This window comes from Athene cunicularia (genome assembly GCF_003259725.1).
Source record: "Athene cunicularia isolate RWA chromosome 2 unlocalized genomic scaffold, athCun1 chr2_part1, whole genome shotgun sequence".
Classification (NCBI taxonomy): domain Eukaryota; kingdom Metazoa; phylum Chordata; class Aves; order Strigiformes; family Strigidae; genus Athene; species Athene cunicularia.
Window position 1 is genome coordinate 41,659,584 of NW_020799095.1, and position 72,089 is coordinate 41,731,672.

At 39.1% G+C, this 72,089-nt stretch overlaps 1 protein-coding gene across 2 annotated transcripts; it reads left to right on the top strand.

Annotated features, from left to right (window-relative positions):
- Nucleotides 1-12,982: 12,982 nt before the first annotated feature.
- Nucleotides 12,983-50,669, top strand: LARP4B (La ribonucleoprotein domain family member 4B). 2 transcript variants are annotated; one of them, XM_026842950.1, is made up of 16 exons: nt 12,983-13,114; nt 26,467-26,614; nt 26,807-26,959; nt 29,179-29,260; nt 30,196-30,332; nt 33,333-33,436; nt 35,230-35,340; nt 35,828-35,881; nt 36,237-36,446; nt 39,520-39,626; nt 40,151-40,405; nt 41,870-41,915; nt 44,979-45,143; nt 48,674-48,798; nt 49,458-49,569; nt 50,122-50,669. In XM_026842950.1, the coding sequence occupies exons 1-16, from the start codon at nt 13,034-13,036 to the stop codon at nt 50,401-50,403; spliced, it is 2,172 nt and encodes a 723-aa protein (XP_026698751.1). In that variant the 5' UTR covers nt 12,983-13,033; the 3' UTR covers nt 50,404-50,669. The 2 variants fall into 2 exon arrangements, with proteins under 2 accessions (XP_026698751.1, XP_026698752.1); XM_026842951.1 differs by having other exon boundaries at nt 40,268-40,405.
- Nucleotides 50,670-72,089: the final 21,420 nt, after the last annotated feature.

The window sequence follows — 72,089 nt, forward strand, 5'->3', positions numbered from 1 at the left end:
GTCTAGGTAATGGATTCACGAACTTTCTTGAAAAAAGTATAGATTTCTCTTATTCTATTAAAAGTGTTTCTTGATATTTCTCAGCAGACCTGTTCTTCTGTAAACTAATTTCAAGTATTTTATAATCGCAGCATGTCAGTAATCTGACAGAGAAACAAAATATTAGTTAAATAGTAATTATGTCAAGGAAAAGATATTTAACTATTTGATAAATCTCATTTGTCAGAAACTTAATGAAATGCTTGAGAAGCTTTACCGTGAGGTCTCTTGGCAGCTTAATGGTTTTGTTTTCAGTGTTGGTATCCATAAGCATATTTTTACAGGTTGTGATGCTGTCACAGGTTGCCCCACAACAGAGTCTGACTCTGACTGTTGTTCAAACAAGGAACTGATGAATCAACAGGCCAATGTCCAAAGTAGCTTGCTTTTTCGTACCCTGGTGTTGAAGGTTTATGCTCGAATGTTTTGATGTATCCTACTGGTTTCTGATTCTTGTTCTAGGAATTTGAAAAATAGAGCAAAAGGAAAGAATGCGTCAGGGCACGGTTGCTTTTAGTGTTGAGCTACCTGTATGTGCAGAATTAGCAGCCTTATCTCAGAGTTTTGTTCCCATTCAGTGGTGTTGTTGCCTGACGGATAGGGACAGAAAATGATCAGCATGTTGCTGTTTAAAAAAGCATGGCAAACAATTTGGGCAAAATATCATTGCCCAAATGCATTGGCATGTCTCCAGATCTTGAGTTTGTGTCCCTGTTCCTCTTTAAAGCTTGTTGTCTGATTCTGTAATAGATGTCTAAAAGATTTGTATTATAAAGAGGGGGATCTCTTTATGAACCTGTTGCAGCTTAGTTTATAATCCATTTTGTTATGATTGTATTTTTTGTTTCTTAATTCACATTGTGTATTTTAACTGCCTAGATTCAAGGAATCAGTGGAATTTTTAGGAGGATCTATGCCTAGTTATTTTGACTTGCAAGGAAGAATTTTTGTCCTTAAATCCACGCTCAAATATTGGAAGAGTCCATCCTTTAACAGTGAGTCAAAACCTGAATTACCAGTAGTTTTGATTACAGTGATACTCTAAAAAGGTGGGGTGCTTTAACTGAACAAAAGTGCACCCAGTAAGGTGATAATCTTTCATACAGTGTTTTAACAGTAAGCAAGAGTTGTTTCTGATTTTGGTGAACCCTCTAATGGAGGATGGTGGCTTTTTTCAAAAGAGGAAGTAATACTAAACTGTCTGAATTATTTGGGTTAAATTCTATTTTTGACAGAGGTTAATGAAATAATCATCAGCAAAAACATTAGTTTCCTTTTCTTATTATAAAACCTTAAATTACTTAAATAAGCCTAATTTAACTTTAATTTAACTTTAGATTTGGTCCTGAACATGTTTCAAAACTTAAGCTGACATACTTTAGGTAAGTGATGTCTTTCCAGTCATCTGAAACAAACCCAACCCCCCCAAACCCAGAAGCCTGAGGAGAAGTTCATCCTAGGCTATTTGTTTTGCAGAACAAATGTTTGTTAAAATACTCTTTGCATAGTCAAAGATTATTGTATACATTCATGTTGGAAGAAAACTTGTGATACCCTTTCATTTTTCACTGTAATTATCAGTATCTTTACCTGGATTTGTAGTTGTAGACCCTTTCCTCCCTTATTTATCTCAGACCTGTTCTGACCAAAGATGTGTTCTAGGAGCACTGTAACAGCTGTCCCATCAGCCTGCATCAAATCTTTCTCAGAATTAGTTTTGCATGGATTTGAATTAGAGATCCTTGGTGTAAGATTTTTGCTTCCCTGAATTAGGTGTTTATTGTATGTGTGTGTCTTAAAGAATAATTCAAAGCACTAGAAATACTAAGTGTCCTGGAAGTTCCTAATACAGTTTTTGACCTTCTCTTGCTTAAGCACACCACTGATTGCAGACTTGAAACATGGAATCCAAATAGTAGCAATGTTCTAAGATAACACCATTAAGACTTGTTAAAGAATGTCAGAGTTCTAGCCTCACCCTTGGAACTGCCCTAAATATTAACCTTATAGCTTCAAGTGATGCTTTTAGTCTTGTCTTCCATTATAAAATAATGCATCCTCTTCTGCTGACTCCTGAATTTTTCCAAAGAAGGTGCTGTCCATAAATTTCTGCCCAGCAGAGCTAGATTAGTTATTTCCTTTACCTAGTCACAGGCAGCATCATGAGTGTGCACTGACCATTTTCTGGTTATCAGAGTAGTGAAGTGTGCAGAAAACTTAGTAATCGTATTGGTAAATGGGGAGGAGGAACATTCAGAAATCGAAACAAGGAAGCTTGTTGTTCCCAGCATTGCTAAACTGACACTCTTCATGCACTACATTTAACTTGTTCCCTCTAAGTGCTAAAGCTGATGGTACTTGGTCATCTGTAATATTTTTGAAGACTTAATGTTTCTTTGAAGAATTTGGAGAGGCCAAATAGACTGTCAGTTGCTGCATCTTACCTTTAAACATCTGAAGCAGCTATTAATAAACATTGTAGCACTTGGCACTTAGTTATTTGTGTAATAAACATAACTTGTGAAATGACAGGTCCACTTTCTGTGGGACTGGCATGCTGAGGTGCTGGTGAGTATGCTAACCAGTCAAAGTTCAGTATCTCTTCTAGTTTACACTCCAAGTCAGGAATTAGTTTCAGTCTTAAAATGACAATTGTTTCTCATGATGAAAGTACAACATTTTCTCTAAACTTTACAGCTCTGTGCTTCCTTCAGCAGTGGAATAGGAAGATGAATTTCTGACTTCCCTTCAGTAGATACTTTAAAGAAAAGCAAACCCACAAAAAAACTTGGTTAAGTGAGAGCTATGTGGGGAGGGGGGGAAACAAGGGAAATACATTATATGCAAGATATTATACTTGCATAATAATTCCTCATGTGTGCTTGAGTTCAGAGAAGATATAACAGAATGAGACTGACTTAGTATCTGGAGTGCAAAAGTAAACTCACCTGCTGGGAATAAGATGTGTGTCAAAATGAAGAACTGTGTTTTACTGGAGTAAACATGTAAAGTTTTTCATGTGGCTTTTTCTGGTAGCCATGTTAATCTCTTCATGCGGTGTCTTGATTGGCTATGAGAGGGATTAATATACTAAGATATGTGGAAATTTTTGAAAAGTTTCACTTGAAATAAATCACAGTTTATGAGTTAAAGTTACCATCTAGTGTTCTGAAAATGCCTACAAAAATAGTACCAAAATGAGCAATATTTTGTAAAATCTGTAGTACAGGTATAAGCTCCTGCCTTGTCCACTTCAGGGCAAGGTTTAATTTTCTTTCCAGTTCAGCTTACTGATTCTAGTTGATTGTGTCTTGGTCTTCTGCTTTCTGTATGTCTAGAGGTGTGTGCAATTGTTAACTCATGGAACTTCAGTGCAGACAAGCAACATGGATGATGATAGTTGATGATAAATTAGAGGAGGTTTGCATTTGATGCTTAACTTCAGAAACATATTTTTGTGATGCTTTCCTAATGCTAGTGTTAAGTGAAAATTAATTTCTGCATCAGTGAACAGTAATTGACTTTAAATATTGGTATTACGTTAGAAGCATGGAATAGTCTCCCAGCTAATTTGTAAGCATAAATTTATTAAGTTATTGAGAAGCTTTGACTTTCCAAGAAAAAGTAGGCTATCAAAGATCACACCAAAGCATATCAAATTAATATTTGTGTACTAGATAAACAATTTTAGTGGTTAAAATTGAGTATATTAGTAAAAAGACCAACCTTTTTTTTTTATTTGCGTTACCTCTGCTTTGACTTGTTTTTGCAGATCAGAATCCTGTTGCACTGGATTGCACACTGTTGCCTTGTAGCTTAGTTAAGGGTAACAGGTAATCACAGAATCACAGAATTGTCTGGGTTCGAAAAGACCTTGAAAATCATCCAGTCCAACCATCAACCCAATGTTAACAGTTCCCAACTACACCATATCCCTCAGCGCTATGTTGACCCTACTCTTAAACACCTCCAGGGATGGGGACTCCACCACCTCCCTGGGCAGCCCATTCCAACACCTAACAACCTGTTCTGGAAATAAATGCTTCCTAATATCTAGTCTAAACCTGCCCTAGCGCAACTCGAGGCCATTACCCCTTGTTCTGTTGCTTGTTACTTGGTTAAAGAGACTCATCCCCAGCTCTCTGCAACTTCCTTTCAGGTAGCTGTAGAGGGCAATGAGGTCTCCCCTCAGCCTCCTCTTCTTGCAGGTCTCTGGGACCATTACAAGAAATTAATGTGAGCAGTGGGTTAGTAAGTATAATGCTTGTGTCCTGAAAACCTCATCATTTTAAAAAATATATTAATTTTTTAAAATCTTATGGAAGAAGGGAGCTTCCATCACATTCTACAGTTTCTGTTAGCCCATGTTAGGCATAAACATTTTGGCATATGTAGTCTCTATTACATAGCTTGGAAGCAGAGGCACATGGGAGATGCTCTGCAGAGTGTGGGGTCTGGAACTCCAGGCTTGTCCTTCTGTAGGTACTTGAAGCATTGTTGCCCTGTGTTCAGGCTTCACTGGTTTTCTGGGTTTTTTTATGCAGTACTTGGTTTGCAGTACTCAGCTGCTGGTGGTTTCATAGAGAGCAGGAAGGAGGGATTAATGACATCAGTTGTTTGACTTGGGTCTTCTCTACTACTCTTCAGGTGGTCCCAGAAGTGTGTGCAAGCAACTAGTGTGTAGTTCTCTGTTTAACTACTTGTAGAAAAGGGGATTGTTAAAATTTATTCCAATTCTGTTTGTGCTGGCTATGTTTTCTGTCCTGGAAAAAGAGATACCAGGGCTGGGAGGTAGGGAGGTGGTCAAATGCTCATGAACTGAACTGAGGGCAAGTGATGGAGCATTTTAGTGGAAAATCATCATACTTTGATGTTCTTGCCTAATGTACTTGAGTGGCAAATTCCTGCTCTCCTTCCTGAAAAAGATAAAAGACCTTTTTTCCTCTGGTGTGAGATCTTTTCTGCTTTTTGTAGGCCTTGGTAATGACTGTAGATTTTGTGATTCTACATTCAGTGAGAAGAAAACTTTTCAAGAGAGGATGGGGTTGTGGAGAATTATGGTCGTAGATGCTTTATAATAAGGTGGCATCCCACCTTTCATTTCAGAGTTGTCATGGTTTGGCTGAGCTGCTAACGACTTTAACCATACCATTTGAGGGGTTGTTCAGACAATGTACAAATGAGAGAGTGAAGGGTTTATTTTAATTAACTTTGGTACTTTTTGAAATCATCATCTGATAAAAGAATATCTGACATGATAGTTACAATAGAAATTAAATATGCATCTTTATGTATAACCTGCGGAGTCTGTGCTGTTAGTCCACACAACTGAGGAAAACAAGCTTGTGGCTTTGTGATGGATGTGCTACATGAAGCAACCCCTGTTAATTAATGAGTTTGGTTTCTTAATGTTATGTGCTTCAGCCTGCAGTAGGAGAGTGCTGCTTCAGATTTGAAAACTGAGAACAAGCTGTAAGCAAACTGAAAACTGCTCATGACAATCACACTTGTCTTCAAGGCACATGATACTCTTAAGGCACAAAAACTTCTTCCTGGTGGGTTATTCCTGTCTTGGAAGGCAGTCCTAGTATTCTTAAGTGGTAAGATTTTTTTTTTAGCTTATATACTATTAAACATCTGGTGCATTGCATTACTGAGGAGGATATGATCCACAGGCTTATTAGTCTGTTTCTTAAGTGATGTTTGAATGCGCGTCAGGTAGTACTTGTGTGTAAAACTTATCATCTTGGTGTGCAAAAGGACAGGGGAAATTCTGTGAGAGCGTTCAATATAGTGAAGAGATTTCCTTTTATTTTAAGCATATATATTTAAAATACAATGCATAAAAGGCTACAGATAACCAGGATTATTTATTGGTAGGGGTCATCCTGTTATCTTCTGTGCACTGTCAAGATATTTCTTCCTGTTGTTTGAGATTAGGTGAGTGAACGAGGCTGTAACTTTACCCCCTTCCCATTTTTCTTGCTCTCGACTGAGTTTTTCATATACATCTGTATAGAATCCTTATTTACCACTATCAGGTTTCTTTCATATTCTATCACCTTTGTTTAGTAACTTACTGCTTGTTATCTCTTGGACAAGAATCTGAATTTCTAGACTTGTGGAGTAATCCATTCTGGTGTGCGGTTCCATTGTGGAGGTTTTTGTGTGTGTATTAGAAAGCTCAGTAAATGGAGTTGCAAATCGCTTGTGAAGCATAGCACAGAAATGTTTCATAAATCTTTAAATAAGGAAATGCAGCACTCCCTTTAAATAGCAAGGTTTACTGTTTCTCTTAATCTCAGCCATTCTTAGAGGAGAGACAGTGTTTGAAGAGCTAATTAATAGAATTGCAGAACAGTTTTGGAGGCTGTCAACCTTATAAAGAACAGAAGGGTTTTTAAAGAACTTTTGAAGTAGGTTCAACGCAGCTCTAAACTGTTTTAGCTGGTGTTTTCTGTTGCAGAATGTTGAAAACATCCAGTGTCAAGGGTGCACTTCTGACAGTACATTTCTTGCTAACATTTGGTTGCCATGTGGGTTTTAAAATGCCTTGCACCTGCGAAGTGTCCAGTTTCAGGTTTGTCCCTGGTGCTTATGTCCATGTTCCTCTCCAAGAACCAAAAAGTTGCATTGTTCTGAGTGCTGCCTGGGGGGGTACCTGGGCATAAGCAGTTTTCTTGGCAGGAAGGAAAATTGAAACAAATCAGATGGTACTTTTCTCGGGTGTTTTGAAATCTAACTTTCCAGCCACTGTGACACATACACTGGATGCACGTACATTTTGAAACCTTCATCTGGCAGACTGTTAAATGTCTGGGTCACACTAAGCTCCAGAGTTGAAATTTTCAGCTTTCCCCCCAACTGTTTAGCTAATTAGCAGTTAAACAATTTCAGAGCCTTGTGGTGATTTTTAATAGTAGTGTATTCAAAATTTAACTTCTGTAGACACATGGTGTGACTATTTATGTCGTGTCAGCTTTTTAATTGCTGTTGTGTAATACAGAGTTTACAACTGACGTAGGCACAATGATGATTGCAGAGATCACCACCCACAGATGTGCTTTTTGGGGTGGTTAGATTTTTCATTCGCAGCTATTTCGTCCACTGTGGTAATGTAACCGCTTCACAGTGTATTTTCTTCTAAATAATGCCATCCTTTGAATGATAGAGCGCTTGGCACATCTGCTCCATGAAGAAACTGATTTCCTGCTCTGAAAGGAAAGATGGAAACCCCTGAGTTCTGTCACAGGCTTTCTGTATTGGAATGATACAGCTTTGTAGGGTTATTCATCTACAGAATGGTAACACGTGCCCCATGCAGCAGGATGATAGTTCAACTCTCACAAGAGCAGCTGAAATCTTTCTAAAGTCTTCTAAAACAGCCATCTGATTAAAATTGCAGGCTCTAGTTTGTATCACTACTCATAACACTAAGAGGTAAGGAAACTTGCAGCCTTACAAGATTAGGATTTGTCCGTTTTTCTTGATGATGCTCTATAAGCTTAACTATCCCGTATCTGAGTTAGCAGCTTTACCTGGGCTAAGAACATTATTAACTCTTGACATATTATGTATGTCTTGGGTATTCAAAACACTTGTGAAACTAATAAAGGAAGTTTGTTTAAACAGCAGTTAATGTATTAAATTTAATAATATGCTTTTGGAAGAGGCATCTGTTATTTCTCTTATCAACTATGAGATATATTCAGCTGGTGCTAAAACTTTTCCTAGCTGAGGTCAGTGGTAGCTCTGGTTACTTCTGCAGTGTCTGATCCACATGGGTACAAAAGGGCATGAAAGATGGTGAGAAAGTATGTTATCTCTGGCAGTAGAAAGAGGGTTTCTGGCCTGCAACTGGAAGTTTATGAGGCTTAAGTTAAGCAGTGCACCTCTGTTTTGAAAACATTTTAGGCTTTCTCATGTTACTGGAAGTGTATTTCTGTATTAGCCTTGTGAAAAGTTTATCTTAATCTGTGTTTAAAGTTTCTAAAATGTTTGCTAGGAAGAGTTCTGCACAAAGCCAAACTCAAATCTATTTTTGTTTGTGCTTGCTGGAAGAGCAATGAAAAGATCTTTTATTCTAGTGAGCTTTTTTGTTTTATGGTGTTGCTGTTTGCAGTATGAAAGTTAAGTTGTCAGCACTTGCATTTGTAAATCTCTTTTTAAGGGCTGATTACTCTGGGCTGAAATTGGCAGGCAAGATCTCAGCCCTAGAGCATTGTTTGGGGTTTTGCATGTTTTTAAATAACAGATCTATCTGACTGGTTTGATTGAGAGAATGCATGCTGCTACTCATACTCTTGTAACTAGACAGCAAAACAGACTGTGTAAAAGCACACTTTGAATATGAATTAGAAAAATTAGAGAACTACTAATGAAAGCAGGAACATCAGGGGCTAGGCTTGAGGGAGGTTTGCAGGGGTTGGTGGGGTCAGTAGTGGTTTTGTTGACTATATAACAACTTGGGTAGATGTCTCCCATGCTGTTTGCAAGGTTGTGGTGTATGTGGATGCAGTGTGTGTACAAATATTTTCAGATAGTTGAACTCTGCCAGTACTATAAGATACCTTAACCTGAATTAAATGCAGTGTAAAGGTTAGCCTGATGTTGGCACCACAATAACGCACATGTGTAGCTTTTGGCTGAGAGAAGTCTTAGCTCTGCTTGGTTTGACACCCAGACAAGCATGATCATGTGGCTGTTTGCACTTACCTGTATGGTCGTCCTGTGGACCATTGCTGCTTTGTATCTGGCATCTTCTGAAATGATGGAATTCTTATAACAAGATGAATTTGCCAGTGAAGAACCATGTTATTCTTCAGAAGTCTTTTGCTCTTTTAAGAAAAAACTAACCCAAAACAAAATAACAAACCCCACGACTTTTTATTTGTGAAGGTGCTTATGGATGTTGCAGAGGGAAAACAGTAGGCTGAAATACTTGCTCCCTGTGTCTCAGCCCTTCCTGAGAATGTTCTTGTAACTCTTCAGATCAGCCACAGCTGGCGAGGTGCCCACAGGGACCGATTTGTACAAGTACGAGTAAAGAGTTAACTGCCCCTATTGTCCTTGGTCTAATGAGAAAACAAGTGTATTAAGACGTTTTTCCCCTTCCTGTTGCAATTACTAATGTAGCAGGCTGAGCAGTGTGTTACAGTTTTGGAGACAGTAAAGTCCTCATGGGTGAATGTTGAGCAGTTTCTAGAGAAACGTGTTTTTACCTGTGTTTTAAACTTCTGGGGGTTGTCTTGCCTGCTTACAGACAAAGTTCAAACTGCTTTTGATAAACTTCAGTAAAATTCATTCAGTTTCTCTTGGATTGGGTAGTTCTGGAAATAGGTATTTGCATGTCTGAAGAGTAACTTTGCTCTTGTCATAATATATCTGAAGTTGTTGAACTTGACTAATTTCTCTGTGAGTGGCAACCCAGAAGAAAATAGAGATCTACTCTACACATTTACAAAGTTGAATCATATATAATATTACAAAATTATAATTGTATACTTCTAAATGAACTCCTCAATGTGGCCTGTTCTGTAGACTATGACTAGACATACTTTGTGGAAGACATGGATTTTTTGTGAATATGCTTGCTTTAGACTGGAAATATTTAAAAGCTTATTTAAGAGATTGTGTGCTTCTGAATTTTTTCTTGTGTCTTGTTTTAAGAATTTGAATGAAAAAAAGATTGCAGTCTACTTAATGTTCTGCTGTAAGTGTTATCTCCTCCACCTCAGATGGGTCAGCTGACTTGTATTTTTCACTTGAATGTTTGTTGCAGCAGCAACAACCCTGTGCAAAGATAGGGTTTACCAATCAGCAGTTCAGTGTATCTTTTAAAATGATGGGCATTATCATACCACTCTTGGGTGGGATGATAATTTTTATTGTTGCATTAAAATGCCACATTTAACTTCCCAATTTGACTATTAAACTAGCATCAAAAGAGGATAACTGTCTTACAAACTATCAATCCTGATCTATAGTTTCTAGTACTAAAGGATATTGATTGTGGTTCCTGTAAATAAGCTTTTGTATGTAGTTATGTATCAGTACTAATGAAAAACATGCTAAAACACATCCTGTGAAGAGCCTTTAGCATTTTGTGGTTTTTATTGTTTCTCTCCCTGAAGTAACATTGCTTTTTCCACAAACGTTGTATTCTCCAACATGATAGTCTTGGAAGCTTGCAGTCATACAAGTTTTATGCTTTAGGAGAGTAGTAGGTGGCAACTCTACAGCAGAAAAGTTCATAGCACTGACTTTCCAGAACAGCCCTGCACATGAAGTCACAACAGATGGGATTTTGCAGCAGAGCACTTGATGTCCTGGGGACTTGTAGAAGTATGACATAGTAAATTAAGAAAATGACAAAGGAAACTCCTGCATTTGGGGTCTTTCTGTATGGCTTACCCATTTGCAGAAGGGCAATAGCTGATCATTGTTAAAAGCATGGGACTTAGAAAGCAAGTTGAATATCCTCTTTAAACAGATTATAATGGTACATCAATTGTTTTGAGAACCATTTTGATACTTAATGTACAATTTAAAAATACAGGTATATCTGTGTAACTAATGAGAATACGATTATTAGAGTAATCCAAGCTTTGTTACCTAGAGTTTCAATCTAGACCTAGCGTTTGATAAGCTTCTTGTGTAATCTCCATCTGAAGGATTTACGAAAAAGCCGTTAGAACGATGTGCTGCTCTGCTGGTGGCTTGCCCAAGGAATTTGAAGTTGCAATGTGCATGTTAGTTGTGTTACCTATTAAGTTGGCTAACAACTTGTCTACCCTCAGCCAAAATTAATGATTTAGGTGAATATTTTGTGCTTGATGGCCAATCAGCAAATACTTTAAAGGACATATGTGTGCTGGAACTTTACTCTTGTTTGTTAAACTTGCTTGATTTTATCTGTATTTCTTTCCACAATCCATAGTTTTGCAAAGTACTGGTGCTAGCACTATATACTAGAGGATGGAAGAGATTGCAGCATGACTGGGGACAGGCTGATCTTAGAAGAGAATGTGAATGTGTGAGATAAGCAGGCGACATAGGGAAGCAAAGAAGTACCTCAGCATTGATACAGGGATCAAAATGCTAGTACATAGCAGCATTGCTGACTGAAAAACATTTGTCTTTCCGTTAAGTATACTTGTGAATCTGAACTAATGTGTATGATTAAAGTTAGTATGAACAGCTGTGGAGATTACATACAGCAAACGTGAATTGTGTAAGAAGTCTTGTGCTCTTAAGAAAGGTATTAATCCAAATTTTTAAAAGGCTAAAACCAGTTTCTTTAAATAATATTAGCAGAAGTGTTCTCCAAGAAGCTTAGACACCTTCTGCAGTGTTACTGTGCATACAGCTTCCCATGTGTGGGTTTGAGCAACACAGACTGTAGCTATTTAGTCTTGCTTTTAAAAAACTACTTTCATCTTGAGGATGATTTTTGATTGTTTTATAAAATATAAACATCGTGAATGAATTCTAGACTTTCTACTTTGTGGACTCTGTGTATGTTCATGTGTCTATAACACTCTGTGAGGGGCAGTATAATTTTTTATTTCTTTTCTGTGTGTTGTTTTGTCTGTTATTTTTCACTTAAATAGTTTCTCTTCCAAGATGAGAGGCAGGGTGTTAGGGGAAAAAACTTGTGGAAATATAACAGTGATACGGTGCATGTGTTTCTTTCAAAAACATGTTTGTCATGCTGACTTTACATCAGTAGCATGAAGTGATAAGCAACTGTTCATTTAAGCTGAATATTTTGTCCTGTCAGGGATGTCAGTATATTTGTTTCTTCAGCTGTGTGTGCAAAATATCTTCTGCATAATCCCATAATACAGACACTTGAATCAATTTATAGGTGAGTATAGTAATTTTCCTTGACAATTTTGGAATCTATTCAATCAGTTGTATGAAAGGGTTTTTCTTTTGTCCATTTCAAAATACAGTTTAGAGGAGATTCCATGGGAGGCCATAATGCCATAGTCTGAAAGAAACACTTTTGGAATCGAGATACCCTAAAAGGAGCTTATGCTGCTAAAGAATGGATTCATACTGGTACCTTCCATGTGCTGCAAATCTTTACTTTCTTATTTGAAAAAGATCATAGAGAATCTCACCCTGATATTTTCGTGTCACCAGCTTGAAGGCAATAAATGTTGCATGTTGTTACAGATGGAATACTGGAATTTATGGGTGAATAACTCAAAAAGCATATTACTATATTGTCAAAAAGCATAGTCTTTTTAGAAAAGAAAAATTTTAAATTACGCTGATTTTTTTACATCCCATACTTACTTTGAGACTTGATGCTTTAAATGAACTTTTCCTGTTTTTTTTTTTAAAGACCAGGTGTTATTCAAAATAACAGCATTAAATAGTAGCCTCAAATTTCAAAGCAAAGGTGCTGTCAGATCTTCAACTCTGCTCAGTTTTCTACTTGTCTTATCAAATAAAATAATATTTTAGGATGATGGCGCAGATCAACTTGTTGAGCATTACTAACCTAGCAGAGCTGTTGTAACATGCCACTTAAAATTTGCAGATTCAGTGACTGTCAGAGTAGTTGTAGAAGACAGGGTTTGGTTTGTGACTAAATGCTTCTTAATACCAGCTGATAGGAAGAAGTCCAGTCCGAATAATTAAAGTGAGAATCAAGTGAAACTGCCAGTGGCAGTTCCCTGCCTGGTGCAGTGGTAAGTGTTCATCTACACTCCCGAGGCAACCGGTGGCTGGGAGCTGAGTGTATCTACAAGATCTTTTTATCCTCTGCTTCTGCCATAATGTTTTATCTGAACATATAATCCTGACTGTGCTGTGGAATTTCTTTGGACCTTTGGTCTGAATCGGCATGGCATGTCTGGAATGGCTGTGGATTCTCATGAGTTCTAACAACCACTTACAGAATGTTTTTGTCTTCCTATTTCTGCAGCTTAAAAAGGTGACCAGCGAAGTTCTCTCTGAGCAGCCAAAAAGCAGACAGCTCATGACTTCTGATCAGGACACTAAAGTTGTGGCTGAACCGCAGGTGCAGCAAGTACAAGAAGTTAAAGACAGTTCTCATCTAGTAAGTATTGTAATTACATATTCCCCTGCATAAAACAGGGGGTTTTATGATGTCTTAATCAAAATTGAATGTCACAACGTTTTAGAAGACAGTTGGCTGATAGCATTGCAATATAAAATGCTAGAACAGATTTGCTGAAGGTAGCTAATTCTCCATACCTAGTAGGAGCATTAACTTTTCTTCAGTTGTACAGGGAATTTAAATAATCTGCAAGTTACAGCAGTTTGTATTCACTCATTTAAGGGTACAGGGCTTTTTTGGCTATTCAGGAATGGTGTTACCAGTCTCGTGTTAGGTTCTAGCTTACACATTAAAAGTGCAGGAAAGGCACTTGGCATGTGTCTGTAATTAGAAAAAGTAGAAACCCATACAAATAGGAAATTGCATTCTGTAACAGGAATTTTGCTCAGTCAGTTCTGCCAAATGGCACGTGCTGCTGCTTCTGTGCTATTCTGCTGGATCCAGTATGTTGCTTTATGGGATGCTTTTGGCAGATCACACAGCAGATAGTGCTGTGTGAATATATGTTGCAGTAAATGTTACACACATCTTCAAAAGGATTGAATACTTGATTTGTGTGTAAACTCTACCAATAATGTATTTTTATCTGTATATTGGGAAGAATGTTTCCTCTTGGGACATCTTGAAGGGTTTGCTTTCAGTGTATGTTCCTGATGGGTAATTGGCCGGTGCTGTACTAAGTAGCAGATGCTTGCTGTTTCAACTTAACCTTGCAGCAAGCAGTAAGGAGCATTTTGAAAAATGCTCTAAACTTTGCTTTTCTTTGCTAAGCAAGCTGGTGGAGCTTTTCTGTTGTTCCACCCCTCCCCCCTTTGTTTTATTCTGGGTTCTATTTTGCTCTGTTTTACCTCTCTCGGTGAATTTTGTCTATTTGACAGTAGAGGAAAAAAATTGAACTTGCTTTTGTGCCATATTTTTGAAAGTTGAGCTTTTGTGATTCTTTTTGTTATTTTCCCTGTACTCAAGGCATTAATTCCAAGAAACCAGTGTGTAAGCTTGAATAAGAGGCTCTTGCGAATTTGTTTCAAAAGCTTGGAACTGTCAGTACACTTTCAGCAGGTGCATTAGTATTAATTTGATTAGTCTTCACATTGATACTAGTTCTTTTAATTTGATGTACTAGAATTTTTATAAGCTATCTGAACTTGGATCTAATTTCTGTTCTTTCATACTTACTTAGACAAAGCAAGTAACCATTTCTTTCCATTTGAGAAAATGTCTGCTTTTTTCCTTAGTAGAGGAGACTAATGTCAATTTGGATATCTTGGAGTATATCCATAGTTCTATAATGGTGCATTTCAAATAACTAATTCTTTTGAGATTAAAGCTTTTCCTTTGAATATTTTACTCCATAAACATGAGACCTGTAGCTTATTAAGCTTTTTAAAGTTATACTAATATCACACTCCTGTATGCACAACATCAGATGGTTATTTTGTTGTATGAGAATCATTGCCAATATATGCTATTAAAAGTGTTTTCAGGATGGTCCATTCCATAATGCATGCTTGCATAAGTATATTTTGTCAGTGCTTCAGGACTTCACATTCAAGTTTTTGGCAACAAGGCTATAGTTCAAGGAAAACATCATGGAGTACGGGAAGAAGTTGGCAAACCAAAATCATTAAGACACTTTCAACTTTCCAGAAATGTGGTAGAATGAAGAAAAACTTCTGATATCCTGACTTGATTGCATTTAGACAGTACATGCTCCATGTTAACTGAAAATCACCTGCTGTTTCTTGTGTGTTTTATTTTGAGATCAGAGGGCTAGACGGCATAAAGGTATAGATTCACACCTGTGGTGATCCCTACTTCAGTGTGTATTTGATATGGGATCATACTGCCATGCTATTTAGTGAGATTTCTAGGAGTCTTTTTTTTTTTATAGACTTAAAAGAAATCTGCTGAATTACACTACCTAGCTATTTTGGTTATGCTGTTATACTAGACTCTGGTGATACCTAGTCTGAGTGCTTTTGTGACAGTTCAGGAGGAAAGTTACAGAATTTCTACTGGGAATTTTGATATGCCTCTGTAGACCCTGGAAAAATAACTCCCTATATTCTAGCCTTTATTTTGAAATGATTATATAAAGTATTTTTGTTACACCTTTAAATACTATCAGTAAATAAAGTTTTGTAATTATGTCTCTAGTTGATCTGTTTTCTTTGACAGGAACAAAACATGAGTTATACTATTAGTAATGTTGAACAGATAGTCAATAGTGACTGAATTAGTGGAAGTTTTGATGGTGTGACAGAACCCTTCAGAAATCACTTTTCAGTATTGTTTGTTAATGTTACAGATGTCACTTGTTTGCTAACAGTTGTGGTAAGGGAGGCAAAGTAATTTCTTCTGCCTTGAAGTAATTATAAAATAATATGCTATTTAGTGCCTCATGTAGATTGATCACAAGCCTAGTATGGTTCACTTCCAACAACAGTTCCTCTTGAATTTGGCTGATTTTAGTAGTATTGAACAGCAGAATTTCAGTAGTTTTGCATGCAAGTTGATTGAAGGAAGTTGGCAGCTTGAAGATCCTCATAAATTTCTTTTTAATAGTAGTTTACACTTACAAGTTGGAGGTAGATAATTTAGAGAATACTAGCACAATCTTAGCTTTGATAACTTTGGGAGTTAAATATGCTGGTATTTCTGGCTTTTTTTTTTTAACCTAGAAGCAGGCTTTTGTCACTTCAGGTGACAACTGTCATTGAATTTTCTTTTTTTGTCCCGATTGACAATTATTCTTTCTGAGAAGGCCCTTATCAGACTGGACACAGGGAAGTTAGTGTTTAAGAAATGTTTCACTCCTTTTTGACTCACTTCTGTTTCCTTTTTGATCAATAACACTTTGCTGCTAGAAAATTGAGGTTACTCTGAGGGAGCAGGCCAAGACCTAGATCCCATGGTGGAAGTAGTTTATATGACCTGTCTCTGCCAGACAAGACATAAGTAACATTTAGTGCTAAAGGTATGGTCTTTTTCCTTGGTCATTGGTCCTAAACTCTTCCCCTGATGTGCCACATACATTTGAGTATGTGGCCTCTTAGAGCACCTTCTAAGGACAAAAGAATTTTCTTTCTTTGATTGGCTGAATTGACCTGATCTGGAAATTTGAAATTAACTTCAGAAGAGATTTGTGTCATCAGGTGGCAACAGGTTCTGCAAATTATGGTATGTTGCAGTGGAGGATGTTACCATGGAGCTGTTTAAACTTACTGTCTGATTGTGATATGAGTGTTACCCATTCTCTCCCTAGTTGAATAATTAGGTGAAAAGAAAATGAAAAATAGGTGCTGTCATGGGCTTCTGTTAATGGGAATTCACACTGAAGTGGTGTGCTGGTTTTTGTCAATGCTTATAGGTACTGTAAATACAAGTTCAATCATATTGTTGGTTTTAAGAACAAGAAAAATAGCTAGCGAGTCAGAAAACTTAAGATGGGACTTAACTGTACTTCCTAAAATCCTTTTGCATAGGAGGAAATATGGAAGGATGTCTCGGGCTCAGAGCTGCTGGGTTATGTTGCTCAAAAATCCTCTTGTAACCTATTCAAGAATAAGCCTCAGAATAAAGAGTAAGGAAATTTGATTTACTAGTCTAATATAGGGTCCTGTGTAACAGTTTAGTGGAAATTCAGTATAGCATATAATCCTCAGATCATTTGACAGTATTACATACAGTATGTGCCAATTAAGAGTTAAGTAGCAGTTTGTATAACATGTAGGTGATATTTAATAATTCAAGAGGTCGTGAATAGCTTTAAAAGAAAGATGGGAGGATTAGACCTTAAACTGAACATGTACAGTATCAGCATCATAAAGGATCAATACTGCTAAGTGTTCATTCTTTCTGTCACATTATTGTACATTTAGACCATTAGAGAAGTGCTGAATAGTTCTGCACCTCTAGATGACTTCTAATGCTAATGTTTAATTGCTTTAGTGTGTAAAATGTGCATTTAAACTCAACAGTCCATTTAACCTTGATGTATTGGAGGGAAAGTTAAGCTTTCTGATCGGCTGTTTCTAAAAATCGGCAGTAGTGATGTTGTGATGCTGCTCATTTTTCCCTGAACTGGTGGTGATTATGACATCAGGTATGGCCTGGGAGTGCAGGATAATCACTGTTTCTTCAAGACTAGATATGGCAGCATGACCTCATTATAGAAAAAGAATAAATGAAGTTGGGTATCAGAAGGTTGTAAGGACTGTTTTAACTTGTGCTGTTGTAACTTTAAAGCGAGACTTTCGGTCTGTAAGCCTATATATGAGGAGTAGGTACATGTAGAAATGAAAGTAGATGAGCAGGCATGTTCCTGTTAATAAGCATGTTGACTTTTTGCCTTCTGTGTAGGTGTGTGCGGGACATAGATCTAAAATACTTATTAAAAAATATAATTGTTCAGGTTATGGAAGTGCTGCTTCAGAGCAGTTTTGTTTCATGGAGAGGGAAAACCTGTTTAGGCTTTGAGTACATGAGAAATATACCAGAGCCAAGATATGTATGTATAAAGGAAAAAATCCAAAATAAACAAAAGCCACTCCCCCCAGCTGAGCTGGGCTCTGAAGTGGCAGAACACAAGTTCTGTTAAAATGCTTTTCAAGTCAGGTGGCAGTGTTTAGCTTAGCCAGAAGGTTTTTAAGACTTACTTATTCTTAGTAGACTTACTAGAGTCTTAGATGTTAACCAGCCTCAGGTGATGTAGCATAACATGTATGGTATTTTCTGCTTAAATTTTTTTTGCTGTCTTTTTTTAATGGTGATCCCACAGTAAATAGTATTGAGAAATGTGACTTAAAGGATGTACACTATATGTGCTTAAAAAAAGAAATTATCCCTCTCTTAGATAAAACAAAAGGAACAAGTACAAAATGTGCCTTTGCACATAGGGAGAAGGGTATGGGAAAACTGGAAGGAATTTCTGCTTGCTTGAACTGCTTCACCCATTTTCTCCCCATTAGTTGATAGCAGAAGTGCTTGTTAAGGGACTGGAAAAGTGGACTTTGGCCAGGTCCATCTCTTAAAGGCACTTAGTTCCTCTCTAGAAAGCATGTAATTAGTAATGGTTAAATCAGAGGGAAAAATCTTGCTGTTTGTTTACCTGACAGGGGAGTTTTCTGAATAGTTGTAAACTTTGCAAATATTACTGTGACTTTATACTGACATTGAAAACAGTTGAACTGTTTGCTCGTGGCATTTCTTCAGAAAAACTATCATAAGTAACTCCCTTTCCCTGTACTTGGTTCCAGGGAATACTAAAGAGTGGAGGGACTTGGCATAGTTGTAAGTCTGGATCCAAGCATGTTGAATAACTTTGTTCGAAGGGAGAATTAAAAAAAATGCAGCAGATGGCAGCAATGATGCATCAAACTTCCTGTCCTTGAGAACAATCTATCTGCTGGCACTTTGAGTATTGGATAAGGGGGGAGGGGGCAGGGCAGAGTAGTCTTCCTCTTTTCTTACTTTGCAATTTCAAAGCAGACTTGCCGAGGAGAGGATGTATTCCCTAGCCAGTTCAGCAATTTTTTTTTATGGTCAGAGGATTAGTGGTGAATAGGAGGTTTCCCCTGAAAGTTAGCCAGTATGGTTCTTTCATGTATACAAATCTTAGTCTGCCTATGGCATTTAAATTTATATGGCATTTAAATATATGGTAACCTGTGTTTAAGAATCTAAAGCACATTATTTTTTTTGTGATTCATTTGTCCTATGAGTAGAATACTTGCCTGGGGAGAAGAAGCTACATTGCCAGCTCTGTTACAGCTTTGCACCTTTTTGTTACACAGTATTTATAAAGAAAAGTAGGATAAGAAATGACTCAAGTATTCAAGTACCTTGGAAAGGCTTCAGAGAAGTGAACAGAAGCATTTCACACTATAAAAGATTCACCTCTACTCTGTTTTATGCTGGTAAATGTGAACTCTACTACTATTACTACAGGAGTGCTTCATAGTAAACGCAGGGCAGACTAAAGTTAAACATCTGAATTTCTAGAGCACTTCTGCAGTGCTCAGTACTACCTTGTACTTGAAAGTTGTTATCGTAAGACTGAGCAGTTTGGGATACCAAGAGCTTTTTGTATTCTCCCTGATCTTAATTTTCAGTGCAGCATTTTTTTCTCACTTTTCAGGTTACAACCGGAAACAAAAATGTTTGTGTCTTTTTTTGGTTCATGATTTTAAACAGATGTGAACTTAGTTTGCCAACTAGATATGAATGAGTAAAATAGAAACTGATGCTTAATTTATTTCTATGTTGATAGTAAATTTTCTGTCGGAATTAAAGTGAAAGAGATTGAAAGGAAAAAGTGACTGTGAGCTTCTCTGACAAAGATGAATTATTTTTTCTTGGAATTTTGGGAACAAAGCAGGAATCTTGCAGTGTAGCAGTGATGGAGACCATATAGAAAACATAGATAAGACTGTATCATGTCTTATGCCTTACGCACACTTGCCATGACAGCAGCTGTAAAATAAGTCACAGTGACATGCAAAAAAATATGTAATGGTACTGGAATATTAGAGCATGGATCTCTTAAGCAGCTTTTACTCTACAAGTAAAGCTTACAGTAGAAATTAAAGTAACTCTCTTAGTTGAAAGACAACTGCTTTAGCCTTAGTACCCCTGTATACTGCTATATGAATACAATGAAGGCAAATTGCCAGTCTAACTTAAAACTCTAGTTCAAGTACTAGAATTAAACTTGCCATAAGGTGCACAACCAATTGAAAAAATAGCACTCAGTTCACTCTGCAGCTGAAAGAACATTTCAGATAGAGTTTAATAGTCTGTCTTTGTCTTCTGTGTTTTCAATATCTTCTATGTAATGGTGTAGAGTGGTGCTGTAGTGTTACATTCTGCAGGCTCTCTGAAGGAAGGGGTCCAAATTTGAAAGAATGGGTTATAGAGGAGGTCTGAGTGATGTACGGTTATGTAAAGGCAAGGAAGAACAACTCTGTTTAGAGCTGAGAAGGTTGTAGGGTATTTTCAGCTTTTATTGGGGTTTTATTTTTGAAGAAACAGAACCACTTTCTTAGCAAGCAGGGGGACTTAACAGCAGTAGAAGTCTTCCAAGATGTATTTACATGTGTATAAACATGTTCTAGCTGTCATAAGATCAGAAAGAACTTTGTTTATGTACAGCAAAGAAAATTTACACTAGGGACAGACTTTTAGAAGAACTAGCTTTTAGTCAAACTACCTTTTAAATCAGTCTGAGGGTTTTTTTTTTAAAAGAATACGCAAATTTTTTGGAGGTTAAGTATAATTAATTCTGCCACAGTACCATGGCTAGATGATCTTGAGGCCCCCTACCAGTGCTGTAAGTCACCGAGGGACTATGTATTCTTTTTTTTATGCAGATAACAAATTTTTAAAAAGGCTTGGAACAGTTAAGTTTCTGATAACGTACAATAGCTGTTTAATGGAATACATGAGGTATTATCTATCTTTAGCTTGTTTCTCCTAAAGAAGTAATCTTGGTGTAGATTCAGCTCTGGGGGAAAGGAGGAGGAGATAATGGTCTGAAATGTGTTTGATCTGGTAGCTTTCACTAGTTTAGTCTTCAAATCAGATTTAAATATGTGAAGCCAGAATGCATTGTCTTTGTATGGAAAGCAGGAGTTGTATTAAATATGAAGGCAAGCACTTTTTTGGCACACACAGAAATGGTGAAAGATGTCATTTAAATATTTTGATTTGGATGAAGGAAACTCTTCAGGAAATTAAACAAAGGAAGTTCATAAGACTTGGTAATACTTGTAAACAGACTATAATCTCATTAGGAGAATTATTTGGCTTGAATATTACAGTGCATATGATGAAATCCTAAAACATTGCTCTGCAACTGGGATTTGGACTTTGAGTGGCAATGACATATGAACCTCTGCATGGTTTTAAAGTGTGCTATTTTTGGCAACTGGGTGTTGGCTTGTCTCCTCAGTAGCAGCAGAAAGTTAGTTTAGTGTATAGAGGAAGGTGATTTGCAATGAGAAGACTCCTCTGACACTACTTGTTAAACATGGGCTGCTGCTTCAGTAAAGAATTGAGTAACAGCACGAATGAGGAGAAAACTGGCTTGTTACAAAAATCTGTGGAAGAGGAAACACAAGAGTCAAGGATAAGTAAAACTTTATATTCAATTTTAGGAACTGTGGAAAGTCAGGATCTGCATACAGTGGGAAGGACGGTTAATGGGGCAGCTGTGATAGTCGGCATTGAATGCGTTCGTAGAGATGATTGTCCAGCGTCAAATTCTGAATCTGGGGTTTGGGATAAAAAAGCAAAATATCCATCATACAAAAGCATGGAGAACACTCCCTGTGAGAGGTCTAGGAGACCAAATGACAGACATTTTAGCTTCTTTAATTCCTTTAGTCACCTCCTAAAGGTCCCTGGTGCATATGGAAATCTGCAGAAAAGTAAAGAAAAGAAAGATAGGGTTATTAAAGAAAGAGCACCTAAGAAGTCTAATAGCAATGGTCAGCACATTAACAATATAGAAAATATTAATAGTAATATTAATAATGAAAATGTATCTGCAGAAGAACACTGCTTGTTTGATCGTATTTCTATTTCACATGTACCAGATGTCCTAGGCAAAGGCTTACCGGGTGAAATTTCCTTAAATAGAAATTTTCTGGAGGGTTGTGCAGTTATGTGTGACCGTTCAAGGCAGAATGAAACAACAGTGAACCTTGAAGACAACAGGAGTGACAGCCTACAAAAAGTTTCAAGTTCATATAGAGAGATATCCCCAACATTTTACTATCTTGATGTAGACAACAGACAAAATACAAAAGATAAGGAATTTTACAGTATTTGTGTTGTAGATGCTGAAGATCTGAAAGACGATGAAGAGGTGCCAGCTACTGTGTGTGAAGAGACTGCAGCAGTCACAGATAACTCAGCTGTTACTGATGAAGGAATGTGCAGCATGGCACGACCTCTAGACACTGGGGAAGAATTTCTAGTGCAGCAATCGGCACAAGTGGGAGCTAAGTTTAATTCACAGAAAGAACTGTTTTGTAAAAAAGAGGATAGGGCAAACATGCAGAAAAAGGAGACAAATGAGTATTGCAGCATAGACATCCCATCTTATGATAACTTGCTGGCTAACAGGTGTCAGGTGCATAGGTTAAATACTGACAATATGGTAACAGATGGCTTAAGAGTGCAAATATATGATGAAGTTGTCCCTGAGAATAAACAAGTGGAGCTATATACCATAGGTAATGCTGTCAGTTGGAATGAATCACTTCACAGAGCTTGTGATCATGTAAATTTTGCAGATGCTGCTGAAGAGGACCCATACAGCCCTAATTCAGAAAATGTAAAACACAGTAACAGTATTTGCAGTGTATTGTTAAGCACTGGAGTATATAATTCAGGAAGAATTGAGGGAAGTCATGATTCTGAGAGTGTACCCTCTGGTTTAAGTAGGCATCCTTCAAGTGTTGTAACGGAAACAAATACTGAACAGGTGACAGAGAAGGTGAGGGGTAACTTTAAATTATCATTAGAGTTACATGAGATGGACAGTGATTCTTTTTTGGTGAGTCAACATGTAGAAAAACTTGCTGAAGAAGACTACCTCCGAAAGCCAAAAAGTGAAGTAAACTCAAATGTGGAAGAGAAAACATTTCAAAGAATGTATGGTGAGAGCCAAAAGCTTGCTTCTGACTCTAGTGAACATTACAGTGTTTTGGAAGAATTCTTGAAAGATAAAGAGAAATATACAGGTACAGTTTTGCATAGTGGTGAAGCTTTGAATGTGACTGAAATGAAGGAAAACTTAGAAGAAAGTCCTGATTTCCAAACTCAAATTAAGGGTCGCACTGAAAACAAGGCATCAACTGAAGGTGCAAACCATAGTGGCATGGAGCAAGATGTCTGTCTGAGTATCATTGAGCTAAAAGGTAACATGCTTGAGCAAGCTGGTAGCTTGAGTGGAACTTGTTCATGGGTAAGTGATGGCACTTTGACAGCTCATGAACTACATAACACAAGTGCAGGTGAAATGTTCCTAAAGGGAAACAGTCTAGAATCTCAGATTTCACAAGAGTCACCAGGGAATAAAGGTAAAGTAAGGAAATATTCAAAATCACATAACAAAACCAGTGTCTCTTCTGTGTCTCTGGAACACGAGGATATGAATAAAGTGGATGTGAACTGTAGACAGGATGAGCAACAGGATGTATGTTCCTTCCATGCAGTGGAAAATCAATGGAATTTGGGGACCAAGTCAGCCAAAATAGCTAGAGATGTAGTAGAATCTGTAAAACAGACAAAATTTGAAGTTCACCTAAATGAGACAATTGATAACAAGGCAGAAAATGTAGAACAGAATTTGGGTGCTAACACTGATAGTGATAAAAACATCTTAAATTGCAGTAAAGGCTTGATTCATGATCAGAATACTTGCTCTAACTCCACTGTACCTGTAACTTTGGACAACTGTATGTACGAGAGTGTAAAATTGATAGATGACACTAAAAATCTGGAAGATGCCAGTAATCTCTTCCATAAGGCCCCTAATTGTTTACCTTCATTGTGTCAAAATTCATATTCTCATGTGCATGACAAACCAGCGGAAGAGCTCGAGTTATGTCACTGTGCCAGTCCAGAGCCAGAAGACAGGAACACCCATGTTTCTGTTAGGCCTTATCCTGAAGTAGGATCTGAAAGTCATGAAAAAAGTGTGTGTGATGTAAATGAATGTGATCTTCGGGATGGTGAAATAAAACAGTGTGTCAGCATCCAGTCAGGGAAGAACCTCATTGGTTTTAATATGTCAGCTGGGAATTCAGAAGCTTTTACCATGGGGAATTTAAAGCAGTTAGAAGTCAAAACTACTGAACTGAAAAACACCAGTTATATATTAAATACTCAAACGAAAGACTTGACCACAAGTTGGGAACAAACACAGTCAGATCACAAGATTTTCTCAAACAAAGAACTTGGAGTTTTTGTTGACCCAGAGCAGGTAGACAAATATGCTGCTACTCCTTCCTACGAAATACACAGTGCCACTTCTAGTGCCGCAGAATTTCAGCAAAGCAGCAAGCAGGGTGTATTAGATGTGATGGAAGACATATCAAAGGATCAAGAGCACTCCTGTGAACTGGACAGACAAAATCCCCAAGGTGAAATATGGTCACACTTCATCAGTCTTCAGATTGGCAATGATGATGGGACAAATCAGCTATTTTCTGACATAGTTACCGCTGGTAATGGTGAATATCTGATGAGCTTTTTATGGAATAATACCATTTCTAACAATGCTGTGAAGAATGACAGATTACATACTGTTAATGAAAACTTCCAGAAGGAACCTGAAGATTTAACAGGTGCTTCGTATGCAGTGGGAAAATACCCTTATCAGCTGCTAGCACCAGAAAATGTTGATACTTGGGGATGGCAAGATAAAGATGAATTTGTAAGTATTCTGCAGAAGTGGTTTGATCTTAAAGCTGGAGCTAGGAATTGGAATAAGCTGAGTCAAACTGTGTTTTCATTAGATAATTAACTACAGTATATGTTATTTTATCCTGAAGCTGACCACTCTTTCCTTTGCAAAACTGAATGCTACACAGAATGTAGTAAGACAGTATGTTGCTGAATATTGATTTTTTTTTTTTTTTCTTTTGGTTCTATTTACCTTGTGTGAAAGTTTAAATGTTGGGCAAAATATCTTGATCTCAATTCTAGGTGAACTTGAGATGAACACTTTAGTATGCAAAAGGGAAACTTTCTACAGACTTAGTAGTGCTCTATTAGGAAATAAGGAAATAATGTTTGTGGAGTTCCTGAAATCTTAAAGTTTTTGCTTGGTAGCAATTAGGAAACCTTTTGTTCACTTCTGGAGATGATCCTCCAAAGTGCTGTAGAGGCTTCAAGAGGAGCGTGAGGCATGAGCTAGACTGGATCTTGGCTAGCTGGGGTAAGAAAGAAACAAAGCTGACCTGCGGGAGCTGCTACCCCTCTTCCTTCCCTGCTGAGCGGAGCCAGTGTTTAGTATTGTTCTCCACACCGACTGCAACTGCGTTACAGTAGCTCTTCTGACTTTGCCCAGCAGTCGCAGTGCTGGCAGTGAATTGCACTAAAGGTGAAGTTTGCTATCTCCTGGGGGAACTTTTTGTATTAAAAATGGAAACTGATGGAATTTGCTGTTATCTTTGAATTCTTACTATTCAAGTAGTTATGTCAAACACTTGCACTTTTTGTAACTCTTTTCTCTATCATGAAGTAGATGTCTTTAAGATTCTTCAGATCTCTTTACTTTCTGGATATGTTTTCTGTGCACTATGATAATCTGTGTCTGAGTGCTTGTGTTTAAGAATAATTAAAGCTTCATGGAGTTTTGAAGTGCCTGTCTTAAACTCTGTAATGTTCCTAGCATCATTAAATCCATAAAACAAATTTTAACATATTTTTTGGATATGTTATCGTGAGCAATACTCTTTCCCAATATAATAATCATTAAAACAAACCAAAGATATTCTGGGTATGGAATAACTTAGTGGGTTTTGCTGAAATATTAGCAAAACAAGAGAGAATTGTGGCATGTTACTATCAAAAAAGTGTTGATGTTGGCACTGCAGAGAGAAGTCTCTCTGAAGCACAAATAACAGCCATTTATGTAATGGCTATAACCATATGTGACCATTAAATGTTTCAATTTCTAATCCAGGTTAAAGGAGATTGGCCTAAGATGATTTAACTGGGTGTAGTAATTTTTTTTGTCCTGGCTATGGGAAAACTAACCTAAATTTTTGTTAATGTTCTGGCTTTTCTCTTGAAGTAATGATAGAAGTTGTTGTGCACATCTCATTGCTTTCAATTTTCTGTAAAGCTTGATTACAACCGTCACATGTTTAAGTCCAGGAAAAAGAACTAATCATGTGCTTTTGTATTTTCTTAAAATTTTTTGTTATTTTGCAGAAACAGATACAACAACAATATAGTCAACATTGAGTTAACATGTGTATTGGAGAACTGCCTGAAGTCGAGGGCAAGTACAGGTTGAGTTAGTCTGTCAAAGGCAAAGGACAAAATGTTTATTGTAGTTTGCTCTGCTTGGCTAGTCTTTTCTGGTGATTCTTAATCAAGGAAATGAATTTTGTGCTGCACAATTCAGTTGGATTTGTACCTGAAGCAATTAGGGGATAGCAATTCAGTTAATATTATATTCAGATGTGAAAAAAACTTAATACAGTCATGAGTTGTACATTTGATACTGTTATTTGAAGCTGTACATATATACACACAGATGTGTGCTGTGCATCCACAAAGAGCATAATCAAAGCATTTTCTTTTTGTAGGAATCGACCAAGGTTTCTGAGTTAAACCCTAATGCAAAGGTATGGGGAAATCATATGTTACACTTGGAAGCAAGTGGTGCCACTGATGGTAGTGTGAGCAAAACGTGGGAAGAAATACCTGACCAACCTCCAGATACTTGTAAAGAAGGTATGGATAAGAGTTTTTATACGTTGCTCAAGCAAAAGGTGAAATTCAGTACAGAACTTCCTCAAATTTAATTTCCTGTTAAAATAATAAATGCAAATATGTAAGCAACTTTACTTCAGATTCAGTTTTAACTATGATGTTACTGTGATTAGAAAGAATGCTTTTTGAATGTGTTTGTCATCTCTGCTGCAGGACTGGATGCCAACGGTGACGGTGACAAAAAGCATCAGAATGCAGTGCTGACAGAGCTGCCACCAGCTGTTTCGGTGTCAGATCAGACAGATATGAACCCTTTGGCTATTGATCATTCTGAGTATGAGTCTATGCATGAAACCACCCAGATAGGTAAGAGAAAGCTAATATTTGCTTGGATTTGGTTTAAAAAAAGAAAACAGATTTTGAGTTGAACAGTGAGCATCTGTTTAAAAAAAAAATGACAAAACCCCACAAAAAAACCCCAACAAAACAACGAAAACTGAAACAAAAAAAACTATGTCACTTTTGTTGTTCAATATTTGTTCTGTAAACAGACCCCAGAAAATCCTGTCATTTTTGCTCTCAGGTTTAGGCATATTTGGAAACCAGTCTCCTGTTTGAGTATAGGCCCTGTAAGATACTGCACGAAATCTGTCATAAGTTCTGGATATAATAGTATTGTTTTCTGAAATGTTATTCACAATGCAAGTCCCTCGTGTAGACATTTACATTTAGATACCTACCTAAACTTCATGTTTCTAGTTGGGTCAGGTACCAGGGGAAATTCACATACCATTTGTGTCTCAAGTAGGAATGTTAGTATGTTGAAAGATCACTCTTGTACTTAAGATGCTAAAAAAAGCAACAGTTTAACTTGTTTGCATTCTTTTTTTAATTAACTTGCATGACTTTTTTCAGTGCAACTGTTAGTAGCTATAGTCTATACCAGATGGCGTGTTTTCAGAAACTTACAGACACTAGCATAGAGGTTCAGCCATGCTTGAATTTCACTGAAAGGGACAGAAGGTCTGCAAGATGCATGTAGGATTACTACTTGAATGGAGATGAGGGATGGGAAAGAGGAAATTGTGCTGGGTGTTTCTTCTTCATGAGAGATCTGCTTCTTGTTCGTTGTGCATTTTATAACATGTATTTTTAAATATTTTTAGTTAAAATAATTTTTACTTTTTTTTAATAACATGTATTTGAAGTGACTAGTATAGCATCCATAATTGTTAGAAATCGAGGCAGCACAGTTGTGGAATCATCCTTGCTTGTGCTGAAAATTACAAGTTGTCTTTGACCCTTCTGCTTATGGCTACTATTGGGGAATATTAAGTAATAACTAGCAAATAGGAAGTGATATTAATGGTGCCTAGCACCCTAGATGGGAGCAGCGTTCCTCAGCTTAGTGTTAGAGAACTTGTCAGTGTGTCCTTTACATGCTCAAAATAGTTAACTTAGAAAAAGAGTCATATAGTTTTGTAAAACAGCTGAACAGCAGGTTGGATCTATTCCATTTGATGAATAGTAACATAAGTGATCCCAACTCTGAAAAGGTTTTTATTTGTAATGATTATTTTTTAAAATGCATATAATTTTGGTCTTTGATAGATTTTGGACAAGGAAGAAAGAGGACATAGGGAAGGGAGATAGTGATTAGTACATGATATGTGTGTTTCTCAGGTGTTGCCATTATCCACATCAGAATAGAACATGTGAAGGACAGAATGGTGGAAAGAAATTAGAAGTTGCTTTAGGAAGAAATGTTAAAGGAGAGCTGAAGGAAAGGATGAAAGTTACTGAAGAAGGGAAGGGTATCAAGGGTAATAGCTGGTGTGAAATCTTTTTAAAAAACCCTCTATATAATATGTTACTAAATGTTTTATGAATCTCTAAAAGCCGTGCTAAACTTCTGATCTTTAAACAGTTCTCCCACTGACACTATTAGATTACCTTCAATTGACTGTATATTGGGTCTAAACTAAAACGAACATGGAAGTAGTATGTTCCATGTGATAACTTTGAAACTTCCAGATGTAAAAAAAGCCATTCATTTCTCCTTAACCAAGAGGTTAACTGCTCACATGTCTGTTGTTAATTGATTGGATATCTGCTGATATTTCATAACTACATTTTTGGAACTCTTTTCTCAATTAGTCTGTTGGGAATTTAGAGTGAGGCCTGAAGTATGAAGTGCCCCCATTATATTTCTTAATTGCTGTATTACTCAGGGCTTAGTCAGCTAGAAACTGGTTAGTTTCCTAAGACTGGAAGACAGATATATGAGCTAAATCAGTGTAGTATTTGAGATGTGTTTGTAGCTGCTTTTCTAAAACTGCTTCAGATTTTTACTTATATGGAGAACAGAGGTTAACAAGTGAAGTCAGACATGATTTTTCTTTTCTGTCTTAAAAAGTGTTCCTGTGCAATTCTGGTGGGTGGTGAATTAACACACAATGAACATTTACTGAATTTGATAATTTGTTGCTAGTTATACAGCCAGTAGTATACGTGGTGGCTTGATCAAAATATCTATTGTGTAATATAGTAGAACTAAATTTTAAACTTCGGTATTTTAATTTTAGGTGGAAATGAACAGTTGCAGCCAGAAGGTCAGGAAGATTTACGAGAATTACTGAAAAAAACACTGGAATTCTGTTTATCTAGGTATGTATATACCTAAATGTAGCAAACTGGAGGATAACTAACAAGATCCAGTACCTAGCTTGGCATGTATGTTAATACATTTCTCAGCTGTCACTTAAAACTGAGTGGAAAGAACAATAATTTGGTGAAGTAAAACAAAAATTTCGGAGTGTTCTATTGATGTACCTCTTAAAGCTTACATGAAGCTTCTGGGCCTAAAATATTAACTAGCAAATATGTTGTTTTGAAGTAAGAGTAGTTCCAATGAGCTACAGATCAGGTGAATTTTTGTGACTCTTACTGTTTTTTCAAATTAAAACAGAGTAACTTAAACCATTTGGTAAGCTTTGTTTAATAACTTCAAAATTTGCTTTGGGACAAAGTAGAATTTTGTATGTGCATCCGTAGATCCTTTTATATAAGATATATAAGGGTGTTTTTATTTTTTTATATATATATATATATATAAAAAAATAAAAATGTAAATTAAGGATCGATTAAAAAAAAAATTAAGGCTCTGAATCATACACATTTCAGTATAGACTGATGCAAGATCGTCAAAACAGTTAAGTTGTACTTCATTATTCTCAATGCTTGTGTCTAGATAAAAACATCCTAAACACATGTCTTAATAGCCTAGAACAATTCCTAATCTGTACACTCCTGCATAACCAGTTAGTCAGTGGTCATTTGAATTCATACTTATAACAGTGTTACATGTTTGTGGGGGTAATGTGCTGCCTAAACAGGAAGATGGTAATACTGTTGCATGAAGGGAAAAAAAGACATTTGAATGTTTTCTAGGAAGTGAAATACAGTCAGTGAACAGACTGGGGAGTTGGTGAAAATGCCAAAACCAAAACTTAGTGTAGGAATTTGTGTGATGACTTTTGTCTCAAGTTTATTGGCAAAATTACATCTATGACATTTCCCATTCTTTTTTTCTTTTCCAACAGAGAAAATCTTGCCAGTGACATGTACCTTATATCACAGATGGACAGTGATCAGTATGTGCCAATTATGACAGTAGCAAACCTTGATCATGTCAAGAAACTCAGTACTGATATGGATTTGATTGTTGAAGTGCTGAGATGTAAGTAAAAATACGTCAATGCTAGAAAGTATTTTGGCTATTGCCGTAGGACTATTAACCCATATTTTCAACCTGTCTTTTATTATGTATCGTTAAAATGCCATTCTTTTCTGTAAAGCATTGAATAGAGCAGGCAGCTTCCAGTTTAGACCATCACAATTATATGATTGCAGTTTTTATCAAAGCTATTTCACATTTGAGGTATTGAGTAATGAATGATTTGTGTAAATGAGAATAACGTGAGTTTAAACTGTGGGATGTGGTGGGACAACTCACAGCGCCGGAGGATCACGATGGATGGATATAAGCTGTTTTGTAGAGACAGGCAGGAAAGGTGGAGTTGGGCTGTACATTAAGAGGAACTCGAATGTAAAAAAGTCAACTATGGTAATTGTGGAAGCCCTCTCTAATGCCTCTGTGTCAAGATCAGAAAGGTTGTTTCCAAGGTGAGACTTAGAGTTGGCGTCTGCTACCAACCTCTGAACTAAGACATTAGGACCAACAAAGCGATATTTGGGTCACTTAAGCAAGCTTCAGGTCAACAGAACTTGGTTCTATATTTGTTGGAAGAACAGTACAGCAGCTCACATCCATCAAGTTCCTGGAATCTGTTGAGGACTGCTTCCTCATACAAGTGCTAGATGTGCTGACCTGTAATGAGACACTGCTGGACTTGCTACTCACAAACCAAGAAAACCTACTTTGTTACATCTTGGTTAGTATCGCCTTGGTTGCAATGATCATGATATTGTGGAGTTTGGGATCTTGCTGAGCATACTGAAGGTTAGTACTAAGACCAAGGTTTTAAATTTTAGAAGAGCAAATTTGAACTTGCTGAGAGCTCAGTTGGGAGGGATTCTGTGGGAAGCTTCCATGGAGAATAAAGGAGCTAGTGAGTGCAGTGCTCTACTGGAGGTACAAAACCAGTTCATCCCTTGGCTTAACTGTAAGCTTCTGAATCTGCTCAAAACCAAGAAGGAAGCATACCAGAGATGGAAAAGCAGATGTATAACCACTATAAGGGCATTATCAGGGTGTGCAGAGATGCAGTTAGAAAAGCAGCAGCTCAGCTTGAATTGAAATGGGCCAGAGATGTCAAAAACTACAAGAAAGGGTTCTTAAGGTATGTAAACAGCAAGCAGAAACAGAAGAAAAATACTGGCCTGCTGTTGAACAGGAGAGGTGAGTTAGTCACCAACAAGGCTGAAAAGGCAGAGGTTTTCAACACTTACTTCACCTCTGTCTTTACCAGCTATGCTGGGCCCCAGGCCTTGGGAAAAAAATCTGGGTTGATGGAAACATAGATCCACCATCAGTGAACGAAGGAGTTGGTATGCAAACTGTTAAAGGAGCTTGACTCCTACAGGTTGATGAACCCTGACAATACCCACTTGAGGGTGTAAGAGAGCTGGAGGATGTTATTGCAGGGCTACTTTCCATAATCTTTAAGAAGCTGTGGAGATGGGGGGATGTCCTATAAAACTGGAAGAAGGCTAGTGTTACCTCAATTTACAAGAAGGGCTTAAAGGAGAATCTATGAAGTTACAGGCCCATCAGTCCTAGTTCAGTCCCTGAAAAAGTTCTGGAACAAATCCTCCTGGGGGGTATCACAAGTCAAATGAAGCATGTGGCTGGGAAAAGCCAGCACAGATTCACCAAGGGCAAATCGTGCTTGACAAACCTGGTTGCTTTCTGTGACAAAGTAACCTGCTCAGTTGATGTGGGGTGAGTAGTGGACATTGCCTACCTGGATTTCTCCAAGGCTCTTGATAAGGTTTCCCACAGCCGCCTCCTAGAGAAACTGTTTTGTTACAGTCTAGACAAGTGGTCTGTGCGGTGGGTAAAGAACTGGATAACAGGCTGCACCCAGAGGATAGTGGGAAATAGCTCCTTTTCAAACTGGCAACCTGTCACAAGTGGGGTCACCCAGGGATTGATAATGGGCCCAATGCTGTTTAATATCTTCACAAGTGATCTAGGTGGTGGAGTCAAGTGTACCCTGAAGTTTGCTGATGATACCAAGCTGAGTGAAGAAGTGGACACTTTGAAAGGGAGACTTGGATAGGCTGGAAGAGTGGTCTAACAGGAATCTTATGAAGTCCAGCAAGGATGAGTTTAAGGTCTTGTACCTGGGAAAACACAATCCAGGAATGCAGCATGGGCTGGGGAGCTGCCCTGTGGGAAGGGACTTGGAGATCCTGGTGAACAACAAGCTCAATATGAGTGAACAGTGAACTGCAGCAGTAAAGAAAACCAACAGAATGCTGGGCTGCACCAGCAGCAGAGATAAAGTAGTCTTGGCACTTGTCAGGCCACACCTGGAATACTGTGTTTAGTTTTGGTCCCTGCTATGCAAGGAGATGTGGATAGGCTGGGGAGGGTCCAGAGAAGGGACACAAAGATGGTCAGAGGACTGGGAAGCCTGCCATATGAGGAAAGGCTGAAAGAACTGGGTTTGTTCAGCCCTGAGAACAACAGGCTTAGGGAACACCTTATCACCATGCTCCAGTATTTAAAGGGTGGCTACAAAGAAGATGGAGATTTCCTTTTTACAAGGAGTCAGGTGGAAATGATGAGTACAAGTCACTCCTGGGGAGATTCCGGTGGGACACAAGAGGAAAATTTTTCACAATGAGAACAATCAACCAATGGAATAATCTTGGCAGGGAAGTGGTGGACACTTAAGATTCAGCTGGATGTGGTGATGTAATGTAAAAATCAAAAAAGCAATGTGCGCCATAGAAGAAAAGGCTAATGAACGGGTATTTTCTAGGCTAGGAGAGTAGGAAGAGTGTGGAGATTTTAAGGAACATGTCTATTCAGTTTCATATATTTGAAAGTATCCTTAGCCATCTTCTGCTTGTTTTTTAATGTTCAAAAAAATTTTGAAGTTGAGCACAAAAAGCTTTGCATTGTACACAGTGCCTACAGCATCTTTGGGTGTACAAAGCTATTATGATTTCTGACAGCTAAAAGACATATTGTTCTTTTCTCTCTTAGCATTGCCTTTAGTCCAAGTGGATGAGAAGGGAGAAAAAGTTAGGCCAAATCAGAATCGCTGTATTGTGATTTTACGTGAAGTACCTGAATCTACCCCCATTGAAGTAAGTGTTTAATTACTCAGTAAAAAATGCTTTCACATCTAGGATTTATAAGTTAATTTCTTCCAGATTTCAATAAGCATATTCCATTTCTTACTACATGGTTAGTTAGTTTCTAACAAATGTTTCTAAACCTTAGTTTATTATGTGTGTTTGGATGATCGTTACATTTGATAAAAGCATGTTGCTCATTGGAAGACTGTTAAAACCTGTAACTCTTCAGAGGGTTGAAAAACTGACTGTGCTGTGTTTGGTAGAGATACCATGATTTTCTTGGACTCTGGTTTTATCCGTATGTACTTAGGGCTCAGCTCCTTGGAGAAATAGCAAACAAATGAATGAAGATAAGTCTTAAAATGCAAAATGCCACTGCTGTACCTTGAAGCTTGTTAGGATAAAGTACTAAAGCTTTGCAAACATTTCCATAATGCTGAGGCTAGAGGTGTTAACAAGTTGCTAAGGATCTCCCCTGGCTTGTGGAATGAGTGTGAGAGTGGAGAACTTGATTCTTTGAAAGATATTTAAAGCAACTCGTATAGCTGAAACTGACTAATGGAAAAACTGGAAAAAAATAATTGGGCCATAGATTAAATCATCTTGAATTTTTGAGGAGGAGGCAGCAAAGATTCTTGATGATGGGTAGATATTTTAATATCTCTTCTACTTAATTTTTCAAGAAAGAATAAAGATTCTGAAAGAGTTACTACTTCTTGTATGAAGACTATCAAGAGAAGTACTGCAGTTTAAAAACTTATAATAAAGTGGCCTTAAACAGGAGTATGAAACAAAATGCTAAAAGGAATTGGAGGGGAGTAGTTAAAAATGGTATGTGCATAGCTTAGAAATATCAGCTGCTTTTAGATTTCTAAATGAAATGTAACTTTTCAAGGACTGCCTAGCCTTTAATATTGTAGGGGTTTCTGGTTTTTTTGCTGTCATCAGTTTGTCAGGTTGGATACATCAGCACTGGGTTGTTACTTTTAAATGCTTAACAATGACGAAGTTTCGAAGGAGTCTGTTTTCAGAAGAGGTGGTCTAAAGCAAAGTGGTTTGTTATGTGTTTAAATATGCCAGACTGGAAAATCTAGTCTTAACTGGCTAAATAATAACAGGATATTTAACTGGTGTAGCATGTCAGGCTTTATTTAAGCAGCGAAGTTGCAAAATGCTATAAGGACTCCCAAGATGTGTTGCTTTTTGATGCTGCTCTCCCCCACTCTGACAATAATAAGTAATAGGCAAACAAATTAAACCAAGTATAATGTCCAAGGTGTGTTGTTTTTTTCTGTAGAAACTGATTGTTTTTGAAGTAACATAAACCCTGTTTTGAATCTATTAATCTGTAGAAACTTGAGTTAAAGTGTATCTCCAGGTTTCTGCTCAAAGGGCAGGACTCTACTATCCCATACAGTATGGAGAAGTTTTTGTGCCTCCAAGGTTCTGGGGACAGGGAGGAAATAGCCGTTTTTTGGCACTTGATTCCAAATTTAAGTGTATCTCTATTGCCTAAATAGCTTATCTCCCCAGATGTAAAGGGAGCAGGCAACTTCTACTTGCAGTATGGCCTTAGATGATGCTTGCTTGAATTCTTTCTAGTTAGCAGGGAGATTGTAGAGAGCTAACACTACTGCAGGTGTTCTGCAGCTTCAGGTCTGTTTTGTAAGTCTGAAAGTGGTTTTTATCTTCCTTACCTGGAGTTCCAGAGTTCTGCACTTTAAATTGCTGTTTTCTTCTGTCCATCTGTTTTTTTTCTCCCATCTTTTTCTCTCCCTTCTTATGAAAACCACTTTCCTTAGGAGGTCGAAGCACTTTTCAAAGGAGATAATTTGCCTAAGTTTATCAACTGTGAGTTTGCCTATAATGACAACTGGTTCATCACATTTGAATCAGAAGCTGATGCACAACAGGTAACACTATTTTTTTGAAGCATTTTAGAATACAACAGTAAAAAAGGGTGGGGTGAGGGTAGTTTATGTGGTAAACTATATTACAAATGTGTAACAATTTCAAAAGAATACCTAAGCCTTTAAAACCAGTACTGCTTCCCCTTAGCTAATATCCAGTTATTGGTACTGTTAAACATAATGCTATAAAAGTTTTATCTTGTTCATATATCCTGGCTTCCAGACCAAACCTATAATTTTTTTTACTAAGAACACTGTTTTGGATGACACATTAAAATGCTTCAATCCTAAGAATTAAAATCTTGTTTTAAATTTATTGAAGCACTTCTGAAATGGTAACTTAAACCTTGATGAATGCAGATTATGTATGAGGGTTTTTGATAGTCTAATATTAGCAAACACTTCAAGAATTATTGTTAAGCTTAGCCTGTCAAAATTTAATTTTCTGTTTAAATTATATTTAACAAATTTTATCATTACTTTTTTAAAGGCTTACAGATACCTGAGAGAAGAAGTGAAAACTTTCCAAGGAAAACCAATTAAGGTTAGTACAGCTGTATGGGGTTTTCTGGGGCATATGTGTATATGTACTGTTTTTATGGGGCTCACTGTGTTTTCTAATGTAAATTTAAGTGGTGTAATCTCAGCAGCCATTTGACCTGGAGATGGGTTTTGAAATGCAGCACATGCCATTTTACTTTTTCTTTTCCTCCTTTCTGGCAGTTGTATACCCATCCCAGCATCAGGCCAGCAGGGAAGCATTCTGCTATTCCTGCCTTCCTTGAAGGAGAAAGCAGTGACTGACAAGTGTCCAGTAAAAGTTTTGAGAGCTGCTAGTTTGAGCCATCCTGCTCTAATTTGAAAGGCTGCTGTAATAAATAATATAATCTCCTTTGCAGGCAAGGATAAAAGCAAAGGCAATAGCTATAAACACATTTTTGCCAAAGAATGGATATAGACCTCTGGATATGAACCTCTACACACAGCAGCGTTACACAACATCCTTTTACTTACCTCCAGTATACAGTCCCCACCAACAGTTTCCATTGTACAGCTTAATTGGCCCACAGACCTGGTCAGCCACGCACAGCTACCTTGACCCTTCATTGGTAAGTCTTTCATTATGAAACAGTTGCATTCTTTTCAAAGTTAGTATTATTTTCTTAAGAAATCTTGAGGTGTAGGAAGCATATGTATCCTGAAGTACTGATTCTTCTTGAAAAATAGTTCTTTGAAATTCTTCCTGTAGTGGGCAAGATAAATTATTTGAAAATTGCACCAGATCTCAAACTGCACTGATTCTTTTCTTAAGCTTTAAGTTTTTGAGGTAGTTCTTTACTCAAGATTATTAAGATCAAATTAAATCTTTGCTAAAGATTTGTTTTAGTTATGGTTAAAAGCCTCTTTAGAAATTAGATCTTCAGAATATGTACGTGAATACTAGAAAAAGCAATTCTGGTATGTACCGAATAACCTTAAGGGAGTCAGATAAATAAGGATAACTTCCAGCAGGAAGTTAACACTCTGAATTACCCTATTCAGCATGTTCTTAAAGCAAAATTTTTTCTGTGCAAAAGTAACATCTTATTTGCTAATGAAAAATAAAATTACTTTTGCTAATAAAAATAACTCAAAATTTTTAAAAATTAAACAATTTAAGGGGGCTACCGGTAAGCCTTAGAGCTAGGGTAGCAGTAAGTCCTTATATACTGTAATGAGACATCCTGCAATGCTGCTTCCATCATCTCCACTGTGGCAGTCCCATCAGAATTACTTTGTCCCCTTTTAGTCTGCCTTTGTTATCCTACAAAAACTAATATGAACATAGTTTTCCATAACAACTGGAAGACTAAGGTTGTCCTGTGGAACCTCTTTCTTCTACTCTGTAAATGCCTCTTTGCTTGTGGCTAAAAGAAATGAGGGTAGCAGTGCTCAAAATTAGAAGCTTTTTGGAGGTTTTTTGGCAGAGGATTAAAGTGTCCTTGAACAAACTTCAGCAAACTTCCTGTGTACTGAACAAGGAGCTAATTAAAAAGTTGGTGTGGTAAACACTTCACATATAAGGACGGTAGCCAGAGCTCTTGCCGGAGAAGGCTTTTTAAAGGAGATGAAGAATGTGGAGGAGGCAAGGTAGCATAGTAAACATTGTTACTCCAGGTGAAAGGCACCTTATTAAGCAGCAGTGAATGTGACTGTTTCTCTATATAAACTAAGACTGACTATAGCAGTCTTACTGTGGGGCAGTGAAGTAGTTGGATGGTACTGGTATAGATGATGTAGATTAATTGGCTGCAGGTTCAAGCACAGCGTAGTGTGTATCTGCATTATGTCATCTTAAAACTTTTTGTATTTCAGAAAGCTTACTAGTCCAGGCCTTTGGGGGAAGACAGTACAAGTTTGTCAGCATTAAACTTCTCATACCTTTTTTAGTAAAAACAGAAAATGAACTGGCACAACTTTGCTTATCACTGTTTTGCAGCATAGTCGTTGATTAACTGCATTCTGTGTACTTTGAAGTAATGTGATGTTTCTTGAACCTGTTATAGGAAAAGCTATATTTAAATACAAATCACTTTTAAGAACAGGGACCACAAGGAACAATGACACAGGAATAATTTTCATAAGACAGGCTTTTGCATGTAAAGACTTGTGTGTAGATGCAGCAGAAGGTTTTTTACTTCCGTTATTGCATGAACGCTAACAGAGCTGTCTCATCTCTAATTTGAGATTAAATACACCCAGTAGTGCGGGCATACAGTTTTAGTTCTGAAACTAGAATGTGACAACACACGTCCTCAAAATTCTAAAACTACCTACTTCTTCATCAAGTATTTAACTAGATCTTACCTCAAATACTATTGTCCTACTCGTAAAAAGAACAGTTGTATTTTCAATGAGCTGGGTGACTTCTGTGGAGAAAGCAAATTGATGCTTTTGATATTTATTGGAAAATTACTTTTTTCTCTTCCAAAAAGATTATCCTTACAAAGAAAGAAGGGGCAAATATTGCAAGTGTCCCTTTAAGCAATGAGTTAAACTGTTTTCCTTTAGTATGTTCAATGTCTTCTCATTATTCAGGTTCAGTAGTTGCTTACTAGTTTTGATTGAATTTTACAGCATTCAAGTTGTAACTATTAAAGCAGAAAGCACTTCAAAGCAGTATTTTGATGAAACCTCATTCCTAAAATAGCTTTATTAAACTCTTAATGGCCTATTTTTGGAGTCTGAGGTAGCATTTGCTGTCATGTGCTAGGATAAGCTAACAGTAGTTTGGCATGACAGCTTTGGTGTTAAATTTTATTTTTCATTGATTGGTGATTTGCTTTACCTTTTACAAGAAAGGTTAGACAAGTTTAGTTACCTTTACAAGAAACAGTCTTAATCACGGCTGTTTCTCATGGTTTAAGTGTAGAAAGAGTGCTATGTGGAAGTCTTAACTGTTCTGCATTTTATTTTCAGGGGGAGAAGGCAAGCAAGTATTTGCTGTTGCTAGATAACAACACTTCCTAACTGAAACTCACTCATACATTTAAAAAAAGAAAAGTGTGCTGGTGGGGTTAGAGAAATTACTATGAACATGCTTCAGATTTTGAGATACCTTGTTAACATAAGACATTGATATGTACCCACCCCCCAACATGTTTTGCTAGTGTTTTTTTGGACAAGACACTAATTCACATGTAGAAAAAGGTAGTAAGATGTGACAAGAATCAGAGGTCCAGTTAAGATCCACTTACTCTCTAGGCTTTATTTAGGTATCACATGGAAGGTAAGGAGAATGAGGAACTAAAAAGAATTATTTTTTTCTTTTCAGGGAGGGATTCAATATAAATTAAGAACAACTACAGGTTGTGTAGGTTAGACTCTTTGACAAAGAAGTATCTCTGTACTTTGAAGTCGTGCATAGTGTGGTGTGAAATAGAAGGAGCATTACTTAACTGGCAGCCAAGAATTCTGGCTTGATGTTTTTCAATCCTCTTAAGTTACCAGAATTTTGAATATGTATAGTGGCTGTGTTCTCAAAAAACCTGCATTTTTTGAAGTTGGTCACAAGGCACTGGACAGATGTTCTATTGCTGTTTAAGCAGGTACTACCCTGCACAGAGATGACCTAAAATACAAGGTTAAGAAAAAATACTACTCACTTTCTTTATAATTGTGAGCATGCAATATATTCTTTAGGTAACACCATTTCCAAATACTGGATTTATCAATGGGTTCACATCTCCAACCTTTAAGCCTGCTGCGTCTCCATTGACTACACTCAGACAGTATCCTCCCAGGAACAGGCAAGTTCATCTGTCTTTTAACAGTATACATACTGGTTTATTACCTGGCATGTGGGGGTTTAATCTGCTTATTTTAGTAACACCAGCTAACTTGAAAATACATGTGAAATTGAACCTGGTGCAAGGTTAAGTGAGGCTAAAGGGCAGATGGTGCTGCTGTTGTTAGTGGATGTAGTGTTTCTAAATGTAAATGGCCTGTCTGAAAGTTGAGAACTTTGTTCCAGGATTTAGGGTATTGAGATGAAATATTCTGAATGATGGCATGTGATCAATAGGATTATTCATGTAGTATTTGCAGATTTGCAATTTCAAGTAGCTTCTAGTAAAACCACAGTTGAAAATAGACAACAAAAAGTTAAATTTTCATAATTCACATGACCTGTTAAAATGAATATTTATCCTTCTTATAAACGAAATATACAATAAAGGACTCAAGATCCTGCTTCTTCTGAATTCTGTGTATAGACTTAGGCCTCAGAAGATCTCTCGTAGTACATATGTTGAAATGACTTTTGAATTTGTAGGAATCCTAGCAAGTCTCATATACGACATACAATACCCAGTACAGAAAGGGGACCTGGGCTTCTAGACAGTCCTACAATATTCAACTTTTCTGCTGATCGTTTAATCAATGGCGTCAGGAGTCCACAGACGCGGCAGCCGGGGCAAAACAGGACACGGATGCAGAATGCTACTACGAGCTATACCAAGAGGGAAGTAGGAACTGGACGGATGGAGCAGACCAGTGTTGACTCATCTCCTGGATTAGGTAGAGGAAGGTGAGTGTACTCTGCACTTGTCCTCTGAACAACCCAGTATTGCTGCTTTTAAACTACTTTTAGTAAAGAGGTATGGTACTAGTACTGTTCTCATTACTCTTAAACTGACTCTCTCCTCAAAGCTCAAACCTTGGAAAGTACTTCGGAGAAAATGCTAAATATAGAACAAATTCAGACTGGACTTGCATACTTTCCTGCCAAATTAAAATAATTAATGGCAACTGATGAACAATTTACAGCTATAAAATCTAATCCTCAATCCTTTTTCATCTGTTGTAAGAAAGTTTTTACACATTGTTTGACTTCAGTGAAACAGTTCTGCCCATTCCATTGTTCATCAGTGTAGATTGTGCACCTGAACCTGCACTAGTAGTGCTCATTAATCTTTTTAGTTGAAAGATGAGAGTTTTGCCCAAATTAGACATTTACAACAACAGAGATGATTGATTGGTATGGAGGAAGGAAAAAGTATTACATGCAACTAAGACGACTATTGTTATGCAGTTAAAAAAAACAACCAAACAAACCAGAAAACCACCTGGGGAGCTGAAAATTGATGGCACCACTATTAATCTGAGAATTCAGCTGTTTTATCTCAGAATTTTTTTTAAATACAGTATAGTTTTAATAAGGGCTTTATAAAAGTACTGTGCAGCTTTGTTTAATGATGGTTGTGTTTGTTTCTCCAAGTAAATCGCATTTTGAGTGACTGAATTGGAAGATAACTCGAGTCTTCTGCAGATGATCCTATATTAGACTTGTATTGTATCATTACAAAATTAACTGGGGATTTTGTGCAAGGATTGTAATGCTTTTCTAAATCTAATTTGCCAAGTTGCATTATAGCTAGTGGATGAAAATATGAGTAAGGACATAGGAAACAAGATTGCTCAAGCTGTAGACTACAAATATGTACAGGAATAATCAGTACTTAGAGCTATATTCTCTTGTTTCAGTATTTAATACATTTAGAATATTAAAAGTCAAACAGAAAATGTAAACGATATTGAAACTGAGTTAGAATGCATTGAAAATTTTAAACTGCTGCTTGGAGGAGGTTTACCTAAAGAAGGGCTGGGGGAGAAGCTCTGAAAACGTTTTGGACGGGCTTTACCTAAATTGAAAAGTTAGCCGTATTTCTAAAGTTATGTAGGTATCAAAAAGAAAAAAAAAAAACAAACAAAACAAAACAAAACAAAAAAAAACCCAAAACCTTTACTTTGGATATTGAAAGGTTTTGTCTTAAGCCTTATGTAATCAGTGCTGAGATGCTTTTAGTGCAGGAATTAGTTGTAACCAGTGTATTCTTATGCTATCTTGTACAAGATCTGTGCCTTCAGACATTTTAAAAATAATCTGTCTAGAATGAGGATGGATGAAATAAGTTAGAATTTCTCCTGTTCTCACCAACTGCCTTCCATTCATTTATAGGCAAGATTCTGATAACTGCTTTCTTTCCCTTAGGAAAAACTCATATGGCTACCGAAAGAAAAGGGAGGACAAGTTTACAGTGAGTGTCCATGATCATATTAATCTCTAATAAAAGTTGGGTAACAAGGTAATAGTATGGGTATTATGTGGACTAGCAGGGGAGAAGTTATTGCACAAACAATTACATGTCACAGTTGACTGAAGACAACAGCTCATTAGAATCACATGAGTTCACTGCATTTGGGTATCAGAGAAGATTGCCATTAATGAAGAAGTTAGGAAAAAGTAAAATTACTCTTTTATAGCAGCAAAAAATTTCTATCCTGGTGTTACTTTGTCAGTGTGCTGGTTCCCACTCAAGGGAGCTAAATAGCTAAGTTAAAATTCAAAACACATGATGCTTGATTATCATTGATGTAGACATTGAAGAACATTTTATAGATCCATGTGTCATAATGTATAGCTAGAATGTTGTTAAGTAGTCAATAATGGTTTTCTTAAATGCCTCTCCAAGTACTGCTTGGTAAGGGTATACTAACACTATTGAAATGTTACAGTTTTGGTAAACTTAAGTTCAAGGTGAATACCTAAATAGTCTTGATACTTGAAAAGGCTAGACTAGATATTATGTTCAAGACAAAAACTGTAATCTTCCTCTGTAGGACTTAAGGTTTCATTCTATAAAACTAAACACTTTATTTTTGCAACACATGGCACACTCATGAAGTTGAACTAGATTATTTCCCTATTCATGTTCCAGTTGCAAAGTAACCCTGCTGTGAGCCATGACACTTTCTCAAAGGTCTGGAATTGTTGCACTTTTGTATTTGTGGCTCTTGTTATTGAGTAGCCTTAGACTTGGCTATCAAGGTTTTGAAAGCATAAAACAAGTGGTTCCTTCTGTGTGTTTTTAGTTCTTGTTAAACTTCTCAAATCTCAGTGAGATCTGATAACATATAGGATTCTAAATACTCCTTTTGCTGTTTCAAAGCTGCTTGAATTTTTAGAATTTTTTTTCTCTTTTTTTTTTTCCGTCTTTGAAAGAACAAGGAAGGTGGTATAGGTTAGGCATTTAAGTGCTGGAGTGAAGGGGATTACCTTGGACACTCTTAGGAAGCACAGAGTCTCTTCTGACTCAGATGACTTCAAAGTTTATTTTAACTTTGAATGTAAAACTGGTAGACATGACTCTTGGAGATCTACAGTTCCTTTCTCTCAGCTCCAGGCTTTACTTGCAGTTTATGCAGCCAGGTTCCTTCTAGTCTCTTCTGGCTCGTGAATCTTTTAGTCTGTACTGTCCAGTGATGCAGCTTGAACAGAGAAATGAGCTGCTGCACACCCACAACTGTGTACACTGGGAAGGAGCTTACTCTGGAGTGAGAGATTAATCCCTTTAGACTGTGGAAAGAATTGAATCCAGGATCTGATCTCTTGTGTGGTGCTGTAGTGATTAGGTAGTGTATATAGGACATCACTACAACCAGTTGTATTTGAATGGAGGATGACTTCTTTTACTCTTTTTTTTTTTTTAAGAAAAAATAGAGAGTATGCATGCTTGCATGAGGAAGAGCATGAACCTTTTTGATCAGATTGTATCTGAGATACATATTGTATCTGAGATAAGCCAATTACTCGATTTGTTATGACAAGGTGCGAGAAATTTTATGCAGTTGGCAGCTTAAAATCCGTTGATGTTCTCCCTGGTCTCCCTAATTTGTTAATGCTAATTGTCTCTTGATATGTTGGATTCTTTAGGACTCATCTGTATAACTTAAAATGTTTGTAACAAATAAAAAAGCATTATCTATCGCAGGACTTCAGTTCCCTTTAAGAAAACTAAGTTCTAAAAAAAAAAAAAAAAGTTGTTCCTCTTGCAGTTTGAGCTGGATAAGTGTAGTCTCTTAATCTTTCTCCATGACCCTTTATAGTCATCTGACTTTTATTTTTGGAGGTTTGCAGCCTCCATTGCTGTAGTACTCAAACTGTGTTTGGGTAATACTAGGTCAGTAGCAGTCCTAGGAATTGCAGTTCTTGCCTCTATTTATTCTTTCCCTACTTCCCTCTCAACACACCCTTCTTTTGACATGAAGTGTAGTTTGTGAGAAGACCTCAAGGATAGTTTTGTATCAATTGCTCTTTATGTACAGTAAGGGGAAAAAAGCCAGTAAGTAATGCAACACCTTTCTCTCCAGATGCATTGTTCTCACTTTCAGACCATCTTGGCTATATACCCATAACTATTTTCCTTTCCAGAATAGGAATCTCTCAAAGACTGCTTTTGCATTTGGTGTACTGCAGCAAAGGTTATTTTAGCGCAGGCCTAAGCACAGTCATGAAACAGTTACTTTGTTTACATAATGTAGATTAAGTTAATTGGTAACTTCAGTTACAGCAGATTACAAAATTAATTTCATTTTTTCAGTGTAAATAAAATGTAGCTTTATAAATCCTTGCAAGCAGCCTTCACAACTGATCTTTAACTATGGTACACTTAACTCCTGAACTGTTGTCTGTAGTGCAGAATAGTTGCATTTAGCCTCTTGGGTCTTTTGCTTGGGGCACTTTTTCTTCTTAAATTTAGTTAAACTCTTCATGTTTCAAAAATAGTTTTGACATTTATCTTTGCATTTTTACGAACTGACCATATAAATTGCTGTTGTCTACACTACATGTAAGTCATGCTGTCTTGCCATTTTTTAATATATCTGAACATAAGATTCTTATTGTCTCCTGTCTTTCATTTAGAATGCTACCAAATATACATAAATGGGCTTTATATTTTCACTGTATTGTGATATCTAAACCAGTCTGTTCTCCTTTCTATGTCAGTGTGTCTACTCCGAAGGAAGGGTTATCAAGAAGACTTCTCTTACTATACTAGTACCACTAAAGCTTATGCATATGAAGTTTGTAAGGATGCATATGCCATCCCATTTAAATAATAGTGAAATATTTTAAGGGCAACAGTGGAAAATGAAAGCATCTATTTCTTGGTACTGTGTGGTTTTCTTGGAAGGCAGTATGGGAGAGGCCCTTCTAGGGCTTCACAGACACAAATCAAATGCAAAATCTAGTTTAGAGTCCCATGTCTGTCTTTTCCATCATCCAGTGCAGTAACCTCAATGTGTTATTTCTATTCCAGAGAGGCCAAACACAATCTCCACCACCCCCAAAACCTCCATCTCCTAGCTTTGAGTTGGGTTTATCTAGCTTTCCTCCGTTACCTGGGGCTGCTGGCAATTTAAAGACCGATGACCTCTTTGAAAACAGACTGTCCACTGTGGTAATAGGAACGTCAAAAGAAAGAGTGAGTAGCCAGTGTTCACTTCTGTTGGGAAAATGAAGCATTGCATAACTCTTGTTTTCAGATTTGGTGGATTATATAGAGAATAAACTTTTGATTTTACATGGGTTATAAGAAATTATTTTTAAAAACAGCTGTCAAATGATGTGCCATTGCCACCTTCACCTACATCTTAAAATTTGTTGGGTATTCTCTTTGAAGTGGTGTGGAATATGGGCACCAGTACAAGTAGATGTTAATAGCAGAGATAAGAAAATATGCTCTTTGCTGTTTATATAGCCTTAGGCTTTCTGATACTCAGTTGAAAAATATGTAATAGATTTTCTTCCTGTTTGAAAGTCAGACTTCAGAGTTGTATCTAAAACACTTAAAAGTGACAGAGGCAGACGTTTAAGCACTGAAATATAAAGAAGCTGATTACATAATCTCAGTACACTAGGCATCATCATAGCTGAAACAAAAACTGTTACCAAAACCAGCTGGGTCCCAGTGTTGTCATATTGCTTGGAAAGATAAAAATATACCAGAGTGACTTGGCAACCACTGCTTTTGAGATGTAGTAGAAATGCAGCTGAAAATTAATATTCAGTAGCTGTTCATAGATTCATTCTTAGAACTGTCTCTATCATACTATCTGAGTGACAGTATGCTCTCCTTTATCAAGACTTGTATAACCCCATGCACTCTGGAACGGTCTAGGCTATGGAAGTCTATATTGGTGCTTTTTGCTAGCTCTAATTTAACTTGTGATTTTCTAGCTGTACCACAACTGAAGAGGGTAACTCCTGGATATAGCAGTGCAAAGCAACCTGATGAAACGCCAGAATCTCTCTTGTCTCATCTCTAAAACCAGTCTATTGCAGACATGTTTTCTTTGGTGCCCACATACCAGGGGCGGGTAGGGAGGCTATATGGTATTGTTGGTAAAGAGAAGAGGAAGGAGCAGGGCAGTCTGCACCTGAAGCAGTGGTTGTGCAGACAGGCCATCTATTTCATCTTCTGCAAGTAGCAACAGGGACAACTACATTCCAGGGTTGTGTTTAGGGGGGATGTTCAGGACAATGCCATGATAAGAGTAGTGTTTACCTTACTGTTAGCCAGTACTCCAGATCAGTCTGCTCTTGACAAAGATCTATCTATTATATCTCTATTATTTCTGAAATGTTTTTTAACTATCGTATTTCAGGTTTTAAATATAATTCCAGCACTTGCTATTGATATTGCAGCTGAAAACCCATTGCTCTTCCCATTACAAATCTAGTACTTGCTTTGCACTGTACTTATTGTAAAGAACTTACACTTCTCCCCTGTAGAGGCAGTCTTAATGTCAGACCCTGAGGTTTTATGATAGTGCTATGTGCTGTCACATTAAAAAGCTTCCCTCAATTTCCCAATTTCTTTTTCTGGCTTGTATGAGTTAGTCTGTACCATTGTGTGGAAGAAAGGGATTGTGCTGTCTTTCCTTGTTGGTGTTAATAAGAAATAAGATAACAGCAACTGGCTTCAAAGAGTAATTGTGTTCTACTACAAAAGTGTTTGAGTTAATGTTAGAATCTTGACAGTGTATACAGGCTGCTTTTCACCTTGATCTTAATGTTTTTTTAATGTCACCTGATGTAGAGTTACAAAGTACGGAAGTAGTTACACAGTGCTACTCTTGTTTTATAGATGGTCAAGTCTGGTGTAGAGTATCTGAGTGAATCTAGGTTGTATAATTTCCAACAGTTGTTATCCAAGCATCATATCTTTATGCTCTTTGCTTTGTGGTGCTCTTTTTTGGGGAACAGCAAGTGTTAATCATCCCACATTTTCTAACTAGCAAACTGTAGTGTTACTGGATAGGGGCTGAGTGGTTTGGTCTAGGAACAGCACTTGCATTTCTGCTTGACTTGAAGCTATTCACTCTTAACCATGTACCTACAAGTTTTGATGAACTTGGGTCAGAATGCTCAGCAACTTGCAATTTCAAGCTTTTGCACACACTATTGCAGTGAGTAAAACTACAGAAGCTGTTCTTTTATTTCTAAACATCCACTTTTTATGGTTTTACTTTGAGTAAAACTAGGCTTGGATCTACTGCAGTAATCTGTGCTGCCTGATTTAAGACAATGTCATCAAATACCATTTTCCTTTCTAACAATGACCACAGGAATCTCATATTTTATGGCCTTTGAATGGTGGCTGTGCTGGGGGAAAGGGCTGGCTATCTTCTTCCTTCTGTGCTTGTGTTGTCCCATTGCTCTCTCTTCTGCTTCTCTCTTCTACCAGAATCTGCTTTTGTTCTAGAGTCAGACAGGTCAGAAGTAATACAAAAAACATAGCACGCTTTGAAATGAAATGGTTATGGATGTCAGAAATATGTATTTTTAAAGATAGAAAGTCATCTTTCTCTTTTTCTTTTGTGACAATTTAAATTCATGCGTGTATCGTGAACCTATTTGGTCTTTATCTGGAAGCACAGTATCACTTAGCACTAGCAGAATTTTTTGAGGGCTATGGAAAAAGCCTCTCTTGGTGGCAAATCACACTGTAGCATAAGAAAGGGACTTTTAAATGGTGGTCATATCCTAGTCTGCAAAAACTTCAGCATTGTGGGGGTTGTTTTAAGGTCATGGGGTTTTTTTAGCACCACCTATTGGGAAGATGCAGAGTTAAAGCTTTAAGATGATAGTTCTTGGATGTGTAACTTTAGGAGACTTTTGTCCTAATAGGCTCAGGTTGGAAGGGACCTTTAAAGACCATCTAGTCTCAACCCCCCTGCCATGGGCAGGGACACCTTCCACTAGACCAGGTTGCTCAAAGCCCCATCTAACCTGGCCTTGAACACTGCCAAGGAAGGGGCATCAACAGCCTCTCTGGGCAATTTGTTCCAGTGTCTCACCACCCTCACAGTAAATACTTTCTTCCTTATATCTAATCTAAATTTACCCTCTTTCAGCTTAAAGCCAATACCCCTTGTCCTATCACTACATGCCCTTGTAAAACATTCCTCCCCATCTTTCCTGTAGCCCCCTTCAAGTACTGGAAGGCCACTAGAAGGTCTCCCCAGAACCTTCTCTTCTCCTGGATGAACAACTCCAACTCTCTCAGCCTGTCCTTGTAGGGGAGGTGGTCCAGCACCCTGATGATCTTCATGGCCTCCTCTGGACCTGCTCAAGCAGGTCCATGTCCTTATGTTGGGGGCCCCAGAGCTGAACACAGTATGTGTTTGTGAACAGGTACAAAGCCTATTTTGTCACCAGCAGGTGCAAAATTCCCAGGTTGAAAGAAGTGGGTTTTGCCACCCAGATATATTCTAAAGCTTCCAACTTTTTGGGAAAGAGCCACAGTGTGTGATTTATTTGTCTGTTGCTAAATAATTGTAAAGGAAAAACTTATTTGTTACAATACAAATGTTGGATCCTTCTGTATTTTCCTGTAGTTAACTTACCCTTATAAATCAACTTGTAAATTGTTTGCTGGTTCTGTTAATTTTCAGGCAAACCATATTAATTGGATATTATGATTGCCCTGTGCCTTTTTTCCTCCTTCAGAACATTAATGTGGATGCAAGTACAAACACTATTCCATCGGGTATTCCTCGAGAGCCATTGTTGCCAGTTTCTTCTACATTGCCCAGGACATTTGAAAGGTCTCCTTCGCCATCCCAGTCTTCTGAGTAAGCACTTAATTACATGGCTGTAATTATTCTATTCTGAAACATGTTTGCATTTTCTGTCATCAGAAGGCTAGGTGGAACACTGTAAATAGCTATTAAAATTTTAATTAGTGAAAGAAATAATATTTTGTTGTAATCGTAGTAAATGCAATAAAGCTTAATTTCTGAACAATATCATAACAGTGATTCAGTCATAATGGTCATTCAGCAGACAGAAGTTTAGTGTTTTGTTTTAGTCTCTGTGAGTATTTAAAAGTCTAATGAATGACTTACTGTCTTGTATTTAGATAGCTTTGAAGGCATAGAGAGTAAACCCACGATCCTGTGGACAGTACTGTTGTCCATACAGTAAAGTTTTCAGTAAGACTTTATTTGGAACCTACAAATCAAATTGAGGTGTTTGAGTAACAGGAGTAAGATAACTGAAGAAACAACTGCTAACAGAATGTCACAAATTACAGGTAGTGTCAAGTTCCACAGGAATGTATTTTTTTTAATATTTGATAGCGTTTGTAAATGCAATCCTAGTCATAATGTGCTCAGCAGATTATAGCTGTAATTTATTGTAGTTAAATATAGTTTTAGACCCATTACTACGTCATTCATCTGTCTTGAAGTTTCACTTTTCATGAGCCTTGCTTCTTGCTGGATGCTTACAGGGACTCCAAGGTTGTGGATAAACAGCAGAGAGAGACACAGAGTACAGAAAGGCTTTCTTCTTCCACACTCAGTACTGCATGTAAATCGGTACAAGTCAATGGGGCTGCCATAGTAAGTGACCTTATTACTTCACTTTTGCTTAATGATCCAGTTTGATGCATTTAACAGAATATTGCTTCTGTTACCCAGTGTTGCTTAATCATGTGAGCTCAGCATCCTTAAATTTGTGTATTGGTGGCCTCACGATTACTTGTGTGATACAATTATGCAATTAATAGTGCGCAAGTGTTCGAGAACTTGGTGAATGATAGCTCTTTATCTGAATTCTTTTCTTGGTAGTATTCTTGAGGTAGAAGCCTTAATGCATATGTTGATATTTAAACCAGAGTATTCATCATCTTTCAGCTGTTAGAGTTTACTCAAAGTATTTTGCCCTATCATAGTATCCTGTTTTTATGGCATACTGTTTTTGCATTTCATATTGTCTTGAACCTTGCTGTCTGTACAGCTTTTGTAAACTTCATACTCAAGTCATCATCTGCATATTTTAGAGCAGTAGTCTTTTGAGACAAAGACTTTACCTTTTTTGTTCATACAAGTAACTGATTTTTCCTCAGGATGCTTTGTTTAACTCTGCTTTCCTGTTTGCTTTCGATTTCACAGGAACTGCGAAAGCCTAGTTATGCAGAAATTTGCCAGAGAACAACTAAGGATCCTCCTACATTGCAACCCCAGAAAGAACAGAAGCCAAACACTGTAGCATGTGGGAAAGAAGAAAGAAAGCCCACAGAAACAATAGAGAAAAACAGAGAACCTCCTCCTGCAAAGTCACATCCTGGACAACCCAAAGACCAGAGGAGGCAGTCAGGACGCAGATCGTCCCCTCCAGCCATTGGCAAACGCTTAAATAAAGAACAGAATACTCCTCCAAAATCTCCTCAGTGAACCTAACGCCTAGGAGGGATTCCAAAAGAGGTCTGCTTCCCACAAATTAAACCCATGTTCCCACTAAGATATCTGAGAATGAGTTGCTGGTTAGGAGCTTGCAGTGATACAAGGCATGTAACAATGCCTGCAAGTTATTTTTCTGTGAAGTACTTTCCCCTCTTGAACAAACATTCTATTTTTTCTGGATATTTCTGGATAGTTGTTCTAAACCTTACATTTAGGTTGGTGCTTAATTGGAGGTGAAGCTTAGTGTGATTTTTTTTTTTTTTTTTTTTTTTTTTTTTTTTTTTTTTTTTTCAAGATGTAAAATATTTGTCTTTAAGAAAATCAACTTTTTATTAAGCCTCTCTGTGGCTGTGTGAGTGCAAGCTCTGTATAGTGAATTTTTTCTAAACTGTTAAGCAGAAATGTGCTGCTGCAATATTTTTAATAAACTGGTCTGCAAGTACATATCTAAAGTGTCCAAAAGACTGATAACGGCAGCTAGTGTGTAGAGTGCAAGGAAGTAGATATATTTTACAAATTAGTATGTGACCTTGAAGATTTTTTTATTGGGCTGCTGTACTAAGTGTCAGCAAATGAACTTGCACTTTTAGGTTACAAGAGTAGTTGTTTCTAGCTTTTTGAAGAACTTAATTTTTTTTATGTTTTTGCACACACAAAACAAATCCTATGGAGCACCGTAGTGGTCTTTCTGAAATACTTCCTTTCTTGACTTACTGCAAGCAAGTAACCATCTTCTCACTCCAGAATAAAAATGATGTTATAATTTGCAAATACAAAGCACATTGTGAATAGAAAGAATTAAGTCTGTGAGCTTCTATGGTGGTGAAGCCTGTTAGTGGATGTTATCAGGAGAAAGCACTGTAGCCTTCTTGTGATAACCTTAGCTTCCCTGTACTTGTAAGGGAGTTAACTGAGTCAGCGCTGTACGTTCTGGTTACCCCTGTGCTCTGTGTAGACTTTTTTTTAAACTCTGCCCCAAGTGCTCTTTGAAAGAGTTCATATCTTGGTCAGCCTTGTGTTGACATCTTCCTGTAACTACAAGCATTGGCATACGGATTTAAATTCTTTCAAGACGTGAGATAATGGTGTTTGTTTTGTGTGGTGGAGGAAGAGATCCCTGATACTTACCTCTGGGATGAGGTTTCTCACACTTACTTACTTTAGAAGTGATGCGCTTTCTGAAGGACAAGGATGCACTAAATTAGCAAGTTTCTTATAAAGTTGAATATAAATTATTTTTGTTTTAAGATGCCTAAAGTTTTTCTTTAAGTGTTTAAACTGCAGGAAGTTCAGACAAAACTCATTCCTGCTGACTATGACAGTACAGTTTATTCCACAAAAATGTTTATTTAAACAACTGATTTTTTTAAAGAATTATTTCCATCCAATATTTAAAGACTTGAATTTTATTTAAACTTGAAAATGACTTTGCCTTAACTTTTGTACAAGACAGCTTAGAGTTAATGAGGTCTGACCCCGTGGAGGGTTAGCGTGAGTGGAATACAGAATTACTCAGTTACAGTATGTATCTATTGTCACTGGTCTTACTGGGTAAACATACTGTAGTACAGGAACTAGCAGCAGTTTTTGTAATATACCTTAAAGATCTTAAACAGTTGATCTTTTTCAGATTGTTGAAAAACCTGTAAATGCAAATAGTCAATACTGTATTAAATATGTGCACTTGGAAGTGTGTGCTTTGCTTGTACAGTTGTAAATAATCAGAACATATAAAAAAGGTACCCTAAAGAAAAAAATCTGATAAAAATTATTGATATTATAAATGTTGCTGTTGAGCTGGATGTAGATAAACTAAATGTTGTGGTTTGAATATTACTTTAATTTGTTGTTTTCTTTTTCTTATTTTATCCTGGTGTGCTGAACTGACTCTGCCTCTTCACTGCAAAAGGGAAATGGAACGAAAGTCTTATTAGAAAGCCCTCAAATGTTTTCCTAAGTCCCTCTAAAAACAAGTGATTTAACCAATTCAGAAGTGTTCTGCAATGTAAATAATGAATCTCAGCAGTCGAACTACAATTTTAAGTCCTTAATAACATCAAATCTAATTGGGAAAACTTTAGACTGCTACAGAAATATACACTGAAGCTCATTTGTCTGCTTTCAAGAATATCAGTGCTTTCCTTAGTGTATGATTCATAGAACTGTAAAGTAACTATAGAAGTTGACTCCTGACAAATTTCCTATTACAAGCATCAATTGGTAACTAGTTGACCTTTTAAATCCAGCCCATTGTATGCTGCAGAATTGGTCAAAATAGGGCATGCTGGAATCTGTTGATTTTTCTTGTTTAAAAAGTGAAATTTGTGAATGCTGTGGGAGGAGATAGGACTCTGACATTACCAAAACTGCTTGACTAGTTCTGTCATTGGATTTTTAATATGCTTTTCCTTTCCCCAGTGGCAGTGAAAATGGTAGCTAGATTTGTGTATGGTTTAGGCCAGCTGTATGATTCATTTTGTTTGTCTGCTGCAAGTGAAAGGCTTACCAGCTGCAAACAATCACAAGTGGTTCCTTACAGCGACTGTGTACAGCTAGTCATAATACTCAACTGGTACCTAAGGTAATATATTGAGACCAGCGGGATGTGTTGTGCTGTTCTAATGTATTCTGCTGCCATTTGTGCTAGGTCAATACACTGTAATTACTGCTTACCCAGCAACAGTCTGTTGCATTGAAAGTCTAAACCTTCCTCTGATGTGGTTTTTATAGCTTTTTTAAAAACAAAAAAAGTGACACGCCAAATAGCTGTGTAATATACAACTTATCCTTACTGCATTTTACTTCTAGATGATTTTTTTTTCCACTCAGTGACAAAATGGAGTTTTCAGAGTAGAATTGTGAAGTTGCATGCAGACTGTTGCTATGATACATAGAGAGATTAAAATGTGGCTTTTAAAATGAAAGACCTCCCAAAAGCAGTAGCTGAGTTAAAGGTTCAGGGATACAGTAATTAAAATTGGCATTTTACCCTGTAGGACTGTGTGGTGATGTTTTTCATTTTGAAAACTAGTCATAATAGGATCTGAGACTCTTCTTCCAGGAATTTAAGAAAAAAAGAGGTTGCTTTTAAAACTTAACGTTGTTTCAGATCAGTCCCCCACCATGATGTTGTCACTTGCCCCTTAGAAATTTGTGAACAGTGGCAAATTTTTTATGTTGCTGCATTATTCTTCAAAGACTTCAGCAGTTGGCATAGAAAGGCCCTTGTCTGAGTATGCTGCAGTGTATCACGAGCAACAGCTGACTGTAATGGTGCATACCTATCTCTGTATCTCCTTCAGCTAGCTACAGTTAGGGATTTTTATGTGCTTTGTAACCTATTACACTAATAGCAGCAGACAATCGAAGACTTCTAAGGAGACCTAACAGCTGCCAATTCACGAAACAGAAGTGTAATATGGGAGCCTTCTTGAGGGTTTTTGTTTTTGTTCTTCTTCCATTAAGACTGGAATCAAACTTACATGTAAACTATCAGTAATTTAAGTTTCCTTTTGTGTCATAAAATGTAAAACTGTCTAATTTGAAAAAAAAAAATATGTAGGTTATGAAAAATAAAGATTTAGGCACTCTTGAATTCCTGATTTTTTTAATTAAACCTTTCTTCAGCAGTATTTTTCATTACCCTTTGTCTTTTGCTCCCATTTTTGGAGATTGTCTATTTCTAATTTTGGGAAAAAAATATCTGCTTGCTTAACAGTTCAGCACAGCTGTTGTAATCATCACCTAAGGCTATGTAGCAGCAGCAAGAACACCTATAATACAACTCAGAAGGCAGCAATAACTCTCTTGGGTAACTATGTTTAATGTTGTTGAAATTAAAAAAGGTGTTTTGTTTACTAGAGATTATCATCATCAGTGGTTTCCTCAAATTATTAGATAAGGTGTTTACTTGGTCTTAAATGTGGATTTTTAACATTTGATTTAGTATTTTGGTTGCATGGGTCTTGAATCCAGAGATGTCTTGGGATTATTTCTGGCTTTGGCTGGTTTTAGAGGTTATTCTGCTCATGCCTCTAGGAAGGATCAACTTCTGGGATATCCACCTTCTGAGTAAAAGATCCATGTTGGAAATACTTCTAACCTTTTTTTTTAGGTATGTTTCTCATTCAGCTATATTTGACCAATTTTAACAATGGACATCAGCGTGATAGTATTAACAGTTACTGTGTTTTATAAGCATCTTGAAGTACTGCAGTATTATTCTTCAGGTTGGATGTTCCATAAGCTTCTGCACAGGTTAGGGTACTTGCTTTATTCCCTCCTCTACTGTCTGCACAACAGTGTAGAGCAACACAGGAATACCAATGTACACTGGGCACTGCAAGTTTCTCCATGTTAGAAAAATCAAACATTAGGGTTTGGCAGTGATGTGGAATACAAGTAGTTGAAGACAACCGGTTTTCACTTCAGCATGGAGTATCCTGTTCTGCCCTTGGAACTTGGTTTTCTATTACTTCACATGTAAAAATACATGGAAATTTGTCAGCAATATTGCCATAATGCTAGTGTGGCTCTTCAGGGCTACCCCAGCTTTGGCAGAAATCAAGTATTTACTTGTTCACACAACAAAATTGAGCAGTGTTCCCTTTGTGCTAGTTTTCCCCAATACAAAGTGATGTTTGATGGCTGCACCAATGTTCATGTTGAACAAATTGTTTTGTTTCCTCTTGAGCATGAGGAGAAAGAAAGAATGAATATGAAAGATTACATGCAACTGAGTATCCAGAGATTACTTATTGTGACAGAAACTGTGACTCATTGCATTTTGATTATAGGGCTTCTTTAGAAAATTTTTCTGAAGTTTTAGGTTTTCCAATATGCTTTTACTTTACAAACCTCTGGAAGTTAAAACCTCCTGTTCTGTTGATTATTGTACACAGGCTTTTGAGTTCAACCTTTTAAGTCAGGGAAGTGGTTGAATTTCAAATTTTGCTGGTTTATAGGTGGGAGTAATGTTAACCACTTTATCTTTGCTTTCAAGAGAATATATTGTGGAGCAGTATAGACCCCTGGTGCCATCTGGTTGCAGTAACTGAGCTACTGTAACATCCACTCCAAGCATGGGTATGCGTCTTTCATATCCTTCAGTGTTCAACTGATGTTGATCAGGTAGAAATTTGCTCTTATCGAAGTGGTGTGTGGAATACTGTTACTGAACTGTTACGCCAAATAAGCACAGAAATGCTGTGAAGAGGCTGGCCTACCTGAGCTGTGCCATGTCCTTCCGGTCTGTTGGCTCAGCAAGCTGGCCTGTCTGAAAAGTAGCTGAGCAAAGAGGATTTTTTTGGAATAGGTCAGAAACTGTTGTTGTACCATCAGCAGACTGGAGGGGAGAGGAACATACAGTCAGTGCCCAGAGGAGACTGGTGTGGTAACGGTCCTGGCAGGGACAGTATCTCAATGTCAGCTGAATCAAACAGAGTATTTATATAATTGGCATATGATGAATGGAAGGTAAAAAGTCTTGGCTTGAATGTGGCCTTGCTTTCTCAGGTGAACATGGCTCAACTCAAAACCTGGTCAATTTTGACCCTTATTTTCACAATGGGGAGAAAGGGTCTGGGTTTTGCTTTAGCCTTTTTGATTATTCTTATGTAGGAGCTGTAGATGTCTTAAATCTGTCTCATGGTGATAAACTACTAGAAGTCTTTGTGCATCATCTTGTCACAGCTGGTTTGGGAGCACTTCTTTGTTTCACAAAATGGAGGGCAAAGTGTCTATGTGCTGGGGGAAGGGAGTCTAAGATAGAATCACCCACTAATTTCTCTTAAATTCTCATCAGCTTGAAGAGCAAATTGCTTTGTGTGCTTGTTATGCACGTACGGTGCGGAAACCACCCTGCAGTCTGATAGCTTTACATCCCATTTACTGTAGGCAGATGGTGTCTGCAGAGTAGTAAATCTACCATGGCTAAGGATGCTCTGAGGAAGGAGGGATAAACTGATGAATTTAGAGTTGTAAAACATACTGAAGCTGGAAAGATGTATGAAATGTACATGGATGGAATTATTGATACCTAATGAAATGTGTCTAATGTCTTCCAAAACTGGAGCCAAAGGCATACATACGTATGCTTGCTATACAGCTTGAGATACCAGTCCGGGTAGAGGAAGTGAGTGAGGTTCAGCAGGTCTAGTCTGTCTGTCTCATCGCCAAGGCTGGGAGTGTTTTCCAGGAACTTACAGTTCATGGGTACACATGAGAAACCGTTGTTCCTGCTTTTTTGTATCTGATTTCAACTTGCTTATCTTGGGCTTAAGACATCGGCATGCATCTCATTCAGCAGAGCCAGCTCTACCCTGCGGTGCCTCGCAGCTCCCACCAGCCAGCCCTGAGTCATGTGGGAGGCAGCTGGCACCTCACTGGGCAGGAGGGCGGGAGGATGCACTCCTCGGGGCCAGGGAGGGGGGAACAGAGGTTTGGAGATGGGCAGTTAAATAGTATCTCTAGGGAAGAAGGCCTGGTTGCTAAATGACACTTCTCAGGGATCCACGGTGTCTGGACCTAGCCTTACCTATGCAGTCTCTTACTCCTCTGCAAGGACGAATGTGATTTCTATCTTGTTTCACTTTAGAAGTAGGACGTGTAAGATTATTTTTTTCTAGTCATTTTCCCTCTCATGGTATATTATTCTTGTGATTTCAGTGCTCTCATTCTTGAGAGCTGCATTGCTTGTGGAAGATGGCAGCTGTTCCCTGCTCAGAACTACACCTATTTTCAGAAATACAACAGGCTCAGCATTTTGAAACATTTCAGTTTGGAGTTATTATTTTTTGTCCCAGTTAAATTTGGTACTTTGAAGATTGTCTTGATATATGTCTATTCTTAGGCCCTAGGTTCCCGCACTATAATGTGTACATAAATTAAAAAAAAAAATTATCTGTCTTTGAATATTGTAGCTGTTTCTGGGTTTATGGTGCTTGTCTAATACCAAGTTCTTCATTTCTATGTTTGCTGGAATCTGTATCCTTCCTACATCCTGGCAAATGCTACTTTCATCTTCTCTAGTGTGACTCACGGTGGTACTGAGGGAAGATGCCTGCCTTGAAGCACTCAGGGAGACCTGTTGATTCAGACAGACCCTGAAGTGACCAATTTGCTAGAATCATTTTCTAGGGGGATTTGATTGCTTGGACTGGCAAGCAAATACTTCCTTGGTAGCAAATCCTGTTTCATATCAAGCTTTGTACTTCACTTTTCATTTGAATTAGCTCTTTCTATGGAGACCTCAGCTCAGCCATGCTGGCTGCCATCCTGTGTCCTGATGCATGCTTTCATCCTAGCCTGGAAAATCTGAAGGCAGCTGCACTGCATTGGATACATAGAAGTTAGGAGCCAGGTTTAATGTACTTGGATTTTGAAAATCAAAAAAACAAGAGACACTCTTTGGAACTGTTTTTTAGTTCTGATAGGGAAAAGGGGATACAGGTACCATAAGTGGTTCCAGAATGGGAAGGTAGGGAAGTTCAGCAGAGCTGGACTTAGCAGGCCACATAAACAGCGCACTGCATGCTTCCCCATTCAGCCATAGCAGGCGCTGTTGTGGCAGCGGTTCTGATATCCCAGGACGAAGCAGACATTAGTATTGTTTTGGTGTGAAAAGCCTCTACTTTGTTTCTGCATCAAATGATGTAAAATTGTCTGAAACCTGATTGACTAACCCTTTTTTCCTGTAACCTCAAGCTATAGCTTCTATTGAGGCTTGCTCTTTAAGAGGGTGAGTTACTCATTTATATATTGTGTTGCTGGCCACGATATATCAAAAACTCGTTTTGTTGACCTGAATGTTGTAGTCTCTGATCTTGACAGACTGGAGAAATGGGAAATCAGAAATGTTAAGAAGTTCGACAAAGGGATGTGCAAAGTCCTGCCCCTAGTGAGAAATAACCCCATGCACTTGGGGGGGTAACCAGCTGGAAAGCAGCTTTGCAGAAAAGGACCTGGGGAGTCCAGGTGGTCAGCAAGTTAGACATTAGCCAGGACTGTGCCCTTACAGGACAGAAGGTTCATGGCATCCTGGGCTGCACTGGGAGGAACACTGCCAAGGGAGGTGATCCTTCCCCTCTGCTGAGTACTGGTGAGGCCACACCTGGGATAGCAGGTCCAGTGTTGGGCTCCCCAGACCAAAGAGTCACGGACATACCAGAGTGAGTCAGTGAAAGGTTGTGAATATGATTAAGGCATTTGGAGCACCTGTCATACAAGAGTCTGAAAGCTGGGACTGTTCAACCTTCAGGAGACAGCACAGAGAACTTACCCATGTGTACAAATACCTGATGGGGAAAGTAAAGATGAAGACAGAATCTTTCCAGTGGTGCCCAGTGATGGGGTAAGAGACGGTGGGCACAAACTGAAACATGGATTCTGTTCAGACAGAAGATACCCCTTTTTTGCTCTAAGGGTGATCCATGGAGATAATCAAATTCTCACCAGCTTTGAGCAGGGGTTCAGACTGGATGATCTCCAGAGGTCCTTGTCAACCTCAACCAGTCTGGGATTTTGAGACCCAGCTGCTAGCTGGGAAGGGAGACAGTCTTGCTTTGACTTAGTTATTGACAGAAAAATTCAGAACATGCTGTTCGTTGTGTAATCGATTAGATTAGCAAGAACTACTCTTAGTCCTTCATGCAGAGTCCTTCAGACATTAAGTTTGGCTCTTTTGTTCTGGCTTATCAGCAGATAGTTTTCAATGTGGGTTGTTTTTTTTTAATGCCATATTGTGAATTAACAGTTCATAATTTGATGCATTTTAGCTGTTTCAAAGCCATCAACAAGTGTATGATAAAGGTGGAATCTTCTAAGGAACAGATTATTAAATAGCTTGTTTTAAAGCATCTCAACTGAATGACCAAATTTGAGTGAGAACTTCAATTTCTACAGAAAATGTAACATTTCCAATAATGACCCCAAATTCCATCTAGCTGTTCCACTTGCATGTCAAAATGGAAGCTGAGTTACTTGGGTAGCTAGTTCTAACTATTGACCATTTTACATTTTCCATTATTGTCCTTTTAGAAGCCAAGGTAACATGAAACAATGCCTTGGATAGGTAGGGCCAAGGACTGACATAGATGCTGGTGGTTTATGCCACCACATGGGACCTGTCACTCACTACTGAGTAAATACCAAGCAGTCAGAGTCTTGCCAGTGTGATATGGTGCTTGCATGCAGATGGGGATCTCCTTGTGCCTTGAAAGTTCTCTGAGCACGTTCTGAGTCAGGACCTCCTTGTCTGTGGATCCTCAGTTCATGGGCAATCTTGGTGATTTACTAATGGTGTGCTCCACAACCACCTTCAGGTGTTTGACAGCATTTCCAGGAACATTTAAATGTTTTCGGGCTTGATTCCATTTCTCTTAAGAACTGGTGCCTTAAAAATGAATAGAAGGTAGTGTCTGGCAAAAAGAAACAAAGCAGAGTGCAGGGGAAATGATGTGCTTAGCACCAGGAAGAGAATGGCAGGCTTAGCCATGTGACTAGGAGCTTCTCACATGCAACGGAGACATAAGCACTGTGACTACAAGTTGCTTCTCCATTGAGATGTATAAGAGGTTTTGTTGGTCTCAGCTTTTTACAATGTCTTCCTATCCCTTACCCACAGCTGCCAAGTCAGACTGAGCTCAACATGGTAAAAGCTCCCAAGCAAATGGTACTAGAACTGCCTTGTAAGCAGTTAAATGGGAGACTGTGTTAGGCTGTTGCCTGCTAATACAACATAAAAGAGCAAGGAATGTGTATAAAATACACAGATACGAAGTTACAAACTACTGGGTGGTGGTTGGCACTCAGCTTGCAGATGTACATGAATTGTCTGCTTAGTCTATGGGGATCTGATCAATAGGCAGTGGAGCTTAGAGCGCTGTGCATCTGCATCTTCACCAGCTCTTCAGGCTCCACTGAAATGTGAGGACATGCAGCTTGTATAAACACCTATAGCTGGATGTCTTGATCCGTGCACTTAATTTCATACATGAAAATAGCCAAGTGATAGAATTATTTATTAATATAAAATATATAGCACATTTTTAGTAGCCTGAGTGACAGTTAATTGATAGTCTTTGGAAGTGACCGCAACCCATAACATGCTTTTGGATTTGCTATTAAATCTTTTTCTAGATGCAGATGCAGCAAAAACTGTAGGAATGGAGTAATTCTGGTCTGAAGGGATCTCATAAAGTCTTTGGTCCAACATCTTGATCAAAAGGGGATCAGAGCAGGCTTCTCGGGTCATTATCCAGTTGGGTCTTGAAAACCTCCAAGGATGGTGACTGCACAACCTCTCTGGGCAATCTGCTTCAATGTCTGACTGTCCTCACAGGGAAGGAGGTTTTCCTTAAACCCTTGTGCCTCTTCCCTCTGCCCTGCTGTACAGAGTCCAGTTCTGTTTCCTTGATGGCTCCCCACAGGTATGGGAGGCTGCAGGTAAGTCTCCCCAAAGCCATCCCATCTCCAGGCAGACCAGGCCTAGCTCCCTCTGCCCAGGGCGAGTGCTCCAGCCCCAACCACCTCGGTAATCTCTGAACTGCCTCCAGTTTGCTGGTGTTTTTCTTTGGTCAGGGGCCCAAAACTGGCCCAAATACTCTAGCTGCGGTCTACCTTCCAGCATTTTTCCATACAAAGGAGAATAATTCTAGTTGTCTTTTGCCTCTGCATAACTGGAGACTTAGAAATGTCCACTTCTTTTAAGAGGTTGTGTAACACTTGACAAAGTCTGAAGTGAGTTAATAGTGGCTGCTTATAATCCTGATCACTGCTTCTCAGAATTGAGGAGTATTTGTTGTTTGGGTTTTTTCTTGTGCCCAGTGGCTGCTATTATGAGACAGTAAATTTTTGAAAGTATGGATTGCTGTCTCAGTGTAATAGGGGAAAAAGTCTAGAAGGGCCTTCAGGAAATGAGTCTATTGCCTTGCTTTTGTTTGCTCCATGCCAGACAGATTGCTATGTTTATTTCATTTCTACAGTGGAAACTACCTTCCCAAGCAATCTAGTCCAGTCTTGTTCTGTCCTTACCCTGCTCTCAGTCTCTTCCCCTCTCCCCCTTCAGCCACCCACCCTGACTCTTCTCCCTGCTCCTGTGGGACACAAGGAAGGAGCCTGAACCAGGCATGAACAGGGGCCAAGGAAAGGGCAGACAGGGAAAAGCTGAAGAAAATTGTAGTCCCAAAGAATAAGGTTTTTTGCTCTTCTTGCTGTGAGAAAGGTTTCAATACACCCCTGTGTGCCAGCAGCAGCAGAGTGCTGTGGCCAATGATGGAGGGAGGTCACAGAGGCTGGCCCGTCATCCTGACCTGTTGCCCACCAGCCCATCCCTGCTGGCCATGCCATCAGCAAAAATGGGTGCATTTTTTTTAACATCTCCCCCAGAGAGAGCTCAGGTGGCTCAGGTGAGATTCTTTGACATTGAAGTAAGAGGATCATTCCCTGTTGGAATTTTAAAATCCAGTTCATAAAAAATAATGTAGTAGTTATGCCGGTTTGCATTTCAGCTGCTATTTAAACTGGTCAAAGAGAAGAGATAGAGAACTTGTACAACATGATCTATCTTGTCTTCAGTGTTCTGGCCCTTATTTAACTTCTCTGTATTATAAAAGCCAAAGACTGTATCTCTTCAACCTTAAGAGTGACTCTTGGTCAAAGATGTATCGTAGTAAACTAATGCTTCCAATGCCTTTTTGACTGCATCTGAGACAACTTTGCTAGATGGAGCAGTTGCTTTCTCAAAGTGTTCTTCTTCAAGGACTAGGAAATTAGCCCTGTCTTATAAATACACTTCTAGTGCATTAAACCATTGACAAATGCAGTGTAGCCATTCTAAACTGATTTGTCTTAAGTGGGCATCTGATGACTCAATTTATATGAACTTAGTCATTTGGATGTGGCTCAGCTGCTCTGTTCAAAGGAAATCATCAGGATGGATCTGCTGTTTCTTGCTCTCAGCACCGGTGCTGGACTGTACGAAAGAGGGCTGAGCTAACTCAAGCTTGCATTTGATAGAGACAGAGAGCACACATGGGGTCAATTACTGCACATTGTCTGTTCCCTGGTGGTAACTGAGTCTAAGCCCAGAGGTCTGGAGAGAAAGCAGTGTTTTTTTAGGAGAGTGTCTTTCAAAAGAAATAGCCAACAATGTTGCTAAATCAACTTAAGTGTGTCTCAACCATCCTTCATTTACTTAAGCCCATCCTCAAAAAAAGGGGTTTACCAGAGCTAGCAAATTGCCATGCTATTTAGAGTATATTGATTCTTGACATTACTAAAACATGGCATAAATTATCAGTGTCAATTCTTTTTGACTGTGGGTAATGAGGTTTTTTACTAAGCAAGAAATCTGCAGATAAAGACTTGTAGGATCCTTTTTATATTTCACAGTATTTAAGAGCTTGTCCAATTACACAACTATTCTTGGACATAAATTGCATAGCAGCCTGGCACACCAGCCTTGTCCCACCAGCTTGTAGTGGAGAGCTTTATGTGTTACTTCTCAATGTTCTTCTCCGTGGGAGGCCCAAGTGAACTATCAGCAAGATGTCAGCTTCTACCCACAGAGGTGCTGAAGCCATTTGTTGTTAGTGATACAAAAAGTCATTTTATGGAGCACTTCACAGATGCCTGCAGTATGTTCTCATGTGTAGATATCTAAACGAACGCCATCTATCACGCTGTCTTTTGTTAGAGACTTAGCTTGTACTAGGGAAGCTTTAGTGGTATTTTAAGAAAAAAGCACCATTTTTTTGACTAAAAGACTGTTTTTACAAATACAAAGCGTTAATACTTTCGTGCATGTTTTTAATGAGTTCGCATCTATTAGCTTCTCTTGCCCTTTATTTAGGGATATGACCAGCTGATTAACCACCTCCCCAACCCCACCTCAGGCTCTGGAATAGAGGTTATACCCATGCTGGTAGGCTTTAGCTTTGGATGTTTTCTGACACCAAGGAGGGAATTCCCAGACCTCTCCAGGCTAATATTATTTTTGGTGATCTGGGCTAAAATCAGGCCTTTGAGAAGACTTGCTGGGAAGTCTGACTTGAGCTAGTAAGAGCTAGCTTATGGCCGGGACCAAATCAAACTCTACTGGTTATGGCTGTGGGGTGAGGAAGCTTTAGTCTTCCCCATGGCTGGTAATGTTACTGGAAGGTGGGATTAAAATGGAGACATGTAGTACACCTAGTAGAGCTAGGACTGGTCAAATACCCCTGTGTTGTCATGTACTCCTTGGCTGGAAATAAAGCATAGCAGAATTCCATCTAGGTTAGAGTTTTTAACATTCTTCAGTCTGCTGAGGCTAAGGAATGGTGATCATGTTTCTGGGTTTGGTGAGCTGAAATGGCAGCTTTTGGGTGGCTGGGAACAAAGCTAGGTTTGTGCAGCTACCCTGGATTGGTAGTTGCAGAGAGCTCTTTGGGGTAACCTTAGTCACAGTGCCTGAAGGACTTGTGAGCTATGGGCTGGATGGCATTCGTTCCTGCTGCAACAGGTATTGTTAGGGTTTCTCCCAACAGTGTTGGGGCTGGCATGAATAGGAGGTTCCCATTACACTGCTTTGAGTTTTGCAAGGGATTAGCATCAGCATAGCACCAGCTCCTGGCCATTGTAACTCTCCCTGAGGAGACAGATCATTATTTGCTAGAACAAAGCGTTTAGGAATTTCAACATGGTTTATGGGATAGGATTATTTTATAATTAAACCATGCAAGCTTAAAATGCTAGATCTGTAAGTACCATGTACTTGAATAACTGCTGCTCTCCCAAGGCTTTACAGTTTTCCCAAATCTTTTCCTCTCCTGGTAAATTTACATATTTTCATTGTACAAAAATTATTTTAATGTCATTTTAAAAAAAGGGCAGGAAGGCTGGCTCTTCACTGGTTAGGGATAGTGCACTCAGTGATGAAGGACTTGCTGTGGGAACTGCTGCCTGGTTGGCTATGGCATTTCGTATGCAGCTGATCTAGATCATGCTGGTTCCTTCTGGTCCTCAGTCTACAAATCGCTGCAGAAACACCGCCTGCCCTGCGCTCTCTCAAGCAGATGGTTAGGCAGATGAAGAGCAGAGATGTGCTACTTCAAGTGCCTTGTTGGTGCCAGAAATTTTAAAAAGCAAGTTGGAGGAAGGAAAATGTGCAAGAAAAGTGCAACAGAATGGACTGAAACTTCCTGGTGAGAAGCTCTGTGCTGGGAGGACACACAGGGTATCGACTGGGGAGGAGCGAGGTCTGTGCATCAGTGAACTGGGTCTAACTGAAGAAAAAATAGGAAAGGAGGGAAAAATGTGACCCTGAGGTGTGGAGGGCTGGGACAGTCTCTGCTGTGTTGAGTGCGTTTCTCATCTATTGCTGACATGGGAGATGGGAAGTTTGCACTGCTTCCCTGCTGGATGAGGATAACGACGTCAGCTGAGTCCTTTTAAATACTGTGGAACAAAGGACACATAAGCGTCTCAGGCAAGTGTGACTTCTAGCATGTCAGGTGGGAAAATTAAAATGACAGAGAAGGCAGCTGAGAAGGGGGATGGTAGCTAGGATCACAGTGATTTTTAGCGATGTCTAGCAGAGAGGAAAGGATACTGACAGGTCAGGGAAAAATCCAGGATACAGAAAGTGGTTTATTGGCCCAGACAGAGGAAAGCCCTCTAAGTGCCGTAGCTCTGGGATTTGTTATGGATTTGAGAGGATGGTGACTTATAGCTAGTCCTAGAGCTCTGAGCAGCAGGAGATACGATGTCTTGCGCAGGACACCTTCAGCACTTTAAACCAAAGTCCATTAAAAAATACCACAGTGCTGAATGTATTCTGCTGTTTGTTGGCACAAGAAGTGACCTTTTTACTTTCTTCCCCTCTCCCTGGGAGCCTGATGGGCTGTGATAACCCACTTAGTGGGTGCGTGGGCAGTGGGTGATGGCGTCAGAGTGACGAGAGGGAAGTGGTTCATGCCATATCCTTAGTGCTACGGCACTCTAAAAATAAATGCCGTCTCACATCGGGAGCCTCTGGCTGTGCCTTGGCTCTTCTCGGCTGTTCCTCTCCCCAGTGTGTCTGTCAGTGCTGCTCTGCAGCAGCTGATGCACTGTGCTGCCTCTGAAGCATCTGAGTCACCAGGAACCAGGCTACAGGGAATTGACTGGTTTTGTAAGGCAGGAGCCATAGAGGAGCTGTGGAGCCGTCATCAGGCCCCGCTGCTGAAATTTCAGGAAAGCAGAGATTTGACCTCATTCCAAATCCATACAAGTGGCAATGAACTGTAATTTAATTCAACACATCTGGCAGAGGTCAGCAAAACTGTGCGGGATGAAAGTACCATCTTTGCTGCATGGCTGGGGCCAGCATGCCCAGCTAGCTTAGGTAGGAGGAGGTCACAGGCAGGGCCTAGCCAAGGATGCTATGAGAGTGTGGAAGCAGTGGGAGGTGGCTACCTCCATGGGCCAGGTCAGGTCCCTGCTGTACTCACCTCTCTGTGCTCCCAGCATGTGCAAACAGGGGCTGCGGCAGTGTGGTTCCTGCTCTGCAGCTCTGACTGGCAGCACATTTAAGCACTCTGCTATGGGCTACAGCAGCAGAAGGCATGACATGGACTTTGCGGGCATCTGGCATGTCAGCTTGGGACAGGAAGGATTATCTGGAGAGGCAACACTTCAGCAGGTGATTTATTTACACGTAGAAGCTGTAGGATGGTTTCTGTGAACACAAACATGAGAAGTGAAAGAAGAAAACAAAATAAAACCCAGGAGGACAATGTTGCTTTAAAAAACACTGTATGCCATTGCTGTAAGAAAAACACACAATTGTTTCCTTTCTCCCTTGTCTTCCTTGCATTTCAACGATGGGCCCAGCACATCCCTCTGGGGGACTCCTGGGGCAGGCTGGGCTGGGAACAGGCTCATTTGTGCTGCAGCATTTGCTCCATCAGTGAGATGAGCAGCGCTCGGTGGGACCTGCTGTTGCTGAGATCCTCGTCACCCTGCCCAGGGAGTTGTCACTGGTTCTTTACCCATCACTTACATGGTTCCTGCTGCATCTTTTCTCCAGTCCTGAGCTGGGACTGTTCAGCCTGTAGGAGAGAAACTGAAGGACAATCTTATGTGTGTATAAACACCTGCTGGGAGGAATAAAGAAGACAGTCAGGATCTCCTCAGGATATCCAGAGAACGGATGAGAAGCAACAGGCAGAATCTAAAACATAGGGAAATTATGTTAAAACATAAGAAAAAGATTTTTTTTTTATGGTGATGGTGGTCAAGCACTGGAGCAGATTCCCCAGAGAGGTTGTGGAGGCTCCATTCTTAGACATATTCAAACCTGATCACGTGTGGCCCTGAGCAACCTGCTCTGGCTGACCCTGCTTGAGCAGGGATTGGACTGGATGATCTCAAGAAGTCCTTGATGTTCCCAGCCAACATGTGCTCTCTCGTTCCTCCCCCAGCTCCTGCTGGCCATCTGACCTGCTGGCACAGCCATGCGTGGTTTTCGGCAAGCTGTTTCTGGTGGTGTCCTTTTTCTCATGAAGCCCCTGGGTCCTCCCCCTATTGAGCAGTGTCAGGTGAGATGGATGCCTCAGCTTCACTAAAGCGCAATAAAGTGGCACATTATCTTTGGACTGAGGGATATTGAGTGGTAGGTGAGGGAGAAAGGCGCTTCTTTTCTCTTCTTTCTCTGCTTGTGTGACATGAAGGCAAAGCCTGTGACTTCCAGCACTCCTAAGCTGCCCTATCTTAGAGTTTGTCCCTAAGAAGATAACCAGAAGAGACTTGCATCGTTTTTAAAATAAAATTTAAAGAGGCTTTAACTGGCAGCAGGGCAGAGATTTTTCACACCCTTTCAGGCTGAGATGCCATTAGAATATACCAACTTGTTGAGGAAAAAGATCTCAGTCTCAGGTAGGAAACTACCCCTGGCTGCTGTGGCACTTATTGGCCAGGCAGGTTAATGATGGATGGGAACTGGCACTGCGGGGCTGGCCAGTGTGGGCAGGCTCTTGTGCCTGTGGACCTGGTACAGCACTGGTAGCGTTGGGAGTCCACCTCACGGGGCAGGGATCCGGACACTGACTTGACCGTCAGCATCATCCACCATGCTCTTGTGACTTCTTGTTCCTGGTGAAGGCAGCTGCACGTCACCTGAACCATGCCTGAAATGTTCTTATGCAGGTATGAGCGTAAGGAGCACACACATATGTGTACGTGTATTACTCTCTATGTGAGAGTTTGACCATCCTGAGAGCTGTTTCCATAAAGAGAAGAAAATTATGTCAGAAAGCTCATTTTCTATGATGCTACCCTGTTTATTCACAAAGAACATGCAATGCTTTCCTGCATCAAAGGACTAACTGAAGGTAAGCTTTGACCTCTGACAAGAAGTCGTCTTCCTCAACCTTTTCATCCAAACTTGCTTGTACTAGATGCCTTTTCTGTGTCCTCTTCCAGTTTTTTCCCCACGTTTCACAACCTTCAGAGAACCTCCTGTACCTTGCCTGTGCAGTGGTTTTGGGTGAGTTCAGATCTTTGAATGTGACTATTTCCTCAACTTGATACTGTAAGAGAAGGCTGGGGCTTCCCACAACTAGCTGGAAAAAGGAGCAATGAGCATGTACTGTGCTTACAGCATGGCTTGTGGGGGCCGGTATTTGAAGGCATCACTAACTTCCCTGAAATGTCCTCCTGTACCAGCCTGGAGAAGCAGCTGCTATAAGAAGTTCTCATATTTCATAGTTTCTTCCCACAGACTGTATGTCAGATTGTATGTCCCTGAAAACAGTAGGGAGCAGAAGAAAAAAAGACAGAAAATAAGAGTCCTCCCAAAACCCCAGTTTTGATGTTGGAAGAAAGACCTCAGCAGACCCCTGACTAAACTGGAGGATTTGTCCTGTTGTTTTGTTTTTTTTTTTCTTCAGTAGCAATATCATAGCCAGCCTCTTATATCCCAGCTGAAGCTGCACTGTTGTGTCCTCTCCTGCATCCCCCCAGTTGCAGGACCCTGTGGATCCTGGTTTTGGCAGGGCTGTAGGCACCTCAAAATGGCTGTGGCTTCCCTGGGGAGCTTGCCTGGCCTCTTGCACTGCCTGTGACCTGTGCAGGCAGAAGTTTTGTTTGTAGGAGGATATGAGGAACTAATTGGACAAATAAACAGATAGAGAGAAGCAGAAATTTAAACTTGAACTTCTCACTGTGTGACACTTGTCACCTTGCAGGGCTTGGAGTCAAGAGGGTAACACATTAGAAAATTCATGCCAAAGTTTAGATACATCCTGATTAGGATACACAAGAGAAATAGATCAAAACCAAGAATAGCACTTTGAAATTGAAACTGAGTAGTTAGGCAAAATGTACATGATCACAACTTGGTTTTTCAAAGGAAGGATGTGGCTTAAAGCTCTTATTTTGTCAACAAAGAGGGAAGACTTGGTTCTGGTCACTCCTAATTGCTTCCTCTGTGACTGCAAGATGTACGCAGAGGAGGGAAATGGGGAGGATGGGAAAAGACTGGAGGCACACAGCTTTTTTTGGGTGTTGTTGGTGCCCATGGCAGCTCCAAGAGAGCCATTGGTAGCAGTCAGGCCTCTGGGCTGGACAGGATGGGTCAAGGTCTCACCTTGCTAGCCCAGGTGAAAGGCAAAGTATCAGAAGAGGAAGGCCGGAGAAAAACAGTGGGGTGTGGAAGAAATGCAAGGAAGAAGAGTCCCAGGACTGTGCCCTTTTGGAGGGACTGGTGGTTGATCAGGAACCCCCATCTGGTGTGTTACCTTGAGCATCAGAAGGATGTTAGAACTTTAAAAACTGCAGCCAGATGAGAGTCAAGGGCAGTGCGACAGTGCTCTGTGGTTTGGGGAGCGCTGCCTGTCTTCCCACGGGCCCCTTGGCCATTTGGTGGCCAAGGCTCCTCAGCTACATTAATCCTCATTAGGCTTTCCTGGCATCAATCACCTTGGGGCAATTGATTACCTGCTCCATGCACTGGCTTACCAGGTCCTCAGCATCATCCTGCGTCAGACAGCCCTGTTGTTCAGACTGAGCCGGTCCTTTATCTCCCTTTCACGTCTTCTGTTGATGTTTGTGCCTGGGATGTCCTGGAGCTCTCATCTATTTTTGGCAGCCGAATATGCAGGTGACAGCTCCCCTGTTTTATAGAAGCTGATGAAATTAAAGCAGTGTGGCTTTTCCCTTACACCTTTGGTGAGTAAAAAGATGTCAGGCACAGAAGTGCACAAAAGCAAATGCTGGCACTGAGAGTGCTCCCCCAGTGCAGCCACCTTTCCCACCACGTTTTTTGGAAGAGAGCAGTCAGGGTAACAGGTCTGACTCAGCCCGATGAGGTGGTGTTCAGAGGCAGATAGTAAGAACAAGTGCGAATTAAATGAGGTTCAAAGTGTTAAACAGCAGGCACTTCCCTAGTGTAAATATTTTGGCACGCAGCTTTGTCAGAGTTTTAATCTAAATGAGGCAGTAAGACTGGAACAGACGGATCCTTAAGCGGTTGTGAAGATACACCTGTCCCGACCTGCAGCACGAAGTGGTGAGCACTGGCTGTGCTTTGCAGTCTCCATTGCTTCTCTCAGGCTTGGGTCCAGTTCAACAGGAGGAGCAATACCACCGTGTCCTGTCCCCAGCATGCCCTTTGCAGCGGCATGGCTGGCTCCCAAATGGCACCATAAACCCTGCCTGACAGTGGCCCCCGTGACGTTACTTTGCTGACATGTTTTGACTTAAAAGGTATCAAAGCATGAAGCTACAAATAAATAGAAGATGAGGGAGAAAACATTATCTAGTGTATTGCAAGAAGAAAATTGCCATCTCCTTTCTTTACATTTCATTTTTCTATCTGGCACTAGAGGGCAGAAGGAAGGATGGCAGAGCCTTGCAACTTAGACCTGTCTCTTCTCAGCAGCTCTCCGAGGGTGCAGAAATAAATCTGGTTTGAAAGGCTTCTCCCTTTGTCCATTATGAACGCGCATCAAGAGTTTCATGCCCCAGCCTCTTTAGTGCTATTAAAGTTTAATAGTTCAATGTTGCATTTCAGAGGTAACACTATGTGAAGCAACCCTACATGCTCCTCGTCAGGCACCCTACTGAAACGACATCCCTCTTTGCTCTGTGCATAAAGTGGACCTTTGTGGTTTTTGCAATTTGGGAAATTACTTTATGTGATGGAGATCTTGCTTTCTCCCTTGCAGCAAGGCTGCCTGCCTGCCCTTACTATCCCTTTACTTTGAAAGCTTTGTCCCCCCAAGGTGTTTCACACCTCCACAGCAGGGCAGGCAAGCGGGATGGATGGAGTGCGATCTGCCCGGAGGTGGTCACGGTACCAGGTTATGTGCCAGGAAATACCAGCTCTTCACGAGCTCCAGGGATTCTGCATTAAAATCATTGAAGACAGAGGCACGTTCATGGTGCACACAGCTAGATGCCTCATCACATGTTTCTTCTCTCTGCCAGAGAAACATTGCCTGGGAGCCACTAGTGCTGTGGCACAGCGGATTAAACCCCGCCGCGGTGCCCCGGTTCCCAGACCGCCTTTGTCAGGAGGAGAAAAGAGCATGTGAGCCCGGGAGGCTGAGCACCGCGTGCCCTGCTCAGGAGGCCCCACGGCCGCCAACCGGGTGTTTGTTGCTGTCTGTAGATAAGGAGGGGTCGCCGTGGGAAAGCCATGGCAGGTTTAATGCTGGTTATGCTCTGGGATGAGAAGCACAAACCAAGTGAACCAGCTCCCTCTGCATGTTCAGCCGCCGCTATTTGATGGCTGAAGTGCGAGGGCCAGATGGCAATGGATAGCAACTCACTGGTTTTACACCCCTGTTGAACTAATTAATTTTATTTTTCTTCTGAGTTTTACAACATCTGTAATTAACACGCGTAATATAAGTAGTTATTTAATCAACAACTAAGACTAAAACGATTATTCTTTTTTATTTTTCATTTGGTTCATCTCTTCAGTGTATCACTAGGATGAAATGATCTGACAGTTGTGGGTAGTGGAGAGAAACCAAATTTCTTAAATGCAAATGGAACTGCACTGAAAGGGTTTTCACAGGCTGCCACACTTTTTGAGATTATGAAGTTTATTCTGTTTTCCACAGAGGAAAAAGAATCATATGCTGACAGTAAAAAGGACACAAAAAAGCTAGTAAATAGTCCACTGGTCAGGACACTTAATTTGGGGAAGAGCTGACATAGGGTTTATTGTCCATTCATTTTGACCTCTTATGCACAGTTTTTGAAGAAAAGCACTATTTTATCAAGCAAAATTTTGGTTTCAACTGATCAGCATTTCCTGAGTGGAGAAAACAACTGTAAAAACTCCTGACCACATCCTACCACAGGAGCACCAAATGCTGAGAGAAGCTGGGACCAAATCCAGCACTCCTTTGTCTCCCCAGGCACAGCAACAGCACCTGGGAGAGAGTGACGTCCCAGGTCTCAGCTGTGCTAAAGCTCTGTACAGACCCACCACAACAGCGGTCTTTTCCTGAACTATCTTGCAATGTCAGTACATGATATTAGCATCCTGAAGCTTAATTTAACAGCTCAGTTTTGTTTATGGTCTAATGTGTAGTTCTTTGTTCCTCGGCTGGATGGGCCCATGCTGCTGGCCCTCAGGAGCCACTGCAATGTCCAGATCCCTCTCCCCGCCTTAGGGGAGATGAATGGAAGGGCAGTATCAAGGAAAA

What these genes read in the sequence shown, in the direction of transcription:
- LARP4B (XM_026842950.1), top strand. Translation starts at nt 13,034, where the DNA reads ATGACTTCTGATCAGGACACTAAAGTTGTGGCTGAACCGCAGGTGCAG. An exon ending in CTGGAATTCTGTTTATCTAG is followed by an intron (nt 29,261 to 30,195) that starts GTATGTATATAC and finishes CTTTTCCAACAG; the next exon opens with AGAAAATCTTGCCAGTGACA. An exon ending in GATTGTTGAAGTGCTGAGAT is followed by an intron (nt 30,333 to 33,332) that starts GTAAGTAAAAAT and finishes TTTCTCTCTTAG; the next exon opens with CATTGCCTTTAGTCCAAGTG.